The sequence below is a fragment of the Semicossyphus pulcher genome, unplaced genomic scaffold (genome assembly GCF_022749685.1).
Source record: "Semicossyphus pulcher isolate SPU_LCO1_2020_fin unplaced genomic scaffold, fSemPul1.0.p SCAF_3, whole genome shotgun sequence".
Taxonomy (NCBI): domain Eukaryota; kingdom Metazoa; phylum Chordata; class Actinopteri; order Labriformes; family Labridae; genus Semicossyphus; species Semicossyphus pulcher.
In genome coordinates this window covers 27,866,466-27,938,554 of record NW_027211704.1, presented here as the reverse complement: position 1 = coordinate 27,938,554, position 72,089 = coordinate 27,866,466, and the positions used below count along the sequence as shown (strand labels likewise).

The 72,089-nt window shown below is 37.6% G+C and overlaps 1 protein-coding gene across 1 annotated transcript; it reads right to left on the bottom strand.

Moving 5' to 3' along the window:
- Positions 1-26,784: 26,784 nt before the first annotated feature.
- On the bottom strand, positions 26,785-62,524 carry LOC138605388 (contactin-4). Its single transcript, XM_069677596.1, is given in 21 exon segments — positions 26,785-27,057; positions 28,000-28,112; positions 32,816-32,999; positions 37,859-37,974; positions 38,080-38,314; positions 38,638-38,708; positions 39,315-39,464; positions 41,041-41,199; positions 42,681-42,798; positions 43,646-43,818; positions 44,389-44,516; positions 49,932-50,082; positions 50,370-50,499; positions 50,871-51,013; positions 52,975-53,159; positions 53,298-53,400; positions 53,924-54,127; positions 56,896-56,991; positions 59,211-59,386; positions 59,736-59,856; positions 62,458-62,524. Coding segments are annotated over 21 exon segments (3,096 nt in total).
- Positions 62,525-72,089: the final 9,565 nt, after the last annotated feature.

Sequence of the window (72,089 nt, the reverse complement as noted above, 5' to 3'; positions counted from 1 at the left end):
GTCGCTGTGTTAAGAGTTTAGAAATACTGGACGTGGGATGGCTTTGTTGAATTTGTGAAGCGGTTAGATGGACTACAGTTGGAGTGATAGGCTTTCAGCGGACCCACTGTAGCTATGCCCTAGCTGAGGATGAGTGATTGAATGCACAACTGGACCCCCCCACCCCCAGTCCTTCCCCTCCTGTCTTTGTTGTCCCTTCCTGTGGGTTTGTATTTGTGTCTTTTTTGTTATTGTTGTTTGTTTGTTTGTGTTTGTTTGTTTTACTTTTATTTCATTTTTCTTTTTTTTTCTTATTTCTTTCTTATGGTTATTTTATTTTACTTGCATTGTTTTGGTATGATTCGATTCTGTATGATCTTGGCATAGTTTTTACTTAGATATCTACAGATTTGTTTATTTTACTTATTTATTTGAAGTGTTGAAGTGAATCCCTTGTGCCCTGACATTCGCTGTTGAAATGCATCCAAGGAAAACTCAATAAAAAGAATTTTGCAAAAGTCAAAAAAAAAAAAAAAAAAAAAAAAAGAGTTTAGAAATAGTAACTTAAGTATAGATATAGCAATACTTCTTAGAAATTGTAAAACTCTAAAACTTCTTGACACACCTTTTTCATTAACAATAATCACAATCTCTGAATTGACTTCATAACATATTTAATTGCAACAACTGTGATCTTCCACTTTTAGTTGTTGTATATAAAGATTAGGATTAGTGTAAGTACTGTTGTATATTTGAAGAAAAACAAAGTGGCAAGGAAAAACTTCCTTTTAATTGCAGAAGGAGACTCATTGGTGAACAGCCATCTGCTGCGACCTGCTGGGCTGAGAAAGTGGGATAGATGGAGAGGCAGAAAGAGAGAGATGGATTGAGACGGACAGACAGACAGACAGACGTACTAGCAGGAACAAAAATAACACAGACTTATAGTAACAATGCCAATTATTATAGTAGAAATATGTCTAATATAAGCAGGAACACATAATAATGATAACATAAACAATAGACAACAGTCTCTTTCTGAACCATAAGAAAGTTTCCCTTTCACAGGTGTGTTTTTGGAACAATTCTGGCATTTTTGAGAAGAATGACATGAAAGATGCTGATATGCTAATATGCTATCTGTCATGGTCAGATTCAATGGACAAAGTTATTTGCTGAGGTCAGAGAAAAAAGCAACACAGATGAAACCTTGAGAAAACAAAGACAAAATTAGAGCAAATGGCAAAATAATTGGAAACCATCCAATGAATAAATCCATCACAGTTTAGAAAGTAATCTCTCGTTTCAACTTTCACCTGTGTTACACCATTCAGACTGACGGCTCACTTTCACTTACCTCAGAATAGTGTTTACATAAGCTAGCTTCTTTGCCTAAACGCTGTGATTGTGTTTAACATTGAATATAACTGTAGCAATGTTGTTATTTTCACAGGTATTAACACTTTGCTATGTACAAGAGTACTTACATTTTTTATGATAAATTATAAAAATAATGGGCACACATTGCACAAAGTATACAAGTTATAAAACAGTAGTATTTTCTCTGAATGTACTGCATGTCAGCATTTTCAACACTTGTCTCATTTGTGTTCAGGGCAGTTATTTTTTTAAGTTTACCTAATTACAGTATTTCTTCACTATGACGTTTCTTTATTGCCTTGTTTTTTTATGTTTATGCTTAACAGAGAACATCAAAGGCAAATCTAAAAGTAACCTGAGTTCATACCTCTGCACCAACTCAAGGCTGTGAAATATTATTGAAAGCCCTACATGATAGAAAAAGTGGAGTCTGAGCCAAAAGAGGCATTGTTGATACAAAACCCAGAGAGGCATTGAATGGGTCGGACTGAGCCCTGCATGTTTTTCCTGGCCTTATCATTGGCATAACTGTCTCTGTATTGATATGCTAAAAGCAATGAATTGGCTCTGAGTGAATACAGATCTTAAGGTCATGTTGGGGCTTCACTGCATAAGCCGGGCTAATGGAGGCTTTGAATGTAACTCTATTGAGATGTTTTAAGGCATGTACAATGAGCCCACTTGGAAAACCTGTTACGCTAGAGAAACAAACACTGAATCCACATTTTTCCACATCAATAATCCGGTAGACAAGAAATCTCTTTTCTACTTTCCTTGTAGTCTAAATAACCTATGTACCTGCAGTGTGGAGATAGGCTCTTATCTTATATTGAATAAGTTGACAGGTGGCAGAATGGTCTGTGAGATGGATCCGATGGGATGGTATATCTTGGAAGCAGTGGCTCTGCATCATTGACAGCTCACCAGAATTCAGATTCTGCTCAGTACTAGCTTTCCAATGTAAGCAGTATTGTTTTCCTCACTATTACACAATCAGGAATGCCTTTGTCTCTGTTCAACTTGAAAATAAAAGTGGTGACAATGTTAAATGTAAAGACCATTGTTAAATATAACCACCAATATGTTCAGCAGATATAAAAGATATCGCAAAGAATTTATTAAAAAGAGCCAATCTATCAAAAGTATATAAATTATGAATATAGGTTAGCTCATATTATTCCTATGGATATTTGAATGATGAGTTGTACTATGGAGAGAAGCTTTTAAGAGTGGGCCTGCATTGTATGTACATTTTGGTAAGCAAAACTGAACGTTATACAACATTTAAAAAACTCCACAGGGCACTTTTAACATTTTTAAAGCAGAACAGATGACATCTTAATTTAAGATATGATGTCACTATCTCCTTTGCTGCAGTTTCCAACAATATTTTCAACTGTGGTTTGAGTTTAACATGTTTGGTATTTGCTGAGGGTTCAGCCAGCTTGTTAGTAAGTGCTGCTGTCGACACTGCCACAGAAGCTGTATGTTCACAGTTTGCAGACAAGTGTCAATGTGTGTGTATTAACTTGCATACAATGTATGTGTAAAAATGACAGGTACACTTTAAGTGTGGTAACAGGCACACTTGACAACTCCACAATGGGTCGATTAACAGTTTTGTTATCATAGATACTTCTTGCTTCTTCCTTCTGAAGGAAGGTATAGGTTACCAGCCGGTCAAACCAAGCAGTACAAGAATAGCTTGTCCCAGCAGCCATCAGTGAGATAAACAAGTCTTAGCAATATCCTTTACTACTGATGCACTATGTATGGATATCTTCATATTTTATCTTCTTGTCATCAGATCTTGTCTATACTGATGACATTTTATCTTGCTCTTATTTATCTTGTTTTTACTAAGGTTATATCCTTTACCTGGTTTTATTTACCTTTTTTTTACTGATGGCATTATTATATACTGTATAGTATATTATTCTTCTGATTTTTATGTTGTTTTTACTCAGGATTACCCTTTGAGTCTTGGGCACTGTTGTCAATCACTATGTATCATGTTTTACAAGTCTGTTTTGTGCTGTCTATTGTGTGTGTGTGTGTGTGTGTGTGTGTGTGTGTGTGTAAAAAGGAGGCCGACTCGCTCACTGCAAACCAAATCTACCTATGGGTACAAATAAAGTAGCCTAACCTAACCTAACCCTAATGGTAACAACAATTAAATGGTCCCCCCAGACAAAGGGGTTGTGACAGCCACGATGATGGTAAAGGAGGGTCATCTGCTTGTTACTGTTAGACATGGGATAATACACATTACTTCCTGAATCTGCTATGTGGCATAAGAGAATGCACATTAATCATATAACATGTTGCTGTAAGTCAAGTAGGCTAGTGGTTCTCAACTTGTCTAGCCTCAGAACCCACCACCACCTCCTTAATGACGAATTGCAACCCAAATTTTTTAACCAGTCAACTGAGATGAAACGAAACATCAAAGAATGAAAACATCACAAAACATAGCAGTATAATATTCAGTCCTAAATAACCAGCAGGTAGCAGTGCAAGGAAAATATTCCCTCTACAATTCATTCAATTCACAGCCTTCTTTCAAGAGAAATAAACTGGAAAAAGGGCAACATAAATGCAACTACTGTATAGGCTCATCAAGAATGTAACTGTAGCTGGGATAACCCAATCAGTGGATACATGTGTGAATAAACTACACTACTACTGCACGAACGTCACAGGATACCCATGTTCTTTAAAATAAAATCCCAGCAAAGTCCCGACCCACCAGTGGAGAAACCATGGGTATAGACCAAACCTTGTAAATGTCATGCAATTTGGATAATCTTTCACAAAATAAAAAAATTGGACACTATAAAGTCAAGTTTGAGTAAATTTTAGCTTGATCCTCTTAATACCCTTCAAAAAATAGAATTTAAATGAAAAGCAAATCCAAAAGGACTGACTTCTTGTTGGGTATTGGCTTTTTGGTAATTATGTAGATGTTTTATGTGCCAAGCAATTTAGTTACAAAACCTGCAAGAGCTAGCTTGACTAACTTACCAGACCCAAGCCCAAAAACCACATAAAATAAAAAAACTTTCACCATGTAAAACACTGCCATTTTGACTAGCTGACAGCTTGAGAATTTGTTACTAATTTAACAAGATATAGCTAATGAGCTGATTGACTCCTGAAACAGGTGCTGTGCCTTTTCACAAAGGGCAAAGTTCACACTCTTTTTTCACACTCTAACTTTTCCCTGCAATGCTCTAAAACATTTTTGTCTCATTCCAAATCTTTGGTCTGCACCTGCCTTTACAGCACATGTAATACTACCCAGTTCACAAGTGTGACATTGTATACATGCCATTCACAAAAAGTGTCTAGTGGATGTGTGTGTTAGCAGTTCAGCAGCCTGACAGCCTGAAAGCCTAAAATAAACTGTTACTGAGACAGTGTGGTGTGAGATTTGTACCTCAGGTTTTCAGAGCAAGCAAGAACAGTCCATGAGCAGTGTGCCTTCATGGGTCATCCTTGTGGTGGGCCAGTCCACAGTATTATGTAGTTGAGTATTTTCTAGCTTTTCTCACTGTCAGGGGTCTGCTCATTAAAGAATCAAAAAATAACTTGCAGATGTAGTAGCCAAGCCCAAGACATCTGAGTTATAACACCAGATTAGATGGTACATTTGTACTATAAAGAAGCTATGATAATATACAACATTCTAACTTAAGTATTTTTCTTTTTAAGTTGGACTAAAACATGATGCAGAATAAGTGAAATACTGTCATCTCATAAATCAGACATAGGTAAACTGCATTCATATGAAATTTATTTTATTAGATTTATAAAATATAGCTTCAAACTGTAATTACTGGTTCCAAACAGAGGCAACAGCTGATCTTGAACTTAAATATAACCTGAGTATTTGAACAGTGCACATGCATGATTAGCCATGTTATTGGCAAGTATTACATCTCTGTCTCCTGGACCTTTGTCTCCCCAGAGCATGGTTTTCATCAATCATCATCAATCAATTCATCAACAGTCAACATTTTTTATTTTTATAGCTCCAAATCACAACTAATGTTTACATCTTACTCTTTGTAATATTATCTAAAGAGACCCAACAGTAATCCACCAATGAGAGAGCACTGGGGTAGCTGTGGGTCAGTGGAGTCGGTCGTCTCCCAAGCAGAACTGCCATATCATTTACATGTCAAAGTGCCATAGTCTACATGTCAAAGATTAAAGATTGGCACTTTGAATTATAGCCAATAGTGAATGTGTGTGTGAAAGGGTGAATGAGACAATTTTTTGTCACAAATGACAGAATGCTTTGGAAAAATTCTTGGGCTGTAGGACAGCATTTTTTATTTATTTTAAATGTCAACAAGAATGATGGTGGCAGGATGTCCAAGGACTACAGGGAACTTGGACCTAGCATCTGAACTTGTGTGCTACTTGTTGTCTGAACAGGTTTTGTTTGTACAATATATGGCTTAAACAAAATGTGGTTAATGAGCATTCATGTAAAATTTTATGAGTTTAAAAATGTAGGATTACATTTAAAAAATAACCCAAAATAATGTAATAAAATCTACCCAAAGATATTGGGCCGTACTGCAAAGTGCACATGCATCAAAGTCTGTTCTTGGCTGCAGGCCAGAGTTGGATTAATTAGTGTTTGCCAGTGTTGGTGTGCCATCGGGGTTGTAAAGATTCCTGTTTTGCTGCGTATCAATGAATGAATGAAAATGTTTATTTATTAATTAGATATACCAGACGATTTGTAGTCGGCGTGTCTGTATGTGACAAGAGATTTTTATTTGTGGCCCTCGCTTGGCGGTTGCACTGGCTGACTTTCCTGAATAGTCAGTAAATTAACATGAGCAGACTTATGTTGTTGATCACAATTTGTTATTATTTGAGCATCTTGAATTCCCAAAAGGCTGCATGGTGGTGCAGTGGTTAGTGCTGTCGCCTCACAACTAGAAGGTTCCTGCTTCAAATCCCGGTACCGACGAAGTGGGCTTTACATGTTCTCCCCGTGCATGCGTGAGTACCCTCCTGGTACTCCGGCTTCCTCCCACAATCCAAAGACATGCTTATTTGGTTCATTGGTGACTCTAAATTGCCCGTAGATGTGAGCATGAAAAGTTTTCTGTGTCAAGAGTTATTATTAGTAATTAGTTGTGTGTAATGTAATGAGAAATGTTGAGTAGAATTTGCCTACCTTATTTATTTTACTTTATCATAGTTGTTAAATTTAGGTACTCTTCACTCAAAACATACGGTAAAATTTACTCAATCAAATTAAGTGCTAATTGTTACCTCAATTTTATTGAGTAGATTCTATAGGTTTTTTATAGTGTGGTTTACTTGCCATTTGGTCACACCATGGCCATGGCTCGTGAATGTAGGCGGTCCATGAATCACCATATAAACCTCATTCCAAACTCATTCCATGAAAAGTCAAAAGATTTGTTATTTAACACTGTGTACTTCATTAGCCTTTAATTTTCATTCTCTTTGAATTCTGTTTTGGTCTATACCAAGTCCTGAGGGAAAGGTCTGGTTGATAAACTGCTTCATTATGTTCTCCAGCTATAGACACCAATTTTTTCCTCCTGCTGTCAATTTCTGAGCAAGGTTGTTCACTGTCAGTTTTATGGCTGTTTTTGCTTAGAACAGCTGCATACCTAAATATGATGCCATGCAAGAAATTTGACTGAAGCATACAGTGAAGTATAATAGTTTCTTGTAGGTTTGGCACTATGTGCCTTATCATGTAATCCATTTTCATACATTAAGTGCATGTCAATTAGACAGCTTAAATCCTGGAAAATGCATGGCAGACATTACCAGGTAAATGAGAATATTGGATTATCTGACTGCCTAAAAGTTGTCTTTTAAATAGAAGTACAGGCTGAGGATACGAGGAATGCAATTTGGAACCCCGAATCAGAATCAGAATCAAGTTTATTGCCAAGTAGGTTTGACTTGGTGTTTAGGTGCAGAACAATAAACACAGAACTAGAATAAAAATAAGCAAAAAGCTATTTAACAGTAGCACTCCTACTGTCAGTGAACTTAAGTAGAATAAGTTAAAAAAAATACTATAAGAATAAGAGAGAAAAAAGCAGTATAATACAAAATATGTACACCAGGTGTAATTAAAGAGCTGCTAAGATGTGCAGGTTTGTGCAAGGTGATGGCAGTGCTAATGTTTAACAGTATAAAATTAAAAACAATGTAATGTAACGTTAAGTGAGGATGAGAGTCCATGTCGTGTGTGTGTGTGTGTGTGTGTGTGCTTGCGTGCGTGTGTGTGTGTGTGCATGTCAACTAAAAAAACAACATGAAACGAGTATATAAATAATATATATAAATATAAACAGTTTGTGAAATTATTGAAACAGTTGATGTATTATGATTAAATATATTTTCATTCATTTTAACCATAGATATCTACCAGCAAGATATGATGCAAGTTTTGACTTTTTTCAAACCAAATAAAACATTTTTCTTTTTCACTTTTCCCTTTTTTTTTTTTTGCAATAACACTCTTGTGGTCCTAGCGAGCCTTTCCTTGCAACAGCCAGGCTATATATCATCCTGCCCCGACCTGCCATCAAGCATGGGCGAAAATGTGCAGTAAGAGACTCAGGCAGTCACATGCTGGGTGTTTCTTTAGCCTGTGAGAGATAAAATAACTTTATCCACTTACAGCTTCATCCATATCACACCAAGTCCACATTTTGCAATGTTCTAACGCATTTATTCTTCAGTGACATGTCCATCTTAGTGTATTTTTAAACGAAATATAATCCACAGGCTCAGAATCAGGAAGCATCCACTTATTATTTTGTATATTACCTGCCTGAAAAAAAAGTTTCAGCCATCAAGTTGTCATATTGTTAACAAGCCTTCCGACAATTTGTATACGGGTAGAAAGCCATTAGCAGGTCAATGCTGCACTGCGACATGGACTAAAAAGTCACCCACCTGGTAGATTGGCCTCAGGTGACAGGGCCACATTCCTCCCAGCAGCAGGGGGCTGAAATCTATAATGGGGGACTTGTCAGGGCTCAGAAGAGGATCTTAATGATATCTTTGACAATAGACTGCCTGACTGCCAATGAGCCCCTGCCTGTCAGAGCAGTAGAGCCATGTAAGATGCCTCGGAGTGTCACAAACTGATTTTTCCCCCCAAGATAATAATGTAAATCTGAGGTTTTTAAGAATTTCTAAATCAAGTTCCCCATTTACAGCTCTGTGAAGCAGAAGAAGTTTAGGACAAAGATGGGGCCTATTTCCTGACTCGGCAGTATTTGACAGGACTTTCTCTGCAATAAAAAAAATCCTTAGTCTTCTCAGTCTTTCTTTCTTTTTTGTGCCCCAGAGATGAATAAAAGCCCTGCGCTGCCTTCCTTTTGATAACATACCCTTAGTTCGTGGTTCCTCCCTGACATTATTTTCACACAGCGCCAAATTGGACGACTCTCAAGAGGCAGGGATGACATTCAAATATCCTGTCCGGCTCTATTCATTATGGCCAGTGCAAGTGTTAACCCAACCGGGAGCCAGGTAACCAACTCTTCTCTCAACTCTCACCTAATCAGCTCCCTCGAGTGACCAGGTTTCTGCGGAGATGATTCTGCAATGTGGATGACATTCAGATTTGTATTATTTTCAGGCATTGAGGTTGAATCTCTTTTTTTGAAAAATGTAATGACTGTGAAAGCCTCAGATAAGTAATAGGCAGATAGGTCTGGAAGGATCTTCAGGTCCTTTTAATGTTTTTTAATGCTCTTTCCATTATGCTTCCCATAGAACGAAACCTCATGACAGCTATTCAATAAATGTTCACTTATGTTTTTATCTGGTGTGATATTACCTTAAGGTGCCATAGCAGTTGTGCAAGTTATTGACCCTGTTTAACAGAAGTGCTTTCTTCCGCTGCTTATGTCCCCTAAAACTATATCCTCAAACTTGAAAACATGGATGAAATTTCATTTTTGCTGAAAGAGAACACTCTGTGTGGCGCTGTATTGTGTCAATCAACTAAATGAACTACGGTTGCAGATCAATTTTTAGGCTTTCAATTGCCTTGAAGCAAAATCCCAAAGTGGATGCACTCCGCTCATATTTCCAAATTACCGTGTCTTTTTTTGAACACAGAAAGGCACACTAAGAATAAAAGTAGAGGTGGTTGGAAGGCACATGCTTCACCCATTTCATACGGAGGAATTATTGGAGCGTATCCCTCAGGCTGGGAGCGTAATAAGTGGGCTGAGACACTATATACTAATCATTTGACAGTAAAGAAAGGGGAAACGATAGAAAAATTAAAAGTACTTTTACTTTGACCTCTGTTGCCCTCGGAAAAGAGGCGTCATATGTCTTTAGAAGACAGGGTGCAGCGCTCTTTTCTGGTTTGCTTTAATACGAATGTACCTGTCTGACTGGATTTCTCTATTTCTCCAAAAATAGCCCCACTTCTATTAACTTTAACATTAAAATTCCACTTACAAGTAAATGCATCACTTATAATTATTCACTGATGTCAAATCAAAAAGCTATGACTCAAGATTTTCTGCACAACCAGTACGTAAATATTTTCAGTACATGTTGCTAGTAATACTTTTGTGCTGTTGGGAAAGACTAAATGTAATCTGATCCTCAATGCTTTTCTTCTCTTTTCTCCCTAATTTAGCAAATAAAGACCGAGAGGTTTTCATTGGGTTGGTATAGAGCCAAAACAGCTAAAAGATTAACAATGCACTTTCATAATCAACACTGTTCTAAATGTATGATAATGTCGCTCTGTAACTGCTGCATGTGTCCACTGACTACTGACTGCTATGGACTGCAGGTGATTGCAGGTTCATGGAAAGGATCTGAATACTCATTTCACTCTGCCTAATATCATGGAACTGTGCGTTGTTTAGGATTTTCTATTGGGAATATCCAACTATCCATTTTTTATGTTATAATTGAAAAGTATCTATGGGTCTAATTAAAGGCAGATTCAGGAGTGGGACATTCATTAGGTAAGGGATGTCATTGGTATGCAGATGTTACTGAAGGAAAAATAAAAAAGAAATGTTAAAGCTCACAGTAATATTAAAAACCTGCAGCTGTTAATCTTCCCAACATGGTCCCCGCTTACACTAACCTGACCTCAGGCTTTGCTGCTGATGAAAAGAATCAGCCTGATCTGTCTTCTAAATATAAGACCTGTGTTGAAATGTGCCCCAACAGCAGATTCACTCTGCATTAAAAATGAAACTCACGCATACGGGGTGTCAAGGTGATAACGGGATTTGACCTATTGATTTGAGCAAGTAATATGAGACCCTCTAACATGCTGTACATCAAATGCCTTTGACATCACTGTTATTTTTTTAGATAAGGTTATCCATCATGAGAAACTGAAAATGAAAGCTGAACATTTAAGAAACAGCGCTTTGATTCCTTTGCAGCAGTCAGGGAAGTTTCCTCCCCCTGAGTCGAGTTCTGGTTTGAGCTAATAGAATGAATCCTTAAAATCAGCATAACCATTGTGCCTGGAAATACATGGCACCCTCCCATCTTAACATCCCATACTATAACAACATCATGTAATTCTACAGAGTGAAATCCAAAGGGACCAGCCTATGTCATATGTATACCTAGTGAGGATATGGTGTACTTCGCTGCGCTTTTGAGCAAGAGATTTCCCTAGCCTCTCACAAAAATTCTGCCGCTCTTTAAACATTCAAGTCAGGGTTCAGTAAGGTGCCTGCTGTCAATTTTATTTATAAACCTCCCCTGCTTGTTCTTTCATTCAGACAGGCTCTCTACAACCCCTTCATCCACCTCTTGTATATTGCCATGAGAGATGCAGACACCACCTACAAGGCATCCTCAAAGGCAAAGGGTAAACATGGCTCACAACAGCACTTAATGGAATCACTGGGTAAAGAAACACATGCCTCAGCAACATCAAGCTACAACACTCTGCGAGGTGTTAAGGTGAATAAAAATGCATCACTACATCCCGTGGCTTTAGAAGCGTAGATTTCTTTTGAGAGCAACATCCCAGAAATTACCCCCTGCCTTCTCTGCCAAGTATTCTCCTCTCGTGCAGCAGACAGTGAGGCTGTGAAGGCGTGATGACTCCCTGGATGTGAGTTTGACAATAGGCTGTGATACTCACAAACCAAAGTGATGGTTCCCTGTGCGGGAATGCAAAGAGAGAAGCCCCAATAAAACAGATAGATGCCCTGCAGAATGCTAAAGGAGTACTCAAACTGTGGGATTTAATGACATAATAAGGGCAGCTGGATGCACTTCCTATTCATATGCACTTTCACTTAATGCAATAAAGAATAACAGTCAACATTTGAGTGTGTGTGAAGGAAAGACATTGCACAGAGGTGGCCATCACAGAGATTAATTTGCTTTTTGATGTAAGCTCCACTGGTTCAAGTCATATCTTTGAACCTCTGCAGCCAGCGTTTTGTTTTGTTCTCTTTCCCTCAGTGTCAAAATCCCCATCTCTGTAAAATGGTAAGTCTTAAATAAGACTGGGTGCAGGATATCCATATGTTCTCTGTATAATTGAAGTTTATTAAGATGTATTTGAACAGGTGCCCAGATATGATGCCAATGCATCGCTATCAATAATACCAGATTCAAGAACAGGAACCAGGAACGACAACCAGAAAGAAGCAGTGAAGTAAAAATTGTGTCCTCTTAAGAGATTGACCAACACGTTTTTTAAATAATAGCATATACACATCCATATGTTTACAATGTTTGGTGTCATAGAATAATTTTGGGGAATTGGAGCTACAGCCTTTGAGCTAAAGCTAGAACAAAAAAGTAAGGGTAAAAAGAAAAAGCCATTTCTGCATATGTGGGTAGATATAAATATTCCCATAGTGTGCTGTGCTTTCACGGAGCACTGTAATGTGTGAATCCAGCTTAAAAGCACTCTGGCAGACAAACCTGTTGAAAGGCAATACCGCTTTCTAAGCAACTTTGAGAAAATGGACAATTAGGCTGTAATATAAACTGATCCCACTGCAGTTTGAGTGTTCTTGTACTGAAGGACTGTGTATTCATCTCTTTTGGGCTCAACTGCTGCCTCTGAGTTTGAGTGTGCATTGAGGCAAAGCTCTACCAGCAAATTAAAGATCATAAACATTAGAGTGGATGCATTTTTTGCACAATTAACAATTACAGTGGCAAAAAACAATTATTCTACAATGTAATCAAAGCAGTATTAGGGCAGTAAATTAAGTTTGGTGACCTTGTCGGCCTAAAGAACAGAACAGGTTAAATATTTGAATATTCCAAAGTTTCTACTGTTCAGGAATCTTTAGGACACTTCCCCTTCCTCAGCGCTAAACTTTATCATCTTAAAGATTCCTGGTGTTAGAAGTGAAAGAACAATTTAGCGGGGAAATTATATTTTTCTTTTAAAAAGAAGAGGAGAGGGCTTCAACTTAACATTGAAGGAATTACATTTCCTTAGCTCTCTAAGAGATGTCTATGTCAATGAGTGTATTAGAGAGCTAGATCATGAAGCCCCTGTGGTGCTGTGGTGCTGTGGTGCTATGGATTTGTAACAAAGCAGAGACCATTACTGACCCCTGGTAGCACAAACAACGACACACAAACACACCCGAGCTGAGCATTCCAGTCGTACACTTCACTTTAATTGTCACCGACTGGCTCAGGGAATGTGACAAGCAGGGTGGCCAAGAATGAGTTCAAACTAAAGTTGTAACAAACAGACCATAGGGTTTTGAAATCCCCAGTGTGAGCCCTAAATGCAATGCATGAATGTGTGCTTTGTGTGTTAAGGCGCTGAATAGTGCACAGGGAAAGACAATGAGCGGATGTCCACTATTGAAATGAAGCAATTCTGGGAGCCCAGGTGAGCTAAATGAACGAATGATCCTCCAATGTCAGAAAAGTGTCTGCTGAGCTCAGCCAAGAAAGTTCTCTATTGCATCACATGCGTGTTATCGTGTATCATAGCTTATTTTTACACTTCAAGTCTATTTTATTTATTTTTTGACTCATAACTACAGTGATTATAGGTCAGCCTCTGAGCGCCGCAAAAGCATGGGTGACCTACAGTCAGTGCTTGGCCTGAACACAGACACAGCAGTGAAGCTGCTGCTGTTGCTCGGCACCTGACCAATCCATCATGTATTAGTTATTATTTTAGTATTTGTATTTTAAAGTTTATTGGCATGCTACCTTTTAGTTTTTAAGAAGCCTTTCATCAATGGGTAATTCAGTATTGTACCATGTGCAGTCTGCATACTGTATGTAAGTGAACCAATCAGAAACGCAATCATTGATTTTTTTGCAAAAATTAAGCTGACAATCTCAAAGATTTCAATTTTGTTCTCCTGTGCGCCATCTAATGCCGATATACGGTAATTGAGGGACGACACTTCCCATGTAACCAGACGTCCACAGTTGGCTGCTGCTTTCCTTTTTAGACTGTTTGTCTTCATCTGAGCGTCGAATTTGTTTCTTTTTCTTTGGATTTTCACTTATTTTTGAAGTTGTATCCGTAGTCATCGATCTTTATTTGTTCAGCCATAGTAGATTACTGTTTACTCGCAACATTTACAGAAACCAAAAATGCAACCGCTTAGCTCCGCTTACCCTCTCTGGCAGACCAACCACTGCTGGGTGATGGAAAACATGTCACTAACTGGGCGTTGCTTGTGATTTTTTCCGCAAATGTCACCACAGAGTCCATAATAATACGATATACTGCAAATGCAAAGGCTTTCATCAGTGGGCCATAGGCTCAATCGCCATTGTGTAACCTCATTCGGCGATAGATAGTGACTGAACAGCCATTTATTTAAATGAAAATCTTTGCGATTATTACTTTAAGTTCATCAAGAACATAAGTTTTATCATTTGGAAGTCGACTACAAACAGGAATGTGGATAATCAGGTGGCTTACATTTCTGTGCAAACAGCCCTCAGCACGGAAAGAGAACTCTCCATTGTTATTTGTTCATGCCTCTCCCAGATCCGTGAAGCATGGACTGTATTTTCTTGAATAAAATAGCCCTGCTTTGGATGTATTTGCTCACTGATGCTTTAATAGCATTTACAACCCTCACAGATGGCTGCCCTCCTATAGCCTGCAGCAATATGGTAAAGTCCGAGTTGCTTTTGACTGTAACCCAGTGAGTTGGATTAAGTTTGTTAGTGTTACAAATATCTGAAGGAGAGGAGTACATCTATTTCAGAGGAGTATATCTATTTCACAAATACTAGCAAATGTAAAAGAGAGGAGTCTAAACCCTTGAAATGTTCAATATACGTTTTCATATAACAGCGTGTGGATGCTCTCATGAAGTTAACAAGGCGTGATCATCATAGTATGATTATTTTACATTTCACATCTCCACTGCGCTATTTCTGGTGAAGTCAGGAAAGTCTTGCAGTGACTCTTGTGTTTTTTCCCATGAGAGAGATGATGAGACTAATCTAGGACCGTTCGTTCAAATGAAACTTTTCAGCCAATGCTATATTTCAATGTCACATTTCTTTATGTTTGATCCATGAGGTAGGCTTGTCCCATTGGTATCATCTATCATCATCAAGCCTATCTACCAGGCTTTCCTGACCACTGAGCAGTTGCTTCTCAGGAGACGGATGAGGAATATCTGTCAATCAAAGACTCGTGGAGGATTTGCTGCATTTCCATCCTCAATCGACCACAAAGAAAGTCATGAATCTTATATGCTGTACTGTACAGGGCTGAGGCTTGGATAGCATGCAGATGTATTGGTAATAACATGCAACATACAGTACATGTGCACACAAGTATTTCTGTTCTCAGGCTGAGTCTCTCTTTCAATCTTGTTATCCATTTAAAGATTTTCACATGCCTGTCACAGATTTGATTCCAGTGCCAGCTTTGTTAAAAGTATGGCTTCGAGCCAAGTCAGGGAATTGAGCCTCTTGGTATGGGGTGTCTTAAAGCCACAAATGTAAACTTTGAGTGTTGGTACCTGTCTGTATGTGTGTGTTTTTCCGAAGGTGAGTGCAGTACTTCTAAATTCAAAAACAAACTCAGAAATCTGCATTCAAAAGATTTGTTACATCCAATAATTTTATAAATGAATGCAGAATAAGACTTTATTGACCCTGTGGAGGTGCAAGCGCAGCAGTTCATTATGTCACTCAAGAATAATTTTTGAGCAGCTTTGAGGGCTAATCAATCGCACCTGACTTCTAACTACAAAGAGCTCTGATTAAAGCAGTCTAGTTAGCAGAAAATAGCTAAACATGCCAGTGCTGCTCACCTGGATGGACTGACAGAGTCCTTGAAATATCAATGTATTGAGAAGCTGTCAGCTCCCTAAGGAAAGGAAGGACAGACAACGGATTTTGGGAAGTCTTCCGTCACCAAAGCTTGAGCACCACTCACACCCTGAAGCTGGCAACATATTAATTGGAGTCACACCTCTGGGACATCTCCTTTCAATATCATTTTTTTGGAGGGTGATTTGCCCACAGGATCAGGGGAGAAACTGGTGCAAATGAGCCCATTTTTATTCAAAGAATTAGCAGAGAAGTGGGAAAACTGGGATCGTTGGATCAAATCATATGTGTGTTACACACAATATGTAGCAATTCTTCTTTGCCAATATTAAGCACCAGTTGCCAGGTTGAAAACAGCATGTCATTAATCTCTTGTGCGCTACACTCATTTACTCAATTTTCTCTAAGGACTGAGGAACAGACTGTTGCCTTAACTGTAGTTTCACAACATCTATAATTAGAAAAACAATTATTAATTTCCACAATAATCATGGTTTCATCAAACCCTTTCTACAGCAGTCTTCCACACTGTTCCCCTTCACCTTCAAAGTTCATCTGAGTTAATGAACTTGGCTCATAACAGCTACATGCTCTCCCATGGTTTAGGAGGATAATTCACTTGTTTATGTTCACCATATGGTCGCTGCAACCTTACAGTAGGGACCTCTAAGTTACATTCACAGGAGGTGTTAACAAACCAGTGTCCTGTTTCATTTTTCCTTAAGCGTTAACGTGCAGATGCTTACATTTTGTAAAGCTGTTTAAAGACACTGAAATACCTCTTTAAAACAGTTTATCAAATATTTTATTCAGCATGTAAAAAGCTTTGTGTTGCCACAATCCCATATAAATGGCAGCAGATGATGGTTGATTTCAAAACTTAAAGGGCAATAAAGCAACATTGCAGGCACATAGACATGCAAATAAGGGTATTTAAAAAGAAAAAATCAAAATATTAATTAAACCCATATTTTTAAATAACAATGAATCACATGACAATGTGAGAGGTGTTGCTCTTAATGATGAACCTACACAGAACTTTACCTTGAGCTCTATCGTGATATTTAACTCATTGTTCTGCTGCCAGGCCCTGAACTTAACTGTTAAGATTCAATATCACAACTCTCATAGTGCCTTTTTCAGAGAAAAAAAACTCCTCAGAAGCAACACAACAAAAAAATAATTATTATTTCATGACACTGTACATGTATGAAGCAGGTTTGGATTGTTATAATTGTTTTTTGGTGGGCCTTGGCAGGTTCAGTCAAAAGAGGAGAGACACAAAGAGACACACAGACGAACGGAGGATGCATGGAGAGAAGTAGAGACAAGAAACAAGGAAATATGTTGTTCTATAAATTGAATGTCCTTTCCTCTGAAGAAAGACATGAAACAACATTTCTGATGACGGCAGCAGCTCATCACAGGTGAATCAGCTGTCATTTGGCTTAAACAGCTGTCTATATGCACTACTAATACTACAGTGTACTCATAAAGGCTCACAGCTATCAGTGGCAGAGCAGCAGTGTTTTCTCTCTGTAGGCTCTTACCTGCAACCTGCGTACACTGTGTATTGTGACTTGTTATAAGGCACAGGAAGCATTGCTACCGCAGAATGTCTTATTTATTTACTATTGTCTTGTGTTAATTGACACTTTGATTGTGGAATCATGTTTAATCATACAGAATCTAATTATGGTGTATTTTTAACACCACATATTTATTATTCTAAATGATCAAAGGAAAAATGATTTTGCTGAAGTTTTAACAGCCTCACACCGGACTGATTAAAAATATATATATATATATATATTGGCAAATGGACTGCACTTATATAGTGCTTTACTAGTCTTATGACCACTCAAAGCACTTTTACACTACATGTCACAATTACCCTTTCACACACTCATTCACACACTGATGGCAAAGGCTACTATGCCAATCTCCAATCAAGAACTATGCACATTCATACACTGATGGCTATGCCTTTGTGAGCAATTTGGGGTTCAGTGTCTTGCCCAAGGACACTTGGACATGTGACTGTAGTAGTCAGGGATCGAACCCCAAACTTTCTCACTGAGAGATGACCGACTCTACGACTGAACCAAAGCCGCAGAGAGGGAGAGTCTGTCTGTCAGACTCTCCCTCTCTTTCTTACTTCACATTCTGATAGAAAAAAAAAGAGATTAGGAAAATAAATCTTTTAGATAAATACAACCTGTTATCTGTCTCACTGCATCATTATACAAAGGTCTTACAATACCTTTGACTATCTAATGCACCAGTCGGAGTGTAAAGCTCGGCATGATTATTTTACAATGCAAATGTCGGTGCATATCAATGTCATTTTGCATTCAAATCATTAAGCTTTATGGCATGTGATAATCACGGATGCTATTCAGTCAGTCTCCTGCTCTCTGATCCAAACATACAAAATGCGGCAAAGGAACATGCAGCCTGTGTTCTGCCCTGCATCTCCAGTGCTGTGAGTGTCCAGATGTCTAGACAGTACTCAGACTGATTGCCTGTGACAAAGTCCGAAATGAAAATAAATGCCTTCACCAGAGCAAAATCTAGATCACAGCTGCAAGACAGAAGAAAAGACAGCAAGTGAAGTAGGACAGGGCATTTAAGGTCAACAGCAGATTTGTTTTCTTTATATAAGTTATTCATTTATGTTGTTGTTGTTTTTTTTATTTATTATTTCTTCCTAGTCGACAACCTGACTCGTTCAGGGTAATGCAGACATGAGTCATGTCTTCTTCATCATTCACAAATAGAGTCTGGTTAAACAACCAACAAGCGTAGTTGTTTTGGCAACATCTCCGCTTCCAAATGGTGTTGAAGGAATTGGATGTCTCAGTAATTGCATCTTTGAAGACAACTGCTTCACAGACAGCACAAATGGCAATCCACAGATTGGTAAATGAAAGTGTGCAGTCCAAGCTAGGATGGGATGATTGAGGCCATATAAACTCTCTGGTGACAGATGTCGAGTGAATGTTGTATTGATAACATTGCAGAGCTCCAGTCAGTGTAGGCTGAAACAGCTTTTTTTTTATCCATCCATATATAGTGCACATACACTCCTGATATATTTCGGACTTTAAAGTTAATAACAAACATGTTATTTAAACTAAAATCTAAACCAAACTAAACAAACATATTACACATACAAATATCATCACATATTATCATTGCATTAGAAATGTTAGACCCCATCACTTTACAATTCTGGAGCTTATACATGAGAGGAAAAAATGATGGGATAGATGGCAAGCTTAGTCTGTAGGGGACTTGGATTGGGAACCGGAGGGTGGCCAGTTTAAGTCCCAGTACAGACCAAACATGGAAATTGGAACTGGTAGCTGTGACATTTCCTTGGCACTGTCGAGCTGCCCTTGAACAAGGCACCGGATCCCCCATTGCACCTGGTACATGTCCACATGCAACCCCCTCATTCTGACATCTCTCCATTAATGCATGTCCATAGAGTCCTGTTTGTGTATTTGGGGCCTATGTGTGTGGCATGTGTGTAATAATGACTGAATTTATTTTCCCTTCGGGAACTAAAGTATATCTTAAATCTTAAAACAGGAGGTGAAAGTAAACATAAAAGATATCAGAAAGGGATGCCAATACCTTGTTGGCAAATTAATGCAGTGAAGAACTGTGGTTGACACAATGAATACTACTGGGGGAAAAAACTTTCTGTTGGGGAACCCAAAAAATGATGGAATGATGGAAGCTGCTTTTCCTGTAATAGTAACAGTATACATTGGTTTTCATCATTCACTTTACACAGCAGTTAGAGTTCAGCAGTTGTTTGCAATGCAATTCTCAGCTTTCAGGCTACCTCAAACATAGTTAGTCCAAAAATTGTCAATACAAATAAAACTTTAATTCAAGTTCAATCAGTGGCATTTGGGGCAAAATGAAGATAAGCATGGTTCAGTTTACTGCAGTGGTAATCGGCCGGGTCTTATGTATGCAGTTGAACCTCCTGCACAATACAATGACATACAGGCAACAAATGATCTCATATAAACTCCTGTTTCCCTGATCAACAATTTACACAACAGTGATCAGTGATCGACACAGTAACATCCGGATCCAAGGGGATTTCAAAGGTTAATGGTATACATGGGCTGAGGTCGCTTGGCAGGATATAACAGATAGAAAGACATTATTGTTCTGTACTGGATGACAAGCAAGCAGTAAATCTAAGGAACTGTAAGGTGAAAAGGGTCAAATGAGAAGACAAAGTGCTGACATGTGCAAAAGATGTAAAATTAGCTTTAAATAAAAAAGGACATTTTAAGAGGATTCATGAGATGATTATTAGCTGTTAGCGTTACAGCCCTGCAGCAGGTAATCAATAATGAAGACACACTACATACAGGATATTCTTATCAGAAATTCATATACAGTGCAGAGAAGACATGCTGTACTACATGACTGCAGAGTAGACAAAGAATACATTAAACACTGAAGGATGTTATCAGTGTTAGTAGTACCAGCAGTCACACTGTCACATATGTGTGTCACATTCATAATCCAGACCTTTATGCTTGAATCTAAATTCCTGCTTAAATCTGAGATGTTTTGGATGTTTTCTTTGTATCTATTCTCGGATCTAACCAATATCTGACACCAATATGAACTGACAGCCTTGTTGAAAAGACTTGAGTGGGAAGAGTGACAGTAACAAAAGATGTCACATTTTTTGCAGCTTGTTTTCAACATGTTTTGGTTTTGACGCATGCCCTCTATTTTTAACTTGAGATGAAGCTTCTCCCAAATATCATTCAGGCCAAAAAAATCCCCCTATCTTTCCATATCTGTTTTCTATTATCCTGTATGACAAAAGAAAACACTTGCTGAACTGAGCTGCCACAGCTAATTGCCTATGCAATTAGCAAACAGACAAAGCTTTACTAAATAAAAATATAATAATGACCCAACCTTTTTCATCGTGCGGCTAAATGATATATATTTCAGTAAGGGGTTGGTGGGGAACAAGAAATGCTAAAAACGAGAGTAAATATAAGACTTCATTAAGTCATGTAAAAATCCTCCAACTGGAATAGAATGTCATTGCTCATTGTGCTTACTTATGTACTTAAACAAATCAATGCTGTGTCTGCAGAATGTGTAAAACAGTGTGTGATGTGATTGTAGTAAAGACTTATAATTTAACACAAATGTTTGCTTTTTCTGCTGTGTCCATGAGAAAAAAGATCTCAATCAGTCATGTTTTAAAGGGTCTTTCAGTTTAATGAAATATGCAGTCTAAATTTCCCTGTCATCATTTCCACTGGTAATAATAAGATTGCACATTGATTGAACTTTTTATTTTTTAAAAACCCACTGGGCACAAAACACAAGTTCACCAAACAGGGTTTAAACAAACCACGTTAGCTTAATTCAGTGGTTCTCAAACTTTTTCTGTCAAGCCCCCACTTGGAGTAAAAAAAAAAGTCCAGCTGTGCTGTTTATAAAGCTTATAAAAAGGTGCAGATGTCATTTGGTAACAATCGATCGCTGGTTTTGATCGCTACGTCATTAATAACATCCCTCGTGCACAAATATTTAACTTTTGTAACTTATTTAAACAGACGGCTGATGAGGGTAGTCAACAAAGCAGACAGAGAGACAGACAGATAGAGGGGGGCGGGGCAAGCAGCTGTGCAGAGAGCAGAGGTACAGGTGTGTTGGGGGAGTGAAGGAAAGCAAAGTGATCAGATTAAAGTAGATTGTGAATTAAAATAATTTTAAAAAATTAATACAGTGAAGAAAAGAATACAATTAGAGGAATTAGAGGATGTGGAAGTCTACATGTGATGTGCTTCTCACAGAAATCATTGACATATGCGAGGGCAACGTGTTTGTGTACTGTGCCACCCGAAAATGAGTCCGGGTTGTCCGACGTCAAAACATAGTTCTGCCTGCTACATCTTCCAAACGTTGGCGCGCCCCCCTGCCATTCCACCGCGCCCCACTGGCTTAATTTAAATGGAAAATGATGGACAAAAAATAAATTGCCTGTTATAAAAATGCATCAGTGACTTCATTCACTCAAAGATGTGTCTAAAAGTAATTTGTTTCTTAGCCAACTTGACTCATGTTGCCATGTTTCTAGATCTCTGTTGCATAAACTGTGTTTGAGCACTGACTTTGAAACAGTGCTTTGAATGAGCAATTTTTAACCTTATACTTTATGTCAGCAGCCACAACCTAACATCCAGATTTACTGTATGATACTGTAAAGAAATGTTGGAATCCACAGGCCACAGTGAAGAATGGCAGTGATGACTATTGAGATTTTCTTCAGCAGTGGTCCTCTTCACACAGAAGAGAGCTCTACAGGCGGCTGTCAGCTGTCCCATGGTGCTTGGTGAGGGCTTGTGGTCTTTTTAATTCCAAGCCGATCTTCTGTCTATCACACCCTACTTTAGAGCTCAGCACAGGTCCAAACACTGTCACTTTATGACATATCTTTGCAGGCTATACCTCGACAATCCCTGAAAAATATTGTCGGCTTTTCCCCTCCGCCAACTCACTTTCAATATGAACAACAAATCATATTTTCAAACTTGATGTAGGAATGGAGCCCCCTGCCTACCTCTCTCCAAACCAATTAACTCCATATTTGACTTTTTCTTGGGTGTGTGTGTGTGTGTGTGTGATATGGGTAAAAAGCCACTGCATATAATAAGATAAGAGCTCTGGGTTTAGTTCATGACAGATCATCAGGTGACCCAAGCAGTTTCTTAGGATTAACCCTCATGTGGCTTCACATGTTGATGATAATGTGCAGAGGCAGATTCAAAGTAGCACAACATGCAGAGCCCAGCTAAGGTAAAAAGCCACTTCTCCATTGCTGCCATTCGCAGGAGATTTTCATGAGTAGAGGATTAGCTGCAAGCTGTGAGTCAAGCTCTACTTCTTCCAGTTGCTTTACATATTTAAGGCAGAATTTTGCCCCAGCAGAACAGAGACTTAAGAGGTTTTGTACATTTTGAAATGAGTGTTGGACAAGTATTTTGACTTAAATTTCTAAAAGTGTCGACATGCATGTCTTACAGGATAGATTGGGCTAATTATATCACATTTAATGTACTCTACAAATAATCTTTGCTTATCTTTAATTATCTCATTTAAATCTGTAACTAAAAATGTTTAGTTGAAATGTTACAAGAGCCAAAGATATCACAGCGTATTTACAGGAAGTAAATTCCTTTATGACATAAATGAGAAGCTGGGATCAGAAAGCTTCTGCTGGGCCATGAAGAGTCTCATATTGCTGCTGATTTTATCTTCCAAGACTAATGCTCAGGATAAACTGCCTAATTCATTGTACATTTAATTGACTCAGGCAGGATCTTTGCAACTGATATCAAGTTTATCATTTAGATAACTTTTATCAAATATTTTCTACGAAATACAAGATGATATGAGATTATGAGTGGAATACAATATTCTAGATCATAAACAAACCTTTGTTAGCAAAACAATATACATGTGCCTATAGCTATGTGCCACACAGATGTTTAAAGGCTTAATGAATTAGCAAATAAATTAATAAATTGTCTTAATTAACTACATATTAAATATTCAATAATTACAGTGTAGATGGCGGAATAGCGTTAGTGTAAAGTTTGTGTCAGTAAAAGTCCTGACAATTATTCTAAAAACAGAAGTGTGTGTCACTACAACGGTGTCAGTTTAACCCCCAAAATAATTTAAAACAAGTTAAAAAGTAAAAGTCCCCACAACTATGGGAAAACATGAAAGTTTGTGCCACAAAGAATCTAGTAACAGTATTAAACTGGGTTTTTCTCAGTTAGTCCCAACAATGTTGTGAAAAACAGAGTGATAGTGATAGAAAAGGCCCTACAACAATATTAACTCCAGTCTTTTTGTTTGCTTACATGTATGTTTTTGGTTTTTTTTTGATAATTTGGGAATAATGACAACAATGTTAACAATGTGAACAACATTAAAAGTCACCATGATAAGTTAAGCATCAGAGCTCTTGAAATAATCAAGCTATTGCCACAACTAAAGCTCAAGTAATTTTACAGGGATTATCCTTTTAATCTGACATCTGGTTTATTTGTTGTTCTCATGCCACAGGACTGAGAACTTTTGACTTGTTTGTATTATTGCCAATATTAACATTAGCTGAAAAAGGAAACAGGAAATGGAATTGAAGTTACATCTGTAATCATGTCTCATGGGAAAGGTTAATGAAATAATATTAATTAATTACCTTTTCCATGGATAAACTCTTACTCTTTCTCAACAGATATTACAAGTGCAACCTGAGATTTTCCTTTACCCAGATGTGTGTGGCCAAATGTTAAATTCCTTACTTTATTTAGTCACCATATCTGCTGTGCTTCTCCAATGCACACTCTGCTGTGCCGGAGAAATCTCCTGAGGCCAGCGCTGCAAAGGCTCCCAATAAGGTGTATGAATCTCACAAGCTAATACACACATACACAGATTGAAGTGATTTCAATGTGAAATTTTATTTAAATAAGTCTCACTCATCTCACAGAGATATTGTAATATCAATACAATGGTATTCCATAAATGATAAAACAAACTGCAGATTCAGTTAAAGCAGATGAATTAGAAGGGAAATGAGAAACATTTTCAGAAATATAAATTTGAGACATCATAATGAGGTATTCTTGATTAAGTAAATAAATACAAAATAATTAATAAAAAATATGAAGGCATTTCCATTTTTTTTTTTTTTTTTTTTTAATAAATGCTATTTACAACTTTAGTCGTCAAAAGAATAATCCTCACAAATAAAATGAGGGGGAAAAATATCCTCAACTTTTAACATCTGGCCCTCCTCTTTAGGAAAAAATATGTGTCACTTTAAAACAATATTCGATGACATATTAATTAAAGACATATCTCCCAGATGTGTTAAAAATAACAAACCCAAGCGTAAAACATTATAAATACATTCAAACTACCTGATATATGTGCATAAAAAGCATTAAATATTAGAAAAGTATGTCTTTAAATTTCATCACACCTATATTATTATAATTTCTTGTCTTTAACCTAACTAACTTTCACCTAAATGAAGACAAAACTATTTTGAAATGTGTCTCTGATCATAATAATGTCACATAGATGTTTTCTTCAAAATAATCAATGCTGAAAAGATCTTGTCATATTCTTCATACATGTAAGGCTGTCATTCAAAATTTCACTTTCATGCTGCACAAAATATCTTGGAAAGAATATTGCCATTGTTTGATCAAAGAGATGCCATTTCACTTGTCAGTATGTTTTAAGTGTTCATGGTGGATTGCTTATTAAGGCGTACTGAATGTACAAACGTAATTTGCTGTCTTCCTTTGGGTGATATAATACATTTATACAGTAGGTGTTTTTCTGTGTACATTGTTCATTCTGTGTTTATTAGGCCTGCCCTTTTGTAAAATAATTACAATGACTGTTTTAAAGACAGGTTGACAACTGATATAAAAAAAAGAAAAGGCAGCTCTGTTACCCACCTGTGAGGAATTTATCTCATCTGGGTTTCCATCTGTTCCAACTAACCAAACGCAGCAAACAGAGTTTGAGTGTTTCTTGATACATATTTAAAAAGCATCAGAGGATTATCAAGTGTTTCCTTACAAAGAATCAACACACAAAACATTTATTACAGTCCAAACTGTGTAGATGATTAGAGGCTGGTGTTAAAGTATTAGTCCCAAAGATGGTCTGTTTTAATGGATTTTGTGACAGCTGCCGGAATTACTGGTCACATTTAGTTACACGTGTGTCCCAAATAGTTTCATTCAATATGACTGTGGAAGCAAGCAGTATGACAAAATTTAATTTAAGGAATCTGAGGGGCTATAACCCCAAATAAACTAGAAAGGAAAGCACTGTTGACTATCATGGAGCAGGAAGTTGAGGTAAAACGGCAGGAATCTAACAATGAAATGTGAATATGGGAAAACTGGGACACAAATCTGAGTTCAGGTTCATTTCAAAATGACAGATAAGAAATGTATCTCTCCAGGTTTATCAAACACTTGCATCCTGGAGGAATTCAGTGGTCCTGAAAATAGACATTTGAAAATATTTTCTAACTGTGCTGTTGCCGATGATTTACATTGCAGCCACAGATTTGTGGGCATTTGACAATCTGTCAGAACGCTCTCATCATCCAGTTTTGGTTTGCACACCAGTTAGCTGCTTATTTCACAAATCTGAGATGTAAAAGAGAATCATAAACTATATTCATTCAACTGTATATAAAAGCCTCAGTTGCAAAAAAAGATCATAAACAATATTAGAAAAAACAATGGAGAACTGCAAATCTTTACTGGAACTGGACACACACATCCTTTTGAGTTAAGGCCTATGAAGAACAGAAAAAGATATTAATTAGTATATTAAGGATGGAAATCCTATACTTACTTATGAGCACAGAATTATGATCATATAAAAAATGAAGTTGCCTACAAATGTATGATTTAAAGTCATATTTTAAAGTCCCACATGCATGTGTGCCAAATTTGGTTAAAAGAGTGATGGCAATTTATGTGAAAAAAATTAAAATTAAAAGGCTATACATCAGTGTCCAAATCAGTGTGAATATTCAAAGACCCCCCCATATATACCAAATACATATTTGATGCATATTGGTTTACATGTGTATTACTGGTGGTGAAAAGCAAGCCAAATAATTGAAAACATCAAAACTGTGTAGATGGAAATGGACACGGCATATTAGAATAGAAATTAGCTAAAACCAAGAAACTTTTGTGCAAACTCATTTAATTTCAGGGTTTACTAGAAAATGATAGTGTTTTATAAACGAGCTCATAGCCCCACGATCAACAGTTCTACCTGCACATCGGATAACCTTTTGCCAAAGGTTTTTAAGATATCCTGCCCACTAACAGTCGGTCGAAAAAGACTGAAAAACACAGCCCTCTAGATGGAGATGACATTTACATCTGTGTCATTTTTGCCTTGTAAAATGGTGCAGTTTTATTGCAATTTCAATGTGTATTTTGCTTGTTCAAGCAACGGTAAAGCAGATAAACAGTATCAGTCACACAGGGGATTAGTTACACAGACTGCACCCAAACCACGACCTCACTGTGCAATTCCAACTCCAATTATTTGCATGCTGCAGAGTATTTTCAACTTACTGGACATCTTTGGTATGCGGATGGGGACACTGCTGGTGCCATCACCCCCTTCGGTCACAGCTTTGATCTCAATGAGGTAGTCCTCTCCAGAGGGGGGCTGCAGCTCCACACTGGTCTTATTGGTTTCCAGTATGGTAGTCTTGCCATGCAAGTTCTGACAATACACAACCTGGAGGAGAGTTTGGAACTTGGATTTAACATTACATTTTTCACACTGAAAAAATCTGCTCTAAAAATAAAATAATAATAATTTAAAAAAAAAGGCTGTCATATGATGCTCAAAATAGGTAGTCCTGTAATAGATTGTAATAAAAGGCATACAACTGAATTCAATTTGGTCATTATCTCTTCTTAATATGAGAGGACATACAAAGGATAAACTGAATTAAGTTACTCAGAAGCAGCAATAAAACCTCAGTAACAAGCTATATTATTTCATTATGATAAATAGGTGTGTTCTACCATAACTGATAAAGCTATAGTCCCTCTCTAGAGCAGGTAATACACTGGAAATTGTCTCGTGAGTTACTGGTTGGGACTGATGACTCAATTTGTAGGAACACAGCCCTTTCAAGACAAGAGTTGAGATATTTTACACATATTAGTCATGTTATTAAATTTTAATCAAAATGCAGCATTTTGTTATGTTTCATACTTCAAAAGCAACATAATACAGAGATAGCTGAAGGACTGTAGTTTTAAAACATGAAAAATGTGTACAAAATGTTCTCTTTTTAGGCATAGTGTTGCCTTTGCAAAAAGTATTAAAATATTCCTTTCTAACATGAACCGTATGCTTATGTGTCTGTGTGTGGAAGGCATTATCAAAGTAGTGTTTCTGCCTCACATGTATGCAAAGTGGATCAAATATGAATCACTGTTGTATTGGCTGAAAGGCTGAGTTCCCTCTGTGGCATGATGCCTTTTATTTTATCACCTGGAACAGATCTTTTAATTTTGAAAGGCCAGACAGGGCCAATACATCATGCAACAGTGGAGTGCTGAAATTTTTTCCACTGCAATGTGAAAGCCATTTATTGGGATGACAGCTGCTGAGGCTCTATTTGTTTCCCCAGTATGGAGTTTCTAGCTATAATGCCGGCAAACTCACCTTGTATCCTGTCACCTCAGACTCATTTTCCATTGCCTTGACATGTTCCCAATTTAGAAAAATCTTAGAGTTGGTCAGTCTCCACTCAATATTCCCTGGAGGATGACTTGGAGCTGCAAGATATGTATTAAAGGCAGAAGGTTTACAAATGAATGCATGAACCAATGTGATTAGTAGTGTTTTTTAAACAAATCCTGCAGTCAGCACTGGTGTTGCAGCAGGATGCATTTCTTACAATATACTTTTCAATCCTCTTGTGGACACTAGAGAAAAATGGAGGTCAAGAAACATAACTCACACCTTTTCATTCAAGTGTGTGAAAACCAATCAATTGAAATGAAAAGTTCACCCTGAAGGAGCACAACGTGTTTACTGCATCATATTTCAGTTCTTTGCTTTCGAATGCACTTTCAATGGAAGTTATGGAGGACAAAAGTCAGTCCCTATTCAGTGCAAACCTGTATTGCAATGTTAATCTGTTATGTGGCTTTGACAGTGTGAATTATTTAGATCATGGGGTTAACTTCCAAAGGAATGTTCTCTGAATTATCAAAGTTCCCCTATCAAGACAAACTTGAAAAATAGTTATTTATGGTTCTTTACACAGTTTATTGTGTGAAAGAATACTTAGCTTACTGCGTTGGGGTAACTTTAGCTCTTATATCATCTAAACAACAAGTCTAGCAGATGTTGGGCTCAGGCGACAGTATTTACAAGAATAAGATTGCAACGATCCAAATTGCATCCATGGAACAGACGTCAATGCCCAAAGGAACATGGACTTGGGCTCTGGGTCGTGTTGACCTGGCGCTGGAAATGAGCATACTCTGTTTGGGTGTTTTGCATTAAACTCATTCGAATCTACAAGTCATAGTTTTTGTCTTTTTCTTTAGCAGATTTCAAAAAAATTGATTCACCATCAAGTTCTCTTTTGTTTTCCCACAAAACTATCACATAGTAAACACGGATCCCCTTCACACATCCACTGCACTCCTGTAAATTTCCCAACATTGTCCGTGCATGTGAATGCAAATATCCAAATCCCATCATCTGGACTTATGGCAGACTTTTTCCTGCCAGCCCACAAATAAAATGTCAGCATGAAGTCGGGGAGAGAGGTATGTGAGCAGGTAATAATCTGGAACATTTACTGTGAGCGAGTGGGTGGATGTTGACGTTGCCAGTATCATGTTTTCTACTATTTTATAAAGCAGAACCATTGTGTACATCTCTTCCTCCTCCTGCATGCTCTAACTCTATGACTTTATGCAAACAAACTAAAATGTTTAAAATACTTTTCAGATTTGAGGATATGGCTGAAGAAATGAAGAAATGCAGGCCCTCTCTCTAAAATAAGGGTCACAGTAGGAAGAAACTGCTTTACAAAGGTTAGCATTTTAGAAAGGCAAGTCTTCAGTGCTTCCTGCATAACAACGCCTGCCAAGAAAATCTCAAATAGTCACCATCTAAACTTTTTAAATGTTTAATATGTCATACATCATTTAACATTGTTTTATACTGTTACTATTTAAATCAAATGTTTTATAATAAGCACAATTTAACTACTTTTATTTATTTATTTTTTATTCTTTATTCTTCTCTACACCATTACGTTTTTAAGTCTTGTTAAAAAGGCTAGATGTATTAAACTTAAGTGTATGTCGGCTTTTTAGGTATAACTCCTTCAAATGTTATAATTTTCAGACAAAATATATGTCAGGCTTACAAAAACCTTTATATGTGTAATTGTAAGGCAAGGCAAGTTTATTTGTTAAGCACCAATTATTGTTGAGTTAAAAACAGAACATTAAGGAAATATGGCATTAAGCCAAAAATAAGTCATTAAAGAACTGAATATATTAAAAAAAAAATCAATAAATAAGAAAATAAAAATGGATTCATTCAAAAGCATTAAGAAAAAGTAGATAAGTGATTGAACTACCGGAAAGGCAGCAGTATATAAAAATGTTTTAAGACCTGTTTTAAAAGAGCTAACAGATTGAGAAGTCTCTAACTAAAAGCTGCTTCACCCTGTTTGGTTCTGATTCTTGGAACAATGAGTAAACCTGCCATGGAGGACCTGAGGGGTCTGGATAACGAACTAGCAGATCTGATGGGTATTTTGGTCCAAGACCATTTAGTGCTTTATATACCAAGAGTAAGATTTTAAAATCTATCCTCTGACACACAGGAAGTGTAGGGATCTGAGGACTGGTGTCATGTGATCTACTTTCTTGGTGTTGGTGAGGACTCTGAAAGCAGCATTCCGGATCAGCTGCAGCTGTCTGATCGATTTTTTAGTCAGACCTGTAAAGACACCGTTACAATAATCTAGCCTGTTAAAAATAAAAGCATAAACAAGATTCTCTGTGTCTTGTGTAGACAGAAATCCTTTGATTCTTGCTACATATTTAAGATGGAAATAGGCCGATCTTGTAACTGTCTTTATGTGACGGTAAAATGTAGGTATGAATCCATAATTAACAAGACTTCTGGCTTGATTTGTAGATTTTAGTGTCATCGAGTTAAGGTAAGCAATGACTTTTAACCTCTCTTTATTAATGCTTAAGACAATTATTTCAGTTTTTCTCTTTATTTAGCTGTTAGAAATTCTGACACATCCACTCATTGATTCCTTAATGACACATATTCAGTGAGTGTAAGGGACCGTAGTCATGTGGTGACACTGAGATATTTAGTTGTGTGTTATCTGCATAGGCATGGTAAGAGATGTTATAATATATAATTGTAGAACATAAACATATTTAACAGCTTTAAGTCATTAATATTACAGACCTTAAAGGTATGATCGAGCAATCAAGGCCAGTATTTAACTTGGAAGCGCTTTATATTAAGGTCCTTGTAATAAGCGTTAATTAACAGTTAATATGACCTTATAAGTCCTTATAAGATGCTTATTAACATCAAATATACATTTATAAGACTATATAAGTGTTGGTAATACTATTATTATCATGTTTTTATGAGATTATTAGACATTTATAAGCACTCATAAGATACTTGTAAACAATTTATAGGCAGCTTATGAGCATTTATAAAAGCCTTATAAATGTATTATAATTGTTTATAATAGAATTACAAACCTATTCATTGACGCTTACTCACTTACATATAATGCCTTTGTTAAGCCTTTACTATGCTTTACAGTTGCTTTATTATGATTAATACATCTTTACTTTACCATGCAGTAATTAGCAATTAATTATGCTTTTTGCAGCTCCCATGTGTAATAAGCACTACATGGGGGGCAAAGGTTGATAACATGCAAAAAAATTATTACATCAAAATAAAATTTAAAAACACTTTCAGAATTTTTTAATTTTTCAACAAAGTATTTCACTTGTACATTATAAAACACTTTTTAAAAAGGTAATATCAAAAATGACTAATTCCGTCACCAAAACAGTGGAATTGTTACATAGAAACTGAATTAAATGCTTTAAATATGCATCGTTTGATACATGCGGCCACAAAGTGAATTAGCTAAAACAAACCAAAACAGGCCGTGCACTAGTTACATCAACAAAAGAGTGCAATTGTTACATAAAAACAACACTGTGGCAGCCATGCCTTTACCTTATGCTCTCTGTTCTCGCGCGAGACTGTAGCTGTTGCAGGAAGAAGGAAAGAGGAGTGAGAGAGAGCATAAGGTAAAGTAGCATGGCTGCCACAGTGTTGTTTTTATGTTGATGTAACTAGTGCACGGCCTGTTTTGGTTTGTTTTAGATAATTCACTTTGTGGCCGCATGTATCAAACGATACATATTTAAAGCATTTAATTCAGTTTCTATGTAACAATTCCACTGTTTTGGTGACGGAATTAGTCATGTTTGAAATTACCTTTTTAAAAAGTGTTTTATAATGTAGAAGTGAAATACTTTGTTGAAAAATTAAAAAAATTCAGAGGAGTTGTCTGAAAGTGTTTTTTAAATTTTATTTTGATGTAATAATTTTTTTACATGTTATCAACCATGTAGTGCTTATTACACATTGGAGCTGCAAAAAGCATTTAACTGTTAAGTGCATAATAAGGATGTATTAACCTCAATAAGTCACTGTTCTCGCTTTAGATCCAGTAGCTGCAAAAAAGCATAATTAATTGTTAATAAGTGCATAATAAGGATTTATTAACCTTAATAAGGTGCTGTTCTCGCTTTAGATCCAGTAGCTGCAAATAAGCATAATTAACTGTTAATAACTGCATAATAGAGGATTTATTAACCTCAATAAGGCTCTGTTCTCGCTTTAGATCCAGTAGCTGCAAAAAGCATAATTAACTGTTAATAAGTGCATAATAAAGGATTTATTAACCTCAATAAGGCACTGTTCTCGCTTTAGATCCAGTAGCTGCAAAAAGCATAATTAACTGTTCATAAGTGCATAATTAATTGCTAATTACTGCATAGTAAAGTATGTATTAATCATAATAAAGCAACTGTAAAGCATAGTAAAGGCTTAACAAAGGCATAATAGGTAAGTGATTAAGACTCAATGAATAGGTTTGTAATGTATTATAAACAATTATAATAAACTTATAAGGCTTTTATAAACGCTCATAAGCTGCCTATAAATTGTTTACAAGTATCTTATGAGTGCTTATAAATGTCTAATAATCTCATAAAAACATGATAATAATACTATTATCAACACTTATATAGTCTTATAAATGTATATTTAATGTTAATAAGCATCTTATAAGGACTTATAAGGTCTTATTAACTGTTAATTAACGCTTATTACGAGGACCTTAATATAAAGCGCTTCCAAAAAAAATTAAAAGAATGTGTTGACTTGCGTGTTTTTTTTGTGGTGATGTTAAAAGCAGGACTGCAGGGTCCAAGTCCAGCACTGTTTTGGGCCCTGACTGAGATCAGATAATCTGTGCTACCCTTGAAGCCAGAGAGCAGAGCTGTGATGGTGGTGGTGATCCTCACTCTCTCTACTTCACTCTGCAGAGATCCTTTCTCCCAGAAGAGTACCTGAACACAAACACATGGGTTACCACAAACCTCCAGCTTTCTTATTTCTGTAAAGTGGCAACCACCGAGTCAAGTCAAGCCTTATATATATATTTATGCGAGCCAGCATATGGCAGCAGGAAATGTATTCAGATCAAGTTTACTTAGAATGGAATCTTACTTAGGGGTTCTGTTTTTGCTTAATTAAGTTTTAAGACATACTGTTTATCTGTATATTACTACTCCAATAAGCTAACGCAGTGATTTTACATAACACTTGAAAGGAGAAGGTGAAAAGAGTTCTATACTATCAGCTCAGCTACTGCAGGTCCCGAGGCAGTCCACCACACATTTCTAAACTACCAGAGATACTGTATCTAAAAATCCGCAATACCAAAAGCACCACTGGGAGGGAGGAGGACTTGGATAGAAAGCTTGTCAAAATCTGTATTCATATGGAGATCATTTATGACCCAAACATGAGACAGAAAAATCAAACAGGAAAATGTCAAACAGCTGGTTTGAGAGTAGGTACTTATTCAATTGACTGCCTATGGGTTTTCAGGCATCTTGCTGGGGAAAGGCAGATTAGCAACAGGGCCTGGAGCTACTGGAGTTGCTGATAACAGATGCATCTGAGGTGAGTTCTTTCCCACCAGCGGTTTAATTATACGAGTTTTACAAGCATTTGGGAAAGTACCTGAGCAGAAGAAGTTTACAGTCCTTTGTGTCTGCCAATAATCTAAACACAAGCTCATAAAGGGATGAAAGATAGGGATCTAAAGAGACTAGCTGTCTAGCTGCATTTCAAAGTCTCATTGAGACAGTAGCAAAGTGCACTGGTGATCTAGTATTAGTAGTAGTAACAGTGTATTTACAATACAATATACTACACAATACAATACATCTTACAATACCAATGTGTGTGGGGAAGCTTACATATTTCAATATTTAAAATAGCCTGCTTGAATACAAAATAAAACAAAAATAGGCAAATGCAAAAATTAGAAGCCCAGATTTGTCCATCATACTTTTAAGTGAGTGTTTAATAAGCCATTGCTAGATGGTCTGACAGGTGTAGCAACAGTAAATTAAGGAGACAGGGCTCAGAGAGATTAGAATGCGGATGGATGTTTCAACAACATTACATTACCGTCCAAGACTGGGTCAAGATGAGGCAGGACTGTCAACCAAGCAAACCTGGCAACATTGAAGACATTGTTAAAGGAGAAATTCACCCCCGGAAAAAGCCACTGTCAGTCAAAGCTGCTGTTCTCTGTAATCAACAGAAGCAATAATATTTTAAATTGACGCCATAGCTGTTGAGAAAGTTGTACAAACAGCTCGTGGTTTCACCCATTCTGCCTTCCTCAACACCCAGTGTGCATTGTGCCCCTCCCTCTGAAAGGAACGGCCCAGCAGGAGACGTTTTTGCTGCAGGCAATGGGTCAGAGTGGTACAGAATCCGAAATACGGCGAGAATATACCGGTGGACTGTCTAAAAAAAATTCGGGACTTCAGTCTACATTTCAAATCTGATGATTTTGAGCAGGCAGACACCTCACAGAACAAATGATTACATTTTACAGTATGTGTTTTTTTCAACTAAACACTGCAGACATCGGAGGCGGGCATCCTAGATTGAGGAAGTGTAGTTTAGCAAGCTCCCTGGCCTCCAGATGACATGTTTTACGTGGTCTGATGGAGGTTTTCCAGGGCCCATTGGAGAAGCGGATAACATCCTCCAAAGGCACTTAGCAAAATTGCATTTTTTTCCTACCATAATGGCATTAGCTCCCCATAATAGCATGATAGGACTGAGGTTGAAAATCGGTGTAATATCTAACCTATGGTGAGTCCTCTTACCTTATCATGTGGCCCTGTCTTGCAAAATCAGCATGTCAAAATCTATATTGAGGAGTTTTCTTTGGTAAGTTTGTTTTTGCTTACATATCCAAAAATAACCTGCAGTTTATATTACCAGATTTCAGTGTCACATAGAAATGCTGGGCCATTGTAGTATTCTTCCAGGATAAATTGGCTGCTTGGTATGTCTGCAAATAATGAACGCGCCACATGTAGTCTGTTGTGTGTAAAAGACTTGATGGACTTGGTTGACTTTGGTAATTTCAGAGATATATAGTGGAGCGCTGTTTCTGTTGTGAAGCAGCGGCATGAAGTATAATTAGCGCCACATGGTGGACACAGGAAGTGATATCACTCCTGTTTAGGCAGTGTCTAACAGTCACCAAAAATCCAAAGCCACATCAACCCACCTCCTTTAACAACATGTCACTCTGCAGTATGAGGGCCCTGTCAACACTGTTCGCATCTGCCTTTCATATGGTTTGTGTGTAATGATTTCTTTACAGGCCCTGGCAGACACACCACTCCCCATCTTCTATTCTTTACCAACAGTAAAGACTAATATGAATAAGTATTTGTAATCTTCTGACACATTACGCAGAACTGTTAGAAACACTGGTCTACCGAGCTGCTACAGAGCTTTAAAGGTTTTCTGTCTCACAGCCTGCTGTTCAGGCTCTAGGGGAAGGCTTGTATCACTTAAGATTGCAGTACTCTTCACAATAAATTATTATATGTAGTTTATCATTTTGATAACAATTACATAAAACCTGTATTAAGGTAGACAATTTTATATAGAGTCAACTTGGGGTAGGCTAAACGATTCTCAAGAAACAAATCATATGCAGCTGGTTCTTTTTGTAACTACGGGCTGTGTAAACAGCCAGAACCATGAAATTATTCTGTCTTAAAGTTAATCACTATAGACCTCTGATAAAGAAACATTTTTGCAAAGAACTGTGTTTGGGCAGTGAGTATAGGCAGGACATTATGAATGGGCTCTGCTCGACTGTGGCTCAGAGGTAAAGCCGGACATCCTCCATTTGGGAGGTTGGTGGTTCAATCCTTTTCCTGTCTCATGTTGAAGTATCTTTGGCAAGACACTGAACCCCAAATTGCTCCCGGAGGCATGGCCACCGGTGTGTGAATGCTTAGCTTATTAGTGTCCTTGCATGGCGCTACATTCGTGTATGAATGTGATTATGAAAGAGTGAATGCTGTCATGTAATGTAAAAATGCCTTGAGTGGTTGGAAGACTAGAAAGGTGCTATATAAGTTAAGGTCCATTTACCATATATCATTTGCATTCTGATTGCACTATCTACCTCTGTGTTTGGATGGAGTTAGGGACTTAGGGCCGTTAGGACGTTAGGAACAGCTGTTGTTGCAATTCTTAAGCACTTCCCAAGAAGCCACTATGTTGTAATGAACCGCACAGAGAATGTTCTACTTGTTTACTGCAAAGAGCTATTGGAACTTGTCAAGTAAGGCTGTTGATTTATCCAAGTAAACTATCTATTATACAAGTGTGCAGTTAAAACAAGTGCTCTGCAGTCCTTTCCACACAGATGTCATCGTTTAAATAGCCCAGCCCAGGGAGACTCTCATGTTCAAACTGATTAGTTGATCCTTTACATAATGCCATGCAGGTCCAATGTTACAGGACTACAGTAGTGCTATTCCAGTTCTTTGTTGTCTCACTGCTCTAATCAGAGTTAGGTTCAGTCACAGCAGGCTGCTGTTTTCAGCAAAAAGCTGCAGCTAAATTCTAGAAACTCACTGCACGCAAACCTGCCCAGTATCTATTTGCAGACAAATGAAGTGAGCGACAAGCTGGTGAACAGAGTGGAGCAGTTAACAGTAAAAGAGCAAGATACTTTCCTCAGGAGTTGTTTAGAGAGTAAATACAGAGCTATAGGAGAGTGAATATTTGGCTTCCATTCGACAGGTTAGCAGAAAGAAACTTCTTAAGGATGTGGGAACCAGCCCTCATGGAAAATCAAAACTCATCACTCACTCACTCTTTATCATATATTAGTGTTGGTAAAAAATGACTGTTGAAGAGAATTGCCTTGAACTAAATAATTTGTTTATATTAAATGATGTTTCCCCCATTTCAGTAGTAACATCTTGCAACTGTTATTACATGTTTTAAAGTGTTAAGTTTAAACTTAATACCTAACTTAACATGAAATAGGTAACTCTCTAAAAGACTCATCTTTGAATAACTACCTAAGAACTTTGAATAAATATCTACACACATGTTGTAGACAATCTTGTTAGATAAAGCGGAGCCACCAAGCTGCAACAAATAGTGTTTAACAATGAAATACTACAGTGATACAATTAAGAGTTTTTCTGTATATTAATAATGATAAATTATAGCATTATCAACATTTAAAACACGACACAAAACACATCATTGATGTTGCTGTATGTTTTTGATATATGAGAAACATCTGTGAAATTATTCATCATATTTAGCATCAACATTCTGAACATTTAGTCTCAGCCTGGCTGAAATGCTCGTCTTGTGCCCTGTCTTACAAGGTGTGTACCAAACACCAGCAATGACCTCAAAGCTTCTTAGCACAGATCAGGCCACCTGGGCCTCCCCCACCATGTAAAATATCTGGAGTTTAGTAGAGAATGTTATTTTTATCTTGGTTTTCCACAGACAAACCCCAGGAGACTGTTTGTTGCAGAGGATAGTGATGTATTGTGTTTGCACTTTCTTTTATATATTTATTTTTGAATAGCAGCTCTCAGACAGCCTTGGTATTGAGGTCTTGTGGAGACTGGGACGGCAGCCAACAGACCCCTAGATTACCTACTCTGCTGCTCCAATACATTCTTTTAGTATTTTAATGTCAAAATATTTCACGTTTTTGCCACCAGCTGTTGTATTTAAATGAATGCCAGCTCATTGTACTGTCAGTCATTCAGGGATTAATGTCTACTCCTTGTTGAAATATTCCTTGTAACACCATTCTTTCAACTTTTCTTTTTCATACCTCATATGCAATAATCTTCTCCCTGCTGGTCCCGAGGGGAATTGGTTCCCAGTACACCTCAACCTCAGAGGTTGACACAGCGCGGGCCCATACTCTTGATGGTGCCTCAGAGGGTTCTTAATATGAAAGATCATGAATTATGCATGTTTGCAATTAGGAAGGTGGTTACATTTTTGTTGTTTTTGTTTTTGTTTTCAACATGTTCAGGTGAACACACTCACCTTCTTCTGCAGAAAACACTGTGATGACATGGCTGAACGGTCCCTCTCCAATGCTGTTGTACACACCAACTTTCACTTCAAACTTGGATAGGGGTGCAATGCTGTCATTTCTGTAAACATATCTTGACGCATCAGGTGATGTCAACACTGTCTGGATCCAGGTGCTGCTGCCAAGTAGGCGGAAAGCCATGACATACCCAAAGTCCTCTCCGCTCTGCTGTTCCTCTGGAACTGGCTGATATAGTGACAGAAAAGTTATGCTTACAACTGCAGCAATTTTCTTTTATTATTAAATAGGGGGATTAAAAATGAAGTACAAATTTTGTTTAATGCCTCACAAACTGGGGATCATTCTGTGCTTTGAACCACATCCAAAAATGTAAAGATGTTACCTTATTCTATATTGACACATTTTGCTTTAGCTCTGCATCTCTCTTGATTTACACAACAGAGGAAGTCAGCAGGCAGCAAATCAGAAAACCTCTGCCTTTTAATAAAGCCGTTCCACTGAAGCCAAGTGCCAACACATACAATAACTTATGTGCCTGATCATCTTACCTCCCACATTATCACAAGTTCTCCTCGGGCTCCTCCACCAACATTCACATTTACTAGTGCGACCTTGGGAACTAAAATAGCACAAAGGAAATATATTCATCTCCTTGTTTGATGTGTTGTGTTAAAGGCAGGTGTAGAGGATTTAGTTTAAAAAATGCCTTAAATGAGATGATCACAGCCACTCTGTAGGGCTTCCTTTTTACACAAAACCTTTCATGTCAGAGCAGAGGATTTAGGATTTTGTTGTCAGTAGCATTACCTCATAAGTACGGTGCCCGATTAGCTGAGCACCTAATGTCAGCTCCATGTGTGAGGCACGACAGGAAGCCTGTTCCCTTGTGATCCTACCAGCAGGATGGAATTACTCAGTTAACTAGCTCAGAATAGACACTTTCATGTTGGTGCCCCATGGCATGTGTGAATAGGTCTCACTTTCTCTTGTTGTATCTATTAATTAATGATTTTACAAGTTCAAGAGTGCTGACACACAAGCATGTTGTACCTACAGAAGTATTTAAAAGAGTAATTCGATCTTTGCTTATTTTGCATGTAATCAAAGTATTGACATGAAAATGAACAGATTTGGAATGAGTAACAGCACAGGGAGCCTTGAAGAAAACAGTTATATTTCATTTGATTCATTTGTTATGAAAAGAAACAACAAATTGAGAGGATACCTGCTGCTTTGGTTCGAATGTGTTTTGATGGCGTGCTGGGTTCTCCAACGCCAACACTGTTGATTGCCACAACCCTGAATTCATAATCCACCCATGGGTTCAGATCTTTCACTGTTGCATGCATCATCTGTCCAGGCACAGAATCAGGAACTAGGATTAAAGAATTTAGAATTGAGATGTGTTTTGTTTTTTAACTTTAATGCGGCACATTTCACATAAACAATCCACCAACTCCACATGTTCTGCAGTTATTTGGATATTGCACAGTAACACCTACATGTGACATTGCAATTCTATATGTCAGAGGTCATTCTGACAAGGTCTATTTCCGCATTAAATACATGTTTTCTGTAAATCATCCTTTACCTGTCAGGTTTTATTTCATTTATATGCTTTAAATTTTGGTGGACCCAATAATTGCTGGTCATTACTTTTACTAATAGAGGACCTCATGACATTTGTTTTAAATATGACAACTTTTCTATTTGTGTGCATTTGAGTTAGGTTATTTCAAGTTTGGTGATTGCAGGCACATAATTCTTCCAAACTGCACATATGGCTGTTTGAGCAAAAGCTTAACATGTCGATATTTGCTAATTAAGACCTTTCTGTCCCACAAACAGATGGGTAAGAAAATAATGCAGTATTGACAAATGAGGTATAACTGTAACTTAAAAAGTCAATACAATTCAAAAAACATAGTTAAGATGCTGTTACCGTAACAGTTTGTCCACTACAGAGCAATTAAAAATGTTTTCAATTGTAAAATGATCAACTCAGTACATGACTTGGTCCAAATTCTTGAGAATTTCTCTATGTAGGGGCACTAAACTGATTTCATACATGAGGAAGTGTTCACTTGTCATGAAGCCTTGACCAGTAAAAACTATTGAATAATGTTATTGGTGGCTCTGTGTCATGAGTTATTCCAGTTTAGCGATGGTTTTGATTTGTATTTTGGGTTCAGATATTTTTTCCTGGTTTACTTTGTCTCTTGGTGTCATGAGTTCTTAATGTTTAGTTTTGTATTTAGTTTATTTCTGTGTTCTTGTTACAATTTAGCTTTGTGTAGTTAAGTATTTTATTTATGTTTCATGGGTTAGATAATTTCCTGTTTTACTTTGTCACCTTGTCTCTTGTGTTTATCCACTTCCTGCCTATGTGTGTTTCCTGCTTGTTTGATTGTGTGCCCTTATCGTTTTCACCTGCCCCTTGATTGTCTCTCCTGTGTCTGATTAGCCTCACCTCCTAAGTTAATTTAGTTACCTGGACTGTGACAGTAAGCCTTTTTTTGTTGCCTTTAAGTTTTGTTTATTAAACTTTCATCATTGTCTGCATCTGGGTCCTCTCTTTTTTTGTTTTACCACAACTGTGACACTCTGAAGGTAACTTTGAAGTCATCTCAGTTATCTCTGAATGGGTTTGAAACTACAGATCTTTAACAGGAATGCCACGTTATGTACTTGGGGTATGGAGTTTGAAAGGTAGGCTTTTGCCAGGCAGGGTAGGCCTAAAAAGAAACACATTTTGTTGCATTATGGGAAAAGTAGGATCCAGTGTTTTTGGAGCTTCAGCCCTTGTCATCCAAATGTATGTCATGCCTTTGTGAAAAATAGTCTGAAGTAAACAACATTAACAACAGGATCCACATCAATTTTCTTAAGAACTCATTTTGGTTTCTTGTTTTCATTAATTGAGAAGGGTTTGATAGTGTTGCAGGTCTTACCTGTTTTTACAGACTGCCATCCTATAGAGAAGGGGGTCCTGGCCTGCATCATGTACATTGTAACAGGACTATGGTTGTCAGGTCCAGAGCCCCAGGACAGGTGCACAGTGGTGTCAGTAATGTCACTCACCACCAGCCCCTCAGGGGCACCAGGAGGTCCTACAACAGCCAGAAATAAGGACAGACACCTGCATCAGTCTTACTGCATAACAGCAGCCAAAACAAATGAAATCACGCCGGGTTACAGGGGCATTCTCAGCTCTCACCACAGGTGTTAAGTGAATTATAACTCATTCATAAGGCTGAAGATATAATTGGTTCTATTGGGAGTGTCAGCCTAATCAATACACTGAATAGTGCAGTTCTCCTTGAACTTAGGTTAGGCCTCTGTGTTAGCGTTCTTACACATGAGAACAGTTTGAGTTTTTCCATGTGCAATAACAATCACTTTCCTGAAGAAGAAAGGGTAGTAAAACTTCCAAACTATAGAAACATTAATTTAAAGGTCAATGAAGTATTGTCAAATCAACATTTATAAATTTGTGCTATTTCACTTCTGGAGACAAGAAAGAAAGAAATGCTCCTCGTATGAAGCCTTGTTACTCAAACTAGCTATCTAAGAGGTGAGAAATCATTATTAATCAAGACCATTAATGACTAAGATTCTGGTAAAACAATTCTGCTGCAACAATAGATCACACAAACAGGTTGGGACTTGGATAAAGGAGATGAACATTTCTGCAAAACCCACAAATATGCAAAAGAAGCACTGAGCCCTCAGCAGGACTACCTGCTTAAATGAAGAGGATCAGTGGGTATTAACAACGCTCAGTTTCAGATTATGCCCGCAGAAACATACACTCCTGCGTAGAAGCTGCACCACCTAATGAATGCAGACTGTTTATGTCATGCTTTATCAATCTGAATCAACCAGACAACAGTATTTGTATCATGGGTGAAAAGAATCAGGCTGTGATGTAATGTGAGGACATGAAAGAATTATCACACCCCTATAAATCATATACCATTACCTTTCTGGGGCATAGAGTAGGGCACTATGCTTTATGTTTAAAATAAGTGGTCTCCTTGTATGCGAAAGTTGTCTTTGCATACTGAATACATGCATACATGTATCTTTAGATGTAGTTGCTGATGTAAAGATCTCTAATCAGCAAATTCCCTGTACAAAAGAGGACAGCATTGTCCTCAGTTGGAGCTATTGTTGTTTTGGATTTGGCTTTTGATTTGAAATTCTAATTACTGTGGGAATGTGAGAAATTAGAAAAAAACTGATCATTCAATTATGTTCAATTGTAAGTAGAAAATGGAGCAGGAGCAAAAGGCTGTGCCGCACACTCTTGTTAGCGGTTTAACTGAAAAGCACTGTCTGAGTTACCATAGTCAGTGGGTATAAGAATTACTCTTGAATTGAAACATTCATGGTTGTCAATCTGAATGTCTATCAAAGGCTTTTTTTTCTCTCTGAATATCTGACTGACATCTTGGTAATAAAGCTCTTTCTTGACAGCAGTGAGATGAGCGTTGGTGTGTCATAATGTTAAGAAATAGACACTACACAAACACAACAAAAAATGGAAATACTCCACAGAGAGTGCTACAAAATTAAAGAAGAAGCAAACCTCTGACAATTATGTCTGCTGCTGCTGAAACGGTGTCAACTTCAGTTTGTACCATACACACATACTTCCCGGAGTGCTTTAGCTGAATATTCCTTAACATCAGGTCACCTGAGAATCCCTGATGACAAAGATGCATAGAAAAACACAAGTGTGGAAAATCCTTTCAATTCCTTTTTTCAGTCATATGTAATACATCCCCCATGAGCAATATAGAAAGAATTCATTCATCACAGGACCATTTTGAAAAAAAGGTAGAACAGCTTATTCCACTTTTATCATATAAGAAAGAATGAACTGAATTAACTTGTTTTGACCCCTCTAAGCCTAGCTGAGCATAAAAAAGGACACATTTAAACGACTCACTAACCAGCAACTCTGAAGCTCATTAAGAAAAAGGAGCAGGGGCAGCTTAGCCTAGCTTAAGGACTTGAAACAGGGAACAGTTAACCTCCAGCCTCTAAGGCTTTTTAATTAACACACTGTATCTTGTCGTTTTAAGGCATACAGAAACCAAAGCTTTAAAACCATACATCACCACTGTATAAGGGATTATGTGCATCCCATTTTTTGGCTGGAATTTGTGCAGGTTGACATGAGAAAACGTGAACTGTTTCAAGCCCTGATGCAGTCCCTACCCCCACAAACTGTTGGGGATACAAACTATAACTGTTTAAAAGTGGACTTTATAACCACTTAAAACACATTTTAATTTAAAGGCGTTACCAGTGCCGAACCTGATCAGGAATTAATGACCCTGTAGATCTTTGTCATTAAAGGTTTCTGTATCTGCAGACATTCTGTATCTGCACACTTACTAACGTGTTCTATGTGTAAATTCCTAAAGATTCCCTTTGAACAAAAAAACACATCAGCTCTATATTTAACAAAAAGATGCAGGTCAAGCCTATGGCACTGATTTTCTTTGCCTAAAACAAATGAGGGGTGTTTACCCACATTATACATACCCCTCCAATCATCTCAAAGTGCTCCTGCTTGTTGAAGTTAATTGTTTTCCCATTGAAAAACCACTTGAAGACAGGACTCAGGGACAAATCACTGGACACCTCGCATGGCAACACAAGGCTCTGTCCTAAGGTGGCACCCAAACTCAAGGGGGAAACTATAATCTTGGTGGGCTCTACAGAGTTTTGGGAGATAAAAAAGAGAATCTTTTACTTTATGGAGCACTGTAAATTTCTAAAATCAAGCAAAATAAAAATAATAAATAATAAAATATAAATAATAAAGCCTAATTTGGTTTAGTCAGATGGATTCTGCTGTATCAGTGTAATTGAGTGGCCTTAAATAAGTTCACTTAGGAAAGGAATGCGAACCATAACTCAGTAATGAATAATTAAACACTGCAATCATAATGTCAACTTTAAAGAAAAGAAGAACTCTATAATAATCATTATTTAAAAACCCAAATATGAAAATTCGTTTTTAATCAAATGTTGGTGACCAAATGTTCCGTATTCACAGCAATAGTAGAAGTTTTCCCATCTCTGCTACATGAACAATTACTCACAGCTGACTAAACCATGGATGACATATACGTCTGTCAAAGCGGCAGGAATATAAAACCGTTATATATTTCATAATCAATTTCATGCTTGAGCTGTTCTTTTTTTCTTGTCCCTTTACCAAAGTTAAAACCTTTGCCTAGTAAAAGTTACAGTAGTGAAAACCTGTGGAAAGAACAACATACCTTTGACCATCAGAGTTCCTGAGCTGCTGGATGTTCCAAAATGGTTTCTGGCCACACATGTGTACCTTCCTCCATCAGATTTAGAGATGTTTGTGATACGTAGAGTCCCATCCTCCATGATCGTCTGTCTGCAGAGAGGCATTAAACTGAAGATGCCATCATTTGTTAAAAACTCTTAAATGAATGAAAAGTGAAAATAAGGATCAAATGAACTACTTCCTGGCTTTTCTCAAGCAATTTTTTAATTTTCCCATTTATTTCATTTTGTATAAAGGCTTTCACAGTCTTTTTCAGGAGTGTATTTATACGCCTCACAAGATAACAATTATCTTAGCTGAAGCAGAACAGATTTTCAGTAGGGTCAGCATAGTATTGACAGCACAGTGGCTTAAATGCACATATTAATAGGATATACATCAGGCCACCAGGGCCAGGCAGGACAAAGATAGAAGAGGAGAGCAGCACTGGAGAGAAGTAATTTGAATGGGATCTTTACCAGGTGGAGATAGTATCAACATGCTATGAACCATTTCTGAAAAGTAATAACATGGAAGTATGCATATAGAAGTATCTCATTCAGACTGGTCTCAGGGAAAAGATAAAGTGGTCTCATGTCGACTGATGAGTGCTTGAAAGAAACATGATTAACAATTACACAGAGGAACATTAATCCCATTGTGTCCTGGGTGTGACAGCCTCTTACTATCATGACATATCCCTGTTATTCTAATTCTCCTGTTGTGTTTTGCTAATTGAAATAATTTTTTGTGAAACATATTTTTATAATCAAGGTTTTGGGTTTGATTTTACCAAGATCTACAACCACAGCAGCCTGCGCCTCCATGCTGCTGATGAAACATTCCAGCACACTCTTTTCGCACCACTCGCCACTGCTCATCAAACGTATTGTTTTAAGTGCCTGGTAATAATTTAAGACATCTCACGTGAGTGTATCAATATTTGTACCAAATCCCTTCTATCACTGGGCTATGATAAGATAAGATAATACTTTGTTGATCCCCAGGGGGGAAATTAGGGATGGTATGGCAGCGGGACTACAATACACTGTTCTAAGGGGCTTAGATAAGAAAATCAGAAACATTTAAAGTGAAGGGAAACTAAACACTATTACAAATAGATTTGCATTTTCATGTTCCCCTGATCTTCAGAGGAAATTATTTAGGAATTAATTTTAGCACCTTGGTAATACAATGAACATGCTGGAATGCATGTAAACATATGCATCAATGAGGCAGATAATGTTCTCCTTTAGTGACCTTTGGATTCAGTAAATCAAACAAATGCTGTGAGCAGCCAGTTCAAAAAATCAAACAATTTCACATTTGCTCCTGAAAATAAATATGTATTCACTCAAGCCGAGCTGAGACCCAGGGAGCAAGTCTGACACAGGGTGCTTTGCGCTGATTTATTGACAAAAATATCAAACGTTGAGTGATGGAGGCACACTGAGAACATGACCTGAGGGGCAAGAGCTGCAAAACAAGGATACATAAAGAACTATCTGCTTTGTAGAAAAACTTGTTCAATGCTGTGAATTTCTATTCTTTCCCAAATGTGATGCCGGAGTAATGCCTGGGTAATTTTTCTTGCTTTCCTCATGACCAACCCAAGGAAAACATGATACAAATCAATCACACTTGTCACATGTCAGGGCAGGTTCAGTGAGTTACGGAAAGTCTATGGAAAAATGGCTGTCCATATTGATTTGAGTCAGAGTACAAAAGAAAATGAGAAAGGAAAAATAGCAAAAGAACAGCCATGCACTTTACACTTGATCTGACAAATAACAAAAATGTAACTTTAAACTGTGAAATTTTAGTTAGCATATGGCATATGTGTTAATAAATAAAATCACTCTGGTGAGATTGTCACAGCTATACCTTTTCTGTAAATCCTATTACTATCTTAAGTTTGTTCTTTGTCAGAGAACATGCGACACTGAGAACACGGATTTTCATTTTCTACATTTCCCATACAACATCGCAGAGTAGTTGTCAGACAGCTCTTAAAAAATACAAAAGCATTTTAATTCATCATGTACCTCAGTAAAATAACTTTTATTGATCCACTTTTTAATCACTTATTATATTTTAAACAATAATTATTAGATGTTTCATTAAGTCTAATGAAGACTTAAATATATGACCTTAAACTGCATTGTATCATTGTACTTCGCTCAGATGAGCTTCTAGGTTTATCTTCCTCTATTCATATTGGGAACTCATGTTAAAGAATTCCTAGTCTGCAGTAGTCAGACCTCTCTCAACTCTGTGCGGAATCATGATGGGTTCAGCCAGACCTTTCTTTAGTACTAGCACAGCGCAAAGGGAAACTTTCTTTTAACCAGTCACAACTGTCTTGGGCAAAGCTAAGCCCAGGACGCAGTGATGGTGCCAGTGCAAATGTTGTCATGAAGGAGCTTGCTTTTGTGGAATATTTGGTCTGGGACACATTTGTCCACATTCTTTTGGCAGTGTGTACACACGTGTCCTGAGCCACCCCGAAGGACCGCCCACTCTCCCTGTATCCTGGGCAGATTACTTTCTTCTCATTGACTTTCTTTTTGATATTTCTCTGCTGTTTCTTCTGAAAATCTCTTTTATTTTTTTATTTATCTGTTTCTTAAGCAGATCCCAGCTGTTATTGGATGAGAAGCCGTGTACACCCTGGACAGATCGCCAATCCATCACAGGGCTGACACAACAAATTAGGCACCAAGTGCACACATAAAGCAGTTAGGGCTCATGATCTAAGAATTATTATAAAATAGCATTGTGTTATTGGATGGTAAGAACCTTCACCAATTACGACTCTTCTCCTACTGTGGGTTCACAGCTGTAAAAGTTCTTCTCTGTGCTTAACATTTACAGCCTTGTTAAGACTGTCTAATAGCAAGAAGAGCTGCTGTAGCACGACATATGCATCCTTAGAACACTATTACATGTATTTGCTAATTGCCTTTTTTAATGTCAGTATTACTGTTATGGCAATACTGGACAAAAAGGGCACTCAGCTACCTTGGGGCACAAAAGAAAAATGAAAACCTCTTTCCAGTAAAACTGGTTGAAGATGACATTTTATGCAATCAGGCTACATTGTTCCTCATGCTTAGAAGTCTCCCACTTTGGAATGTTATTGTAAATCACTTAGTTGGTGCCTGAACACAACCAAGGTTCTCAGAAAATGGATGGTATTCAGTTAATTGTATAGCTTGAGACTGACGAGGCTTTTAAACAAAAGACAGGCTGTAAGTTTATCTCATGGTTCTGTGTATAATGACATATGGGCATGCAGAGCAATGGCTTGAGGGGTTAACAACAGCAAACTGTCCTTCTCTCCCTTAGGAAATTACCTAAATGCTTTATATGTTTATTTATATTTTCTAATTTCAATATGATAAAATAATATACCTGTAGACCTGCCGAGTAGAGTTTCAGAATCAGAATCGGGGTTTATTGCAAAGTAGATTGTAGGTTGTATTTGGTATTTATTTCGAACTTGATTAAAAATGACAACATAATAGAAAATAAAGAACATTCAGGCAAAACAAGCAAATCGCCATAACCGCATTATAAAGAGTCTCAATTTATAATTTAATTCTGTTCGAAAAGGGTGTAGGATGAAGTGAGAAAAAAATCTGGTCCTACCCCTTTTTTCTATAAACTATGTCAGTTCAGTCTAGGCCGAAGCATTCAAAATAACACCAAAGAATCGGATACCTAGCTAATCAACAAAAAATGTAACAACCAAATAATATAAATTACACAAGATACACAGTAGTGATTAGTCCAGTTTAGCCTTTCATTCTTCTGTTCTGTATTTGTTCATTATGTTAGTTTTGAAGATTTGTTTAAACTTGCTTAATGTTTCAAATGTTTTCATTTCTTCACAGATTAACCCCCTGTGTTGCAACACAATGACGTTCATCATTGGTTCTAACTACTTGTTTTTTGAAAATATATGTTCCTCTGAGATTGTGTTTCCCTCTGTTGAAAAAACCTCTGGATACTGTTTGGTAATTGTTGATTTTTTACCCTGTACATGATTTGAATAGTTAAGTCAACCAGGTCCTTAAATTTTCGTGTATTTAGTTTGATGAAGAGTGAGTTTGTTGGTTCTCTGTAATTAGATTTATTTATAATTCTTTTGGCTCTTTTTTGAAGGATGAAGATTGGGTCTGTGTTTGTTTTGTAGGTGTTCCCTCACACTTCCACACAGTAGCTAATGTATGGTAGTATGAAGGAGCAGTACAAAGTATATAGTGATTGTTGATTTAAAAGATCTTTCACTTTATATAATATTGCCAATGACTTATATATTTTTGCTTTGATATAATTTATGTGTGATTTCCAGCATAGTTCACAGTCTATTATTATTCCAAGAAATGTTATTTCAGACACTCTTTCGATTTGTACCTCATTAATCATGAGTTTCTTGCTTGAGTTACTTGATCGATTTCCACATATTATAAATTTAGTTTTGCTCAAATTTAATGTTAGCTTATTATGATCAAACCAACTCTTCAGTTTCTTCAGTTCATTTTGTACTGTATCCAGAAGTTTTTCCAGGTCGTCCCCACAGCAAAATACATTTGTGTCATCTGCAAATAATAATTAAAAATATATTATTGATGTACAATATGAACAACAATGGCCCCAATATTGAACATTGAGGAACCCCACACTTAACCATCATCAGTGGTGATTAAACCTGATGTATTTGAACATATTGATTGTGTAGGTAACTGATAAGTCATTTAAGTGCTACTCCTTTTATTCCAAGTTTTATGATTAATAAGTTGTGGTCAACCGTAACAAATGCTTTTTTTTTAGATTTAGGAACACTCTTACAGCATATTCTTTTTTTTCTATGGCAGTTATTATCTTTTCCACAAATTCCATGAGTGCAATCGAAGTAGTTCTATTAATGTCTAAATACAAATTGCTGATCATACAGTATATTCCATACCATATACCATGCCTTATGAGCGGAACAGCAACTTCTAGAACATTAAACTCACAAATAAGCAATAAAAGGGGATCCAACTCACAAAAATCAAGATTATAAGCTTTTGATGAAGTTTGTAATCTTCAACAGCCGCTCTAGTCCTATGTGTCTTTGCTAAGGTTTGAGTGCAACAAAAAACCTATTTTAGTTTGTAGGTGTTGCCTTAGACCTTAAGTCATGGCATTGTGGTGGCTTGTCATGTAGCTTGGGATAGATTTTCACAAAACAATGTAGCTAGATGGTCTAAAGCTTACACACAGCACACACTACATCCAGCATTGGATACGTGAAGGTTTCACAGTGACCTCTTCATCTTTTCCCTTTGAAAAAGATAAAGTAGAGGCCTCAGACTTTTCTTAAATTAAGTAAACAGCACACAAAAATACAATATGGCAATAAAAATCTATTTCTTTATAGGTATAAATGGCAGTTTTAGAAATGAAAATTACCACATTAGACAATCCTTTAACAGATGCAATCACTACACTAAATCAGCAGCACATACAATACCCTACCTCTTGCTCTCCTTCAGGTGTTCGCCCTCTCTCCACCAGCTGATTGTGGCCCTGGGGGAAGCATGGGGACGACACTCTAAGACCACCTCTCTCCCCTTCTGGATCACTGTGGATTTCTTCACAGGCCAGTGGGTAAAGTCAGGTGGAGAGGCTGTTGAACAGAACAATGTTAAGGCCATTGTCTCACTTTAAGGAGGGGCAACAGCTGTGCAGCATCAAGAATTACTGGGAATTACAGAATTTATATCACAGCACCAGATAGGTTTATAGTAAAGAATAGAGCAGGGCCATAACTCTGTGAGGAGCTAGTTTAGCCTTTATCTTTTTCTTATTCATATTTAAAAAGAGGCACCTTCATTTCATGGAAATACAATGTACATCAGTAATCTCTGCCTTCAGTTTGATCCATTGAAAAAGATACAGGGCAAATAAACTTACCTACAACCTTGAGCTCAGCGCTAGCATAGACAGCTCCCTGTTCATTTTCTGCCACACACTGATACATCCCAGAGTCCAACAGACTAATCCTGGATACATTCAGTTTTCCAGCCTCCACATGGAACCTCCCCTGTAAATCGAGCTAGCTGATGAATGCTTGATAACACCAAAATTCAATTTTGTGACTGATGAATGCACGTTTTTAATTTTCAGTTCAGAATTAGCTAAGCTTTTTCGTATTTTTAAAGAGGTACTGCACACTTTTTATTTTGAGCTATCAACAAAAAATATATTACTGTACACATCAATGCTGGTGTTAATATGTTAATAATAATATATTTCATACAAAATGTCAACAAATCAAAGTCTACCATCTGGGACCAGATAACAATGTTAACGCCATTCTATCAATTTGCACAGAGGGTGGAGTTATATGATATATATTTAATAATAATATAAATGAAAAGTTGAAAAACTGCAGTGTTACTTGTGGTGTTTTACCTCCGCTGTTAGCGGCTGTCCATTCCTCAACCATTTATAGATCGGCCTTGGCTCACCGATGGCTTTACATTCCCACTGCAGGTTCGCATCAATTGCCCTATTAGCATCTTTCAGTGTCTGGACCCAGTGCACATGTTCCATATCTGTGAAAATACAATTAAATATGATTTTTTGTTTTACAAATGTGTTCAAATTCTATCGCAGATATGGAGAGAAGTTTCATAAAATTTTTCCTATACTACTTATTTGTGATCATGTTAATTGTGGAATTGTTCTTGCTCTTAATGTGAAGTAAATTTCCATCTCATTTGACTGCTGGAGTGGTTTTTGATCAGATTTACATACGTGAAAGGCCATGGCATATTACACTACTTGTTTCATTTAATTTGCACTCACAATTGCGTGTGTTCACAATTAGCTCCTGATTTACTAAGGCAGCAGCTCATTTTCCAGTCAGTGCCTTGGACTGACCTGCAAGAGACTTATGCTAGATTAGACATCACCTAGTTTAGAGCACAAAGGGGAATGTATTATGCTGCAAATATGGAGTATGCGGTATGGAATGCTGACCCTTTGAAAAGTATATATATTTTATTTCAGTCAGACAAATCACTTTGTTATAGTTTGAAATGTTTATTGCAGCAGCAGAACATCTGCCTGAACTAGCTGGCAGACATCGCCCCATTAATCCAACATGTCTAAAAATTATATTTTTAAAACACGATATAGCCTGATCTGTCAGCCTCCTCATATCATTAAAGCATCAGAGAAGCATCAATAAACCTTAAGACAAAGGAAAATAACACTTAAATAAAATACAGTTTACACATCAAAGCAATCAGAGGTCAGACAGCGGAGATAAAGACAAAAGAGTAAGGCAGAATAGAGGGTGAGATGATGTGGATCCTGTGACTCCCAACGAAATGTAGTCAAATTAAAGCTGTAAATGTCTGAGCAATAAATAACACTGTTGCAACATACATAGATTTCACACTCCTCTAATTGCTCGAGTTCAGTGAGTACAAAACTATAAATCCTTCTCGATCCTTATTTAACATCGTAATATACAGCAGTGGTATGGTTCATTCAGTCATTGTGCATTTTGTATTTTGACTTTTTTCTTTTTAAGAATCTATTTTAGTAGAGTAGCTTGTAAAAAGGATGAGGTTTTGCCCACATATAAAACGCATGTAGCAAACATGTTTTGGTGGTGTGTCTTTTTTGTCTCTTTCCATTGTTTCCTCTATAGCCATGATCAAATTTTACTTTTATTTATTTCCCTTTTGAATTGCTGGATATTCCATGCAAAACCTGATTACACATTAATTACATTAACTCCTCCTGCTCTGTGTAAGATCTGACCCTGGATGCGAAATGAGATACGTGCACTTTCTCCTGTAACAGTGTTTCAGATGACAAAAAACTGCCCTTGAAATGCGTAAATCAAAACAGGTGGGTTGGTTGTATGCTATATGCTGGTAACAATGAAGGCAAAACCTGGTTCCTAATATCTACTGAGGTGATTGTAAGCAAAGCCCATTATCTGTTGGCATAGTTTTAATCGAGCTAGAATAAGCTTTAGTAATGCTTCTATATTTCCATATTTTTTACAACCTTCTATTAGGCCAAAGTATGCACAATATAGAAATGATTACATTTAGCAGATAAAACATGTAACATTTAAACAAGTCAGTTGGTGGATGTGCCTTATCTTCTTTCAGCAAAACAGACTAAACTGAGGTACCTTTCCATAAAAGATCTTTTAAATCTCTGTGCTAATGTTTTATTTGTCTTCTTGTTTGAATTCATCATGTAACCTTGAACTTAATTTCTGTAAGAAACAGTGGAAAGAAGCATGCAGTATGCCAGAGGAGATCTTTAACATTAAGCCCACAAAAAGGAAAGATAAATGGGCACAAATTAGGACTATATTATCCTGGCATTATAAACAATTTCATACTGACAAAATTACTATTCTAATTCAGTTTGAATGAAGTACTTTTCCAAAAACCGCAAACACTAACTAATTAAGTAAAGTGCTGGAATATTGGGTAGTACTGGTTAAGTAGAAATGGATAAGCAGTCAGGTATAAATGGCTCTTACTGTGGAATACAAGTTGCCCTCTGGCAACATTTTGTCCTTTGCTGTTTTCGGCTACACACTCGTACACACCGGCATCCTCTGGGCAAAAATATGGAATTTCCAGAACGCCACTGGAAGGGTTGACTTTAATCTTACCAGGAAGTGGATTTCCATCACCTCTTCTCCATGAGAGGGAAGGCAAAGGGCTGTGGAGGTCACACAAAAAAAGTCACTGACCAGAGGCACTGCTGCCATGTTTGTTAGTCTGTTTGTTGTAACAGAGAATGTCTGGCTGCTTTGCAAGTTTGAGGGTGAGACATGCACCATGATAATGTGAGACTTACTTGCCTAAGGAAAAGCATTCCAACTTCACTGATGATCCTTTAGACACGTGAAGGGTGTCAGGGAACTGAACCTCAATCTTTGGCTCATATTCGCCCATCACCACTGAAGGATAAAAAGCAAATCACATCAGTCAAATCATAAAACATGAACATGCTCTTCCCTGTTTTTCATATTGAATGTAAAAGCTGTGGCACAGATAACATTGGCAGAGAGCATGTAGTCGTGTTGACGGTGTATAGCTTACAACAGCATTTGGCTTAGCGGATGGATGAATTTGGATTACATACCTGCCTCAGCTCAAATCTAAAGTGGAGCACATAAACGGTCCTGATGGGGTTTAGTATGAGTGGCAAGCTCCTTGCTGTGTGTGCCGACATGCATCTCTGTCAGCAGAGGCTGCATTTCTGGTTATGTAAATATGTGCCTTCATGCAGATAGAGGGGGTTCTTGCATACATAACCTTGAATAGTTCAGAGGCTTTGGAATGAGCGAAAACCTTCCTCATAAGCAAAAGCAAAAACAGTGTCACGCTCAAGACAAGTAATTTATCTCCCCTCCAACAACATGTGTCAGTTCAGTGGGCAAGATAACCAGGAAGCAGCAGAGGTGAACCGAGGATGCTTACCGTCCCTTCGCACCACAACAGGGGTTGGCGAGCTGAACACTGTGGTGTTGGTCATCATGTTTCTCACTGCACATGTGTAGTTCCCAGCATCTGAGGCTTCAACCTTGGCTATGTACAAGTTACCTGTGCCCTGAGAGATAAAACGATGGGGGTCTTGTTGCAGGAAGTTCCGCTGTCCATTGAAAACCCATGAGTATTTGATCTCTGGAAGAAAGAATGTACACAACTTTCAATGACATTTTCTAAATGATACCTATTATGCTGTCCCAGCAAGATGGAAGTTAGAGTGCAAAAAAAGACTCCATTGTTACAAAATTGACTTTATTTTTTTGTTGTATAACATAGAGAAATTGTTGAACCAAGCTCATTTGAAAATATGAGCTTAGTTTATAAATATGGATATTAAGTTTTTGCCAACTGGCATCTAAACACGCTCTTGCCTCTTGATATAACTCTGTTCGCTACTTGAACCACAAGCTAATGGTAAAGCACAGCTTTTATATTATGAGCAGAGTAACCTGGTTGAAATTAACCTGAATTTGATGGGTTTCTGCTTTTACTTCAGAGATAAGAATCAGCCATCAAAAGCTGTCTTGTAATGTTTTACAACAACTACAAAGTGCTCACAAACAAGAACAGATACAGTTCATGGGGGTATATGAGCTACTAAAACAGGGACCTAGTTCAAAGGATTGCAACTTGGAACTATTTGTGTAATTTAACTTGATCTGTGAATGCAAGATATAAATCAGACACACTGGGTGAACTGTTTCTCATGACACTGAAAGTTGGCACTGTAGTTTCTCAGTCAATCTCACATTCATCGTCCTTGTTACAGGACAGTCGTGAGCCCAAAAAATGTGCATTAATCCACATCTGAGAATAGTCCTCAACAACTTTACTACTTTTGTTCAAGTAATGTTTTACTTAAAAAAAAAAAAAAAGATTTCATTTTGAAAAAGAATTCAGAATTAATTTCTTTCATTTATTTACATTTTCAAAGAGTGATGTCTCCTGTCGAATTGAATTGGCTTGGTGCCACAGAAAGTGTTAAGAGATGGACTAAGGTCGATCTCAGAAAGACAACAGGACTGGGTGACATAAGGCAGCCCCCGCATTCTTTGGAATTGGACCACAGTGTTGCTCGGCGGGGGTGTTGACAGTGGGAACTCAGCCTCAGAATGCAGGGTCATGCTGCACAGAAGTAGAACTTGGCTCATCTTGTGCAGCAACGCTATGCATACTATGTGCTGCTGCTGCAATCAAATATATGAAAGAGTAAATCTTTAGTATGTGAATAAAGTAGGTCTGCTGCTTAACTTACAATAGCTATATTCTTGGTCTTGTTGTTTATTAGTCGGCTTATAAGCCTTTAAACTCTATTACACAAACATGCTGTCCTTGATCATATTTCATTGTATCACTAGTACCTGAAGCAACACCAAATCAGCTTTATGCCTTTTATTTTTAACACTGGGCTGTTAGACAGTATAGGTTTTTGTTTTTCATGCAATTTGTTTACAATAACGAAAACATAAAATAACTTCACAATAATCTTTTTAGTTAGAGCTCTCGCTGTTATCAGCAATGTGGAGCATAGATGAAAGGTCACAAATGTGCTTATAAGTTCCAAATGTGCTTAATTCATCTTTTTACGTATTCTGTATTTCACAAGAAATATGTATTTTAGTGGTCTCTGAGGGTTATGAGGAAAATGAATGTAAAATAACATGAAAGATGATAATAAGAATGTACATGTACCATTGTAAAACATGTACAGGGGGGGGGGGGGGGGGGCATTGCCTGCTGAGATTACAAAGTGAACTCAGGGCAGCCTTCAGACACATGACATTCTGCAGTCAGCCCTTTTGACTGGGCAGACGGTAACAAGTCCCACTCGTTTCCTTGAGGGAAAACAGTGAATTAAAATCATTACAGAGAAAGTCAGGGCAGAGACTGACAGACCTTTCATGATTAGGGAATATCACAGACTGGGTCTGTTTAAGAGCTGCAGTCTCACAGCAGCAGAGGTCTTACAGGCACATAATCTCATGTCCTCTGAAAGACTCTCAGCACGGCTCCTCTTAGACCACTTACCTATTGATTGCTCAGAGAAGCTTCAGATGATTTTTCTTTTATAAAGGTGCGTCACTCAAGTGGTGCATGAGCAAGCATTAAACAAGGCTTTCAAAAAATACTTTTTTTTTTTCAATTGTAAAACACCTAGAGCTAGCATTATCTTTTAGTGCAAATCCCATCCAAAATGAAGAGATGGAGGCTTTTAAAGCGGGCTACGGTGGGGGTGGGGGGTGTTGGCACTGGAGGGCAAATTGCTAAAGTGTGGAATCCCACATGGCCACAGGATTCAGTTGACAACAGAGAGTGGAGAAAGGCTGGTATGCTGGCGTGAAATTGTGCTGGTGGGCACCGCATGGCTGCAGGAGTGCAGACCACTTTGAGGGTCTGCTAATCAGCTGCACACAGACACATGAGCCGACTCGCTGCTGTTCCACGGGATAAACGCTCCTGCGGCCACAGCAGCCACAAGCAGCCTTTATTACCCAAAGATAACCTGTCCACATCAAGAAAAAAATTGACAGTTGGGGAAGTGGAGCACTGGAGACTTTATAGATGACAGCGTGGTCACAGATCATATGGGCGAGACAAGTAAGCTCAAGGTTAAGAAGTGTGAGGCTATGAACTATAGATGTGAAGGCATGGGTCTGGGCAGGTAGAGCGGTGCCTGGACATAAAAAGTTCCTCGCTGACAGATAAGGAGAAGTGAGTGGAAAACAGTGTCAGAGTTTGAAAAGGAGAGCAGCAGAAAGAGGAGGTGGAAGGGTATAAAAACAAAGGAGACACAGCAGTGTTACAGGGAGATAATAAGCAGCAGAGTGAGGAACAATAAAGATTGCTGAGGCAGGCAAGAGTGTGAGACTACAGCAGACAATGCAGGAGAGTTAGGACTGTACCTCCATAATGGGGAGGAGGACCGCAGAGCAGAACCACGGCTTGCCCCTCTCTCACAAACACTGTGTTCCGTGTCGTCCTGCTGAAGTTTTGCAGAACTGTTGAATATAAAATAGAAAAATGACAAATGTTCAGGGTTTGACAGCTGTAATAACTTTACCTGAAGGTGACACCTAGGACGGGTATTTGATTCTACAGAAAATTTCCCTGTCAGTTTACATTGCAAACAAGTCAAAACCTGTGAGTCCCCTGTTAATCACAGTACGCGCAGGAGACCATGTAGAGGGTGCACCAAAGAGATTACTTTCAACTTTAATTAAATGCTGCTGTGCTGTGTTAGAGAATACACATTGGGAAGACATATCAACCCCAAAGTCTTGGAAATACCAACCAAGTCCCAGGAGAGATCAAGCAAATACCTGCTGTGGTCAAATCTAAACTCCACTGATTAAAAATCCATCAAATCAAGACAAGCAGTCCTCATTACTTTGTGTATTTCACTGGTGCTAAAGACTGGTATAAAAAGGTACCATTAAATCAGAGAACATTTAACAAAAAACTCTCCCTGCATCTTAAAATGATAACAAGGATACCCATGGATATCGTTGTGAACTACTCTTTGCTTTACACATATTGTGTTTAAAAGCACACAAAAAAGAAGAAGTTCAAACAATACACAAAGCAGACATTTTGAAAACGACATTAATCATGTCAATTTGTCTGGTTTCAAAGGCGAAGCTGGTATAAAAGGGGCATTGGGGCTGTATTTTCTTGGCCACAAAAAGATTCTGTCCTTGTCAGTGCTACTTGCAATGTTTCTGCATTCAGGTGGATTGAAGATAAAATAAGACAGACTTTATTGATCCACTAATCTATTGAGTGAAAAATTCACTTGTTACTACAGCTCTAAGTAAAGGACAGAGATAAAACAAGTGATGGATAAAAAAGCAAGACAAAAAGACAATCAAATACAATATATATATATAATACATAATAAATATAATAATAATATATATAATATATATAATATAATAATACAGACAGTGATGCTGATGAAGAGTCTGACTGCAGATGGGATGAATGACCTGCAGTAGCGCTATTTCTTGTATTTGATGAGCATTTTTAAATTTGGCTGTTTGTTTTCTCACTTTGCAGCAGTCTTCCTGACTGTTGCACATCAATCAATCAACACATGCTCTCAAGGTTACCTTACAAAATACTGCATAAACTCGCCAGGGTTTCTTGAAATAATTCTTAAGGGGATACCTTATGTGATGGGGATGCAGAATAAAACGTCAGAGGAATAAATGCACCGAATTACTTGGCAGTCAAGCCAACACCTGTCCAGATGTTCTACTCTGGGCCAAAGTGTTTGACTGTCGTGGCAGGGCCAACACTGCCATTCCAGGAACCAAACTACTAGCATGGATACTAAAGTAGCTTGTGTACATTTTTACCATAGCAACCACACGGTTAATTCATTATAGGATTATTTGATCAACAGAACTTTTTATCGGAAAATCGTTTCGTAGTCATTAAATCATTTAGGTCATTAAATGGGAAGGGCAAGTCTGCTGGTTCATTACATTACATTGCTTGTCCAATATATGGTCATCTGTTTTTGATGCATTCTGTTTTGCTATAATTCACTTTTTTTCACTTTTATCTTGTGTTAAACAGTGTATCTCTTTAAGCACACATTTGCCACTCCTTAAAAGCCCAAACAGCACATGGCTTCAGGTAGGTGCCACACAAACAACCACCTTTGGACAGCACAGAAAAAACAAATCAGTCTGAAGGAATGGCAGTACAGCAATAGTATTAGTATAATATCAATATACGTATGTATATATACATTTATATATATTGTTAACTTCGGCAGGAATGCTTCTACCATTAACAATTATTCTCTGCTGTACTCGGCTTATTTTCCCATCCTGGTCTCGTCCTCAAAAATGATATCTGATTTGTCATCCACATCTGCCTGAATCCATCACTCACAGCCAGACTGTGGCAGGTTTTGTTCAGGTCAAGCCAAGATAATCCTGTTCAATAATTTTGGTCTCAGTATTGACCAAAACAAATAAACCATAGAGCAGCTCAACAACATGCTGTGACAAAAAAAGATATTTGGGCTCTGGGAACTTAATGAGCATTTTTCACTCTTTCCTGACATTTTCATAGACCAGTTAAACCAATTGGCAAACATCAGCCTTATTTGACTCACTTGTATATAACAACAGATTTAAGGGAAACAAAGTACAATTCATGTCTGTTTGGGAAGTACCTACAAAAATCTGCATTAGACTCTACTCACATGCAAACAGGACTTTTGCCTCCCTGCTGACGATGGTCCCAAATGTGTTGGTGGTGATGCACTGATACACTCCTCCATGATTGATAACACGAGGGTTATTGATCAACAGGTTCCCCTCTACAAGACTGTAATTTGGATCTGACTTTGTGTTTATTTCTCTCCCATCCACTTTCCACCTGTACAAAAATGATAAAATAATTATGAAAAACAAACATGATCACAATGATTATTATCATCCTCAAAAATATATGAAGTAAATATAAAGGGTTTTTTTGATCAAGGGTCCCATTAAAACTAAGTCCCTTTAAATCTTCTTTTATACTTTACACTGTTTATTTGGAAACACACATGGTTAAATAACCCTCCTATTTCTAATGAATAACTACACAGAAACGTAAATGTAGTCAATACATTAGCAAAGCCTGGTATCATTTAATGCTCAGCAAAGCAATTGCTCCACATTTATTGATGCTACTAACTGTACTGTCGCCTTAGAAACAGTCAAAGGCCACAAAAAACACTTACCTATAATGGGGAGGGGGGTTCCCCTTTGCTTTGCAATTAAACACCTGCTTATCATCTGCACTCAGTGGCAAAATACTGTCACTAGGCTCCTGGGTGAAGACAGGACCATGGCGTGTGTTCTCTGTGTCAAAAACCCCCAAAACATATTAGCTGTACAATGGTGCTGAGCAAGTAACACTGAATTAATGCGGAAATAAATCTCTCAGCTTTCAGAAAACTGTAAACCTCACACCGTATAATTAGCTGATGATATGGCTCTTTGAGTGGGTTCTGCATTTCATAAACCCTCTAGTGCACATGTCATGAGGCTGATTATGTTCTGCAGTGAGAGAGCAATTAACTAAAGATAACTCCATAGCATAAGGGCTAACTGACATACTACTATGCAGCCTTCAACAAAATATTCAGGGGTTTTTTTCTGCCCTCATTTACAGTCAGGATACATGCAGAGAACAATTCTATTTTTATTAGTAAAAATACTCAGGTAAGGGTAACAGTTTACAGCATACATGGAGTGAACTGAGTGTAGTGCACAAATGCTACCTTTTTCTAAACAGCTGAAAAAGTGTTTTGTGTCTTGGTTCGAGCCACTTTGATTGATTCCCATTTACGGAGTCAGGGATGTATACAAACAAAGTGTACACACAGAATGTGCTGCTGGCAGGCAGTACAATTTTGTTCTTGTGTTTCAAGTTTTGGACCACTTAAAAACAAAATTCTCCACATGTTTGGTAAAGTGTTCTGCTCTCCACACAGCCCCATGTACACAGAAACAGCAAATCGAGAAATCCAAAGCTGCTGTACCTATATATGGTTGCTATAATATGAATGGACAATTGCTGTTTTGGGAGGGAAAAAGCATAATTTGCAAAGATTGGCAATTAACCAAGCTGCTTACTTGACTTATGCTTTATTTCAACAACAATAATGCTAATGTAAGTACAATAACCTGTTTAAGCTGTGTACATGGGAGTTGCCATATCAGAGCATTGCCTCACTCTGGTTTTAATGTAATTATCAGTGAGCTTGCAGAGCTGTTGTCTATATGCATGTTGTTTGGGCATGATGTCTGCTCAGTGTGAGCTTGCTGTTTTGGTTGGCTCCATCCAAACAATCAATTCACAGGAGTAATTAACCGGTGAAGCACTAATTACTCCTGTGAAATCTAACATTTCTTCAATAGATGGGTGAGACTGGTGTCCACCCTCCCTCTCATCTGACACTGCATGTCATCTGCTGAGCTGCCATCTGTGTTTCTCTTGAAAAATAGTAATTTTTTTCTTTTAGTGCAATTGAGAGAAGGATATGCTTTTTTTTTTTGCTTTTTTTTTTTACACATCTCTAACCTTGAGTAGGACAAACAGGGCTCTTTCTGGCATCATTATCATCATCATCACCATCCTAATGAGAGTGGGAGTCTTTGCCTCAGGTAAGGGCCTTGTTTCCTCAGCCTCTGGGGGAGGTGCTTAATTTTTACCCTGGTTGCGATGTCCTTTGAATTAAACAAATTAATGAACCTTTAATAGCCACGCTGTTTCACCAGGGAAATGAACCAGTGGTTTGTGTGTATGCTTGAGAACAGGCCTTCCCTGTAAATACAGCAACTGGAGTGACCACTGGCACACATTAACACACAACCATACAAATTAAACCTAATGAGTTTTCATGAAAATGCACAAATATGTGGGTATGTATGCAACAGTACAGCATATGCCTCCTTTATTATAGCCTTTCATTCTTCTCTGGTGTTTGCAGGCTACGTAGTCATACCCCCAGTGAAACGGCTGACTTGAGATGAGATGCTAAATCAATGGAAAAGGAAGCATTCATTTCAACACACCACACAAGATCCCACACAATCCCACATCATAGGCTGTATACATTTAAATGTTTTTGTTTAATGACTTGCAAACGGTTATCTTTAGTTTACTATATCTGTCAAAATGCAACTGTCGACATTAAATCTCACTCAGTTGTGTAGGCTGCACAGGTTAACGTATCCGGACATGAAGTGGAAGCTGTAACTCCTGATCTGTAGCCCAAACAATATTAGGGAACTGAACGCTAATGCTACTCAGCTTTTCTCTCAGTGGTGAGGAGCACCCCAGCTAACCGTGGATCTATGTTGCTGGGAGAACAGCCGAATAAATAAGCGTTAAGCAAAGAGAATGATTTTATTTTTTATAATGCTGCACATTTTATGCAAGCAGCAGCAGTTGGAAGTAAAGCAAGAAAATAACATAATAAAACAGAGAAGGCAGAGAGTGAATTCTGTCCAATGGCTTAATCTCTCTCCAAGTTGAATTCAACAGTGAGTCACATTTATCTGAGGTGACTTGAACATTTTTTTATCTTGTTGCAGTTAACCAATGTTTATTTCAATAAGATGAATCTGAAGAACGACAGGGCAGTTTCACTTTACGGTGTGACAAGGAAAAATACCCCACTTAATTAAGATGTCTTGTCACAAATGCTTTGTGATTCTTGCTCTGAAATAATCAGTTTACCTCCTTAAAACTGAGGATGAATGTACAGATTTCTACATGTTTTTCCTAACTATTAACATACTGATGGTAGATTTTTCTAAGGTAAAAAAAAAAGCAAATCCCTTTCGAGAATGTTAGCCTTCCCTTTCGAATGAAACCTCAACATGCATGAGATAGAGGCAACCCCCCCTGGGAGAATGTGTGCATATCAGGTGTGTCATGAAAGGCGACTTGACATGGCAGCTCACCACATAGACACTCTTTGAGAGACAGAAGGAATAACAGTTCCCATGGCAACAACATCTTCATTTTCCAAGGTCAAAGATTCTCCTACTTCTCATCCAGTTGCCAGAGAGTGGAGAATATTTCTTGGGAAATTGCTCCTCAGTTTGGCTCTGGAAAAAAAGGAGGTCAAATGAGCATGGAGATGCAGTGTACATGCAACCTACAGGGAAAGAAGAAATTAGAGAGCCTTTAAAAATTGTTCAACTAAATAAGCAGAGCCAAATCCCATGATGAAAGTTCAGCTAAACACTGATACTGGGAGCCAATATGAAGTTTCAACATACTGCTGCTAACACTGCAGGAGCAAGTCAAGAAAAATAACGTTCTTAGCAGCAGCAACAGGTGACCCTGCAGGAAGTAATGCTGTTGGTTCAACTTATTTATATTATTGATATTTAATAATCCCCCATTCATTGTTTACAGTTTGGCAAATTGGCACCACTAAAAGTATACATAATTAGTCGTTAGCAGTTCCTGTTTTGAACCTACGCATTGATGTACTAGCAACTATGATATTAAAAAGGATTTACAGCTTTTCAAGTTTTACATAGCACCACCATGATTCCTATGCAAATTAAAGGGGGTGTATGCTGGGCTTAGCTTGCAAAGCAAATTTCATTGAAAGAGAGAAGAAAAATTAACATAATGTTGATATTTTTAATCAAACAAAAAGATACCTTACACACTTTTTATGTCATTGCCCAAAAAAACAACATAAAAAAAAAATCCCAAATACAAGGCACAGACAAAACCATTACACTCTCTCTTATCCTATGAAAATAAAAGACGCAGATTTGTTGACATGATTGCCTGACGATTTAATTGCTTTAGCTTACCACATGAATCATTCAAGGCGTACCATTCTAGACTTGTGCCAAAGTCATTTTTTTAAGTTCAAACTTTTATCAACTCTCCAAATAAATTAGATTCAGTACAAACATCACATTTCAGCTGTGTTTTAATAGGTATTGTCTCATAAGTATTTATTTTGCCGACTGCATGACACAAAACAGGACAGTTCAACAGTCATAGAGTAGAAGAGAAATAACATTATCAGATAGAAAGTGAAGTAGATTTATTCAGCTCTCTATTATTTATCTGAAGGGAGCACAATACTGATCATCCATGCTTCATCTTGTCAGTCATCATTATTGATTTGGTTTCAACTTTTTTAACCTTCTGCCTTTTTGTTTGTCATCCTGTCCGCAGTCTTGTCATGAGTCTCAATCAAATATGGAGAGATGGATCAATAACACAGGATCTGGTTTATATCTTTCCTTATGAGACTCTCTGAGTTGATGTATTTGCCTATGATGGAGAAAACCAATGATGAAACTTTATCCATCTAACAAGTGAAGTCAGTCTTTTGATCGACCCAAGATTCTGGGGATGACAGGTTCTCTTCTTTCAATAAACTGCTCTACCTAGTGCAGTTTCAGTCTTATTTTGACTCAAAATATAATAAGCATACAATACAATGCATAAGTTTATGACATATCCAATAAAGATTTATTTTTGGATCTGAAAAATCAATGCAAAATGTTTTCCAGAAGTGCAGTCAATACACCTGCAATCAATCCTATTTTAGCCCTGCACCTGTGAATAATTCCAAATCAATATAATTTAAAATTATGAGGCACTTTCCAAGCACTGTGTGAGTGTGGCAAGGCAAATAAGACTGCGATGAAAACACTCCTAACCTCTTTCTCAATCTTGGTCAAATTTTTTGACCCACAGTTTTAAATACCAGATTTCTTTCATGCATGTGAATTCAAAGTACTAGGATGCTCAACGAGGACTTTCAGCCATTGGTATTTAGTGGATTGTGAGGATATGGGAACCATTACAGTCCATTGCCTTGCTAGTCTAACAAGCCCCTGCAGCCTTGAGTCATTAGCGTACGTGCTCTCCCCGATAATCAATGTTAATTTATGTTCGCTGTAGTCAGCTGTCCACTTTCACTTTCAAGCTGATCACCTTTATTTTGTCTACTAGCGTTCTGCTCCCTTGTTCATTTTGCATGCAAAGTCAGACTCAAGGACCCTGATTGCATTTAGCTATTGACAGTAGCTATTATGCATAGTGTGGAAATCCAGAGGCCACAGTCCTGTAAGGTAAGTGAGGAAGCTGGCACTGTTCCTCTGTCAGATAGCACAACTCTGTTTTAATGATGCATAGGTTCTCTGCATCCTTGGGGAGGATGTGTTTCTTGGTCACAGTCCAGAAATTTAAAGTAGTTGCTTGTGATCCCCATGATTAATATATATACCCTAGAAAAAATACAATGGTAATAATTCTTGTGCCCGGCGGATGGTGGTCGCAGGTGTTGGAAATACCAAATGGGATGAGGCCAAGCTAATGGTGCCTGGAAGGGAAGCTATCTGTCAGGGATAATCCCTAATACTGTAACACCCCAGCACAGATAATGTGCTTCCACCGCCTGTCTCACTAGCCCGTGATATTGAGATAGCTGTGGAGAAAAGATTAAACGAGGAATGGATATTGACATGGATAAATGTATGTAACCAGAGCAAGTATTGCATGGTTAAATATTAAGTGATGATTAGCTTCCCACTTTGGAATAGCCAAACTAGGCTAAGAAAAAAAGGGGAGGATGGTGTCCTGTGAACTCCGGTGAGCCTTGTTCAGCTTCATTACACTCTGAGTAATTGGTTAAACACGTGACAACAGAAATTAACTTCAGCAGCCTTGTGAGAGGTAATTAAAGTTTTTTTCCCTCCCATTTTTAGGAAGGGCATGTAATGAACAAATGGCATTCAGCATCACACTGAGCCCCATAAAGACGACAACCTGACAACACATTATCGTGCCTCAGCCTCAGATTATGTTTTCTATATATTTAGCCTCAGGCCTAAACAGCTTGAAAACATATAGTCTAATTGTTCAATAAACTGATGCTGATATTAAAATATGTGTTATCTGTATAAGGTTTAATTTACAGCTTGTTTTCATCCTAGGTGTCATGCTGTTAATATCCAGAAAAACCTCCTAATCTTATATTACAGTCCATCTTAAATCCAGCCAGCCAAAGGGGAGCATGAGCAGTGCGTCAGTTCAGATGGCAGTCTGTCACACACTGGGGATTGGATATTACACACTGACTAAGAGAGGGATGTGAATATTAAAAGCTAACATCACATCAGTTCAATATAGTGTCGGCGAACAAAGCCTTACATTAAGTTTGGGTGTGGAACAAGCAGGGTGTGGGATGACTACTAATCAAAGTCAACTTTTGCTTACACTTGGAGAGTTAGGTGTATAAGAAAGTTATAAGCAGCTCCTTTATTGTATTGTTTGAATAATGGTATGCGTCATTATAAATTGTCCATTTATTTTATTTTTCTCTAAGTAGCAATCAGTTTTAGTCTCATATGGCAATAAGCAGTAATTGCTGGTGTGTATTTGGACCTTACTCTGATAAAAAACCTATACAGCAACCTAGCTGAGCTTTGAACTGTTTGTCTTTATCTGAGCATTACATTTGTTTTTTTCTGTGGATTATTGTTCATGAAGTTTTATCATCTGTAGCCTTTGATCTTTTCTTAGTACACAGCTCCCGCCTGCTGTCACTGGCATACAAGTGGATGGATCATCCACCGACTAGTTAAGCCTGCAAAATTATTTAATCTTAAAGAAAGAAATAGTTGTGAAATAATAAAGGACATTCATATTTTGTTCAATAAAAAAGTTACAAAAATTAATTTAAAATAATATATATTATGTAATGCCATTGTATTATTTTCTTACTTTATTTGATATTTTCATATTTTTTTAAATGAACACAATTCTATTAATATGTTCCTAGTGTCTAGTGCAGCTTGGGAGAAAACAACTGTTTATGCAAGACTGACAAAAAAAAAAGTTAGACTATGGTTTACTTGTAATGGCAGCAGTTGCCTGATGAATAAAGGAACCTTAAGCTCTGGAGCTTCTTAGCCTAGGGGGCGTATACCTCCACCCAGAGGCAGAATGCATAATATATTCATCATTTCTGTATTGACACTCCGCTTGTGAAATAATTATTTAATTATCTGGAGTATGATTATGGCAGCAGTTAAATAGTTTATTCAGAATACTTTATGTTGTAGCTCTGGCTAAGGATGGTAGCAGTTGTAAAGCGTGTTTGCTTAATAGACATGTGGCTCAAATGTAAAAGAAATCAATGGCGGTGGGAGAGAGAGGCTAGAAGAGGCGTAAGCTCGTCCTGAAAAAGGCTGAGCCCCCCCCTTAACCCCCCCTTCCCACAGTGCTTTTGTGAGGAAAAACAATTATGGAAATCAAAAGTATATAAATAATACATGTCTAAGTTTGAAAAACTTTCCTAAAAAATGTTTTAGTTAGAAAGTGACATTGAACCTTTACCGCATTTACATTGATTGTTGATGGATTTGATTGGTTGGTTCAAAAGGTCGCAAGTGCGGGATAATGTCAGCGCCAGTTTCTAGTCTTGATCACTTTGGTAAGCTTTCACTGCTGTAGCTGTGGTAACACTGGGCAACAAGAAACCTGGTGCTCCTGTCGATTTAAGCCAAGGTCCAGACCAATTTTACTGATGGCCAGATGTTTTGTCAGAGGGGTACATTCGACCCGAACAAAGGAGACAAAGACAGTGCTCAAGCTTTCAAAATATTTAGTTCACTATATAAAATGAGCACAAAAAACAACATAAACTACTATAATCTGTATTTGTTTCAGCAATCATGATTGTAGACATGGGGGGGGGGTCCAAGCTCAGTGTTACAGGGGCACTTTTTTCAACCTGACGCCTGGCACCCATGATGTATAAGTAGCAAAAGTACTTGCGCCTACTTTAGCACCCATGGGCGGGTTGGTCTTAAAATGAGCAATAGTTTGGCGCACAGTTGGTGTGTTGCCATCTTGAGAACGCTGAATGCGACTGTACCATAGACCAACAAAAACCCAGTCTAAAGTCTATGGTGCAGTACTGTCCTAGTATTGATGAGGGCGCATTAAAAAGATAGTAAGATAGGCATACGTATTTGAGTTCACAACACACTTCCACTCTACTTGTTAAACAGACAGGGATGCACAGAACCGCTCCTACTCCTTTGTCCCATTAAAAAACTAAATTTGAATGTATCAGCAAATGCACTGATATTTATTGAGGGCTGTGAGATGGCAAGCTTTTGTTTTCCTGTCTCTTGACATCTTTATATTCCTTTTGGAATGAGGCCGGTCTGCTCAACACCACCTCTTACACGCCTGCTTCACCTCAGAGAGATTCCCGTTCAAGCCCGCGCGGGCCAAAAACTCACACTCTGATGCGTGCTCTCTATATACACACAGAAATCAAAGCAGTCACACGCAACAAAGATTATTTAATCCTCAAACCTAACTACCAGTGCAACCAACAATCGTGCCCATAGATATTGATACAGACTCAGTGTCCATTATTCGTCCAGTAGAGAATATAGCTGTGGATGCCAGTAGTAAAAATGTGTATAGAAATGTTTACAGCCTACCTTTCTTTGATGTTAACACAGAACGTAAATTAACAGAAGATCCTGCTGGATACTGTCAGAACAAAAATTTGCAGAACAAACAAAGCGTCTCTCTTAATTTGGAAAAGCTCTAATCGTTTTTTAAGATGTTAGATTGCTTAAGCGGATATAACTTCAGTCCGAGCATCAACATACAGTGTATCATACAGTAGCCTGTGTGTGTTCTGCTTGAGGGCACAAAAGGAGAAGAGAAGTTAAATGAAAAGGCCAAAGCCTGTGTAAATAGCAACGTGCCTGTCTCCAGGCGCACCTGACTTTGAAAGGGAATAAGAGTTGACACTCTGATTGGGTTTATTAATGTTATGCCCAAAACACACCTATGTATAAAAGAGACCCTTTTGCTCCCTGCATCTCACTTGGCACCCAGGTTGTGCACCACATAACTAGTAAAGTAGGTGATCTGACATGCCCTAATAGACTTTGCACCATGGGCTTCAGACCATTTAAATAGGGCCCTTAAACTTAAATTCCACATGGCACATCAGTACTGTAAACTAACAAAGACATAGAAACTTACAGTGCTGTAGCCTTTGTCTGTTTTCTGTCTGCTTACATTTTTAACTTTTTCCAATATTATTTCTTACGCTGGATATAAAGGTTAGGAGTTCAACATCACATTTTCTGTGACTACTGAAATATATAACCAGCAATCAGTTAGAGATTCAAAGAACCCAACTCACAGATATATCTGTCCACACACACATTTTAAGAAGAGCTAACTATGCTTCCAGCACTCCAGCAAAAAACATCTGTGGTCATTTATGGCATTTAATCAATCATGAAGACCACAAGACAAGCATGTTTTCCACTGATTGAGTAATCAGAGAGTAAGTGGAGTCTGGTCACTGACACAATCCGCTCTTTGGCCATTTAAGAGAGAGAGAGAGAGAGTAAAAAGAGGGAAATAAAGATGGCTCAGAGAAGTAAAAAAATATTTAACTGCTTTAATGATTTAAATGATATTAAGTATTATATATGGGATTATTCAATCAGCATTAGAGATCAAAACAAATTCTCTTCTGCTCATTTTGAACACAACGCTGTCATGTCTTGATGAATCTGAAATATTTGAATAATTCCTACAATACATTGCAATATTAATGTTGTATATTATTATATATTATATCTAGTGTATCATATCTAGTCATATGTGGTGTTGTAAATGTTTCTGTTACTCATGCATCAACCCCAAAGAGACATGTGAATCAAAAATGTAGCAGACAGAATACAAAATCATATCACAGAAATGTGTTGGTCACGATGGTCCTTTAGCAGGCGTGTGTCACCAACAGCAGGGGGTTGCAGGGAGACATCCCTTCCATTGCTCTGCCACCAGAAGATGTTCCAGAATTAAAAGAGCGAGACATTGAGGAATGGTAATTCCTGGTTGATGATACTGTATGGACACCAGCAGAGATTTGACAGTTTTTTGCTGTTGTTGTCATCTACATAGTTTGCTATATGTTTGCAAGCTAATGTAGTGTGACTGCATCCAAAAGTGCAAACACTAATGAGAGACATGAGCTCAAGGTTCCTCCTGTGAACCAGTTAGGAACTGCAAAAATAGACACCCATTTCCGTCAAACTATATGCCTACATTGTTCAACTAAAGTGTAGCGGTAACTACCTTTTTGGATTAGAAATTTACTCTCGTTGAAAGGGGCACCACCTCCGATTAGGAGGAAAATAAACAGATAGGATTACAGGAAAATTTATCAGTCTCGTTATCTTTTTAGTAAGATCTGAACACATTGACCATAGTTCTGTAATGACAAATATAGACAGACAACGACTTTGATCAATAAATGAAGACCTTTTATTTATAATAAAATGATGATTAATAAGTGAATAAGTGAGCATACAATGAATATAAACACTTAAAGAAAACTGTTACCTGGTTATGAACTAAAGTATTAACTTGGCGATAGTGATAAAGAATATGATTTGATTTAGTTTATGGCGGATAAACGGACGGGTCGGATATCACGTAGATCTCTAAATTTGGAATGGTGAAATTTCAAATATTATACGCTACATCAACTTTTGATCACAGCAGTGTCGGGTGTTTTATGCCTACTTGTTGCAGCGTTGTCAGAGGGCTTCTCCGGTGGGGTCCAGCTGTAGTTCGCTCCAGTCGGCGGCGTCAAGGGCTCCGCAACGGGTCTCCACCCGGTGAAAGGCCGTCACTGCCGGTCGACGAATGCAAGGATCGAGGTTACTTTAGCTGGCCCGAGCATCCACCACGGTGGATCGGTAGAAGTCTCTGGTTAACTGCCTGGGCAAAACACGCTGGTCCCGCGTTCAGTGCTAATCTCGCCGGCCGGACGATAATACCTTCAAACTATAAAAGCGGGTTTTACTGATGTAGAAAAAGAAAGAAAATCAAGCTTGCTGAGCTGGATACAATTACGCGTTACTTTGACGGTCAAGAAGTTAAGGAAAGTACGAAACAAAAGAAAGTCCGGAGAAAATAATTAAGGTTAAGAGGAGTATATATGGCTCTTTGGTGGACCGTGAATCCCAAAGGGGAAAAGAAAAAGAAGCGCGGACAAAAGAAAGTTTGTGGTTTTATCAGTGTTGTGACTCGTCACTTTGTGGGCGGTCTCGAGCTCTCATCTTACCGCCACAAACTTTCTTCGTTTAAAATAAAGGAAATTTCCTGTATAATCAAGTAGTTATTCGTTTACTTAATTTTCGCACAAAGTAACATATTCTTTATCACTTGTCAATAGATGTTAAGCAGTTGTTTTTTAAAACACACATTAAATGAAAATAGGAACATAATCATGAACACAAGATAACTACGGCAAACAAACTTCATAAGCATTATAGAGGGTGCATGCAATTCCTAATCAATTGGTTGCCAGATCTAACTTTAGCGTTACTACATTAAAAGAAATAGGGGTTAAATGACTCGTTTTAATAAAGATCGCCGGATTATCAATAATTCACAGACGTATTTCAACATGTCCACTGGATGGCAGTATGACCATACGGTAGAAGTTACCGTATAATTGTAATTTCATATCTCAGTAAAAATATAATGTACAGAAGCGGGAATTGAACCATTTTGCAGGGAAACACAAATTGAGTAACATGAACTTTTTTCCTGAATGATTGGACCACAAGTTTACCTTAATTCAGAACTGATCAAAAAGTACTTCAGAACACACACAAGAATGCTCTTAAATTTATGACTGGCGTCTGTTTTCACAGTGAGAGTAGGAGAGAGGAGGAGGTGTTAGGTGTGTTTATGTTGAGATGAGAGAGAGAGGAGAGACAGATAAAACATAGGAAAGGCAACCATTGTTATTCAGTGTCCTTATCAACCAATTCTTGTTGATTCGCCTTTTGGTCCTGTCAGAGGGTACATGTTTACGTGTTAATTCCTTTGATTGTGAACAAAGACAATTCTACCCAGGCTCGACCATAGAGGTCTGAGGGTCGTTGTTGATTCACCCCTTTATCTCCTAAAGGGTGGTTTCTTGAAGTGTCCGAGGACTTGATAGTCCGCTGGGAAATGTTACTTTTGTCACCTTTATGACTTTGAGTGTAAAACCACTGAGAAGGTTCCAGGATGTCTGGTAAACATCCTCCCCGGTGTTAATCCAAAGGTCCATTAGTTGGAAAGGAAGGCATTTAGCGTTAACACTCACCGATAAATGGCTATCAGTATTGCCACACTAGTGAGGTCCACCTCTGTCCTCGCTACAAAAGTATGGAGAGCTGAAACTGCTATAATCAAAATTAAAAAAATAAATATCTCAAATAAATAAATAAGTAAATAAAATAAAGACGGAAATGTGGAAATAAAAACCTCAATTATCAAATAAATGTATATTCAGATATATAAAAATGAATAAATGAAATGTTTTCATTTATTTGACAAATTCCTTATTTTTGTATTCATTTATTTTCATATTTAATTATTTCCCAATTTATTATTTTCTGTTTACATTTATATCTGCTTTTCTTTATTTTCCTATTTATTTATTTCTGTATTTATTCATTTCTGTCTACATTTATTTCTGTATTTCTTC